General features: G+C 44.2%; 4 protein-coding genes across 4 annotated transcripts; all 4 read right to left on the reverse strand.

Moving 5' to 3' along the window:
- Nucleotides 1-972: 972 nt before the first annotated feature.
- Nucleotides 973-2,859, reverse strand: LOC133912591 (probable polyamine transporter At3g13620). The gene is made up of 2 exons (XM_062355414.1): nt 1,876-2,859; nt 973-1,726 (listed from the first exon to the last, which is right to left on the reverse strand). Exons 1-2 carry the CDS (start codon nt 2,723-2,725, stop codon nt 1,185-1,187), a joined length of 1,392 nt encoding a protein of 463 aa, XP_062211398.1. The 5' UTR covers nt 2,726-2,859; the 3' UTR covers nt 973-1,184.
- Nucleotides 2,860-19,927: 17,068 nt separating this feature from the next.
- On the reverse strand, nt 19,928-22,712 carry LOC133911074 (probable polyamine transporter At3g13620). The gene is made up of 2 exons (XM_062353291.1): nt 21,604-22,712; nt 19,928-20,641 (listed from the first exon to the last, which is right to left on the reverse strand). The coding sequence occupies exons 1-2, from the start codon at nt 22,448-22,450 to the stop codon at nt 20,094-20,096; spliced, it is 1,395 nt and encodes a 464-aa protein (XP_062209275.1). The 5' UTR covers nt 22,451-22,712; the 3' UTR covers nt 19,928-20,093.
- Nucleotides 22,713-25,285: 2,573 nt separating this feature from the next.
- On the reverse strand, nt 25,286-31,462 carry LOC133912593 (transmembrane emp24 domain-containing protein p24delta9-like). The gene is made up of 4 exons (XM_062355417.1): nt 30,917-31,462; nt 26,718-26,794; nt 26,136-26,623; nt 25,286-26,031 (listed from the first exon to the last, which is right to left on the reverse strand). Exons 1-3 carry the CDS (start codon nt 31,358-31,360, stop codon nt 26,479-26,481), a joined length of 666 nt encoding a protein of 221 aa, XP_062211401.1. The 5' UTR covers nt 31,361-31,462; the 3' UTR covers nt 25,286-26,031; nt 26,136-26,478.
- An 814-nt stretch (nt 31,463-32,276) lies between these two features.
- LOC133912592 (cystathionine gamma-synthase 1, chloroplastic-like) lies at nt 32,277-36,948 on the reverse strand. Its single transcript, XM_062355415.1, has 11 exons — nt 36,417-36,948; nt 36,198-36,301; nt 36,018-36,091; nt 35,753-35,921; nt 35,058-35,117; nt 34,764-34,967; nt 34,603-34,689; nt 33,117-33,224; nt 32,930-33,025; nt 32,724-32,842; nt 32,277-32,639 (listed from the first exon to the last, which is right to left on the reverse strand). The coding sequence occupies exons 1-11, from the start codon at nt 36,802-36,804 to the stop codon at nt 32,519-32,521; spliced, it is 1,530 nt and encodes a 509-aa protein (XP_062211399.1). The 5' UTR covers nt 36,805-36,948; the 3' UTR covers nt 32,277-32,518.
- Nucleotides 36,949-72,089: the final 35,141 nt, after the last annotated feature.

Genomic DNA, 72,089 nt, shown 5'->3' on the forward strand with positions numbered 1-72,089 from the left:
TCAGTACCTCATCGCCAGTGTAGGGTGGGATCGGTGGACCGCACTCTACTGCTAGACAACAGCTTTAGCGCCTTTTGTCTTGTCGGATTAGGCACATTTAAACTCGTTTAGATGTTTACTTTCCCTTTTATGATTTATTCTTCACTTCATTTCGATTTACCGTTGTAATTAAATTGGGTTAATCCCACTGGTGTGAACCTGCTAGGGGTTATAATCAGCGAGGGGTAGAAGGAAAAGGCATCAAATTATTGCATTTAGCAGAAACACTATCGTAATGAAAACGGAACAGTAGCAGTTCGTCCGAGTTCATCCCAATTTCTCCGAGATCTCGATTTCGTGTATGATTTCCGGCTTGATTGTGACACCCTTCTTGTTTTCAACCTGCGAATTGGGACTACGTTGCAGGTTTGTAGAGCATGCCATATTGTGATCCACGCGAGAGCCGAGCGGGGATCGACGCCATCGGCTTTTTCCATGTAGCTGGCTCGTAGATGAACGTGCTAAAAGGATTACCGCCGAACGAGCCTCGGTTTCTTGGCGTGGTTTAATTAGTTAACGTACTTTCTTTATTTTTCTTGGTGCTCGATCTTTGGTTTCTTAATACTTTTTCTATATTAACATTGGTTGAATTATAATGTGATACATCTATCTTTCTATAATAATGCTAATAGAGAAGCAGATATATGAGTATTTTGGCTTTACTTTTTTTAATGATAGTGATGGATAATTTATAAATATTAGTATATAAATTTTGCTTATTAACGTGGTAATTTTTAGGTTTTGAGAGCAATTGAAGAGTCTTATTTTGTTAGCTAATTACTAAGAGCAAGTATATTGGTGCCGTCTTATAGGCTATCTCATGCATTAGTATGTAATTTTGATACGATTTAACATACAACATTTGCAATGAGTTGTTTTTTCATCTTTCTTATAGTAATCCCACAATTTTAGTTTACAAGACCATTGCTCACAAAATAACAATCTCTTTTTTACACCTCCGCATTCACTAAAATCCTACGTGGTATTACACAAGATGACATATGAGATGGTTGGCATGTACTTGCACTAATGTAATAGAAGATAGATAGATCTTAAACAATAGTATCGATGTAAAAATGGATGAAGTACGCGAATTGCTTAAAAAACAGGCTTGGCGACTGTTCAAACTTCAAACTCTGGCACCATCATAACGCGACAACGTTGGTGTTGAACCTGAGCCATTTCCTGGATTTGCATAGCCTCATGACGCTGTGCCAGCCGACGGCAAGCACCGTGAGCGTGCCAGCGAGCGCGAACACCCTCCACCCGGCCGCGACGCTCACGTAAACCAGGAACGTCGACGGCACAGCGCACATTGCCGCCAGCGCAGGCAGCGGGAGCGGCACACGGTAGGGCCGCTGGAGGTTGGGCTGCGTTGCGCGGAGCCGGAGAAATGCCGCGAACTCAAGCAGCGTACCGAGGCTATAAAGGAAGTTGGCGGTGGCGACGATGTCGTCGAAGCCGAGGAAGGAGACGGCGAGGGTGATGGCGGTGGAGGCGGCTATGGCGACCCATGGGGTGCGGAAGCGGGTGGCGCGGCGGGCGAAGACGGCCGGGAGGAGGCCCAGCTCCGCCATGCCCAGCAGCTGGTACGCGCCGCTGCTCAGCTGGGCCTCGAACATGCCGACGGACGACAGCACCGCGCCGGCCTCGGTCCAGGACTTGAGCCACGAGCCGCCGATGATGCCTGCACGCACAGATCACAGCAACAACCTCGTAAGCCTCCAACTAGTAAGGAAATTATGTAGATTGACGACATAAACTCGGTGATATTAGACTAAAAATACTTTCATAATGTATAATCTTTTCTATTTGAAATAGCATATTCGTAGGTACCTGCAGCATCGGCGAGGTAGCCGTTCGCCCATGCCTCCGATGGCGCGTCCACGGAGCCGGTCGCAGCCATGAGCGGCAAAAGATAGCTGGCGACGATCAGAATCACTGCCACAGCCAGTGCCCGCGGGAACGTCCGCTCCGGCCGTTCTACCTCACCGGCCATGGTGCTCGCGCTGTCCCAATAGTTCAGGTTCCAGAACAGTATGTTGAAGAAGAGCCTCCAGTCCTTCCTCCCTTCCACCTGCACCACCCACCGCCTCGGTCGCACCTTCGGCGCCGCCATCACCGTCATGAGCACGAACGGCGCCAGGGACACGAGCCCCAGCGCCACGGCACCCCACCCGACGATGCTCAGGCCGGTGTAGTTCAGGAAGGACAGGAACACCGTCATGCCCACCACCGTGCCCGTGCGCACCCTGCTGGGGGCAACTTGGCCGAGGTAGTCGGCGACGAGTGCCGGGTACGCGGCGATATTGGTGATGCAGCTGAGGTACTTCCACGTTCCGAGGAGGGAGCCGGCGAGCGGGCCGAAGGCGCGGTCGGCCCACAGGACGAAACCGCCGTTGCCCGGGAGCGCGGCGGAGAGCTCGGCGGTGACGAGCGACTCCGGGACGCCCCACGCGAAGGGGAAGACGAGGAAGCCGAGGAGCGTGAAGAGCGGCCCCGCCGCGTGGACTGCTCGCTCGGCGCCGTACGGGCCGCCGGCCACCTCGAAGTAGATGAGGAAGACGAGCGGGACGAGCGTGAGCTTGCTCTGGTGGTCACCGCCGCCTTGCACGGTCGTGCCATCTTGTTGTTGCTGTTGACGTTGCAGTAATGGCTGTTCGATTGTTCGGATCTCCTGCTTCATGGTGAGTATTTGAGTAAGCTACTAGAATCCAGTAAGAGTGGAGGAAGCGTGGCGCCGTTCATTCATGTTGCCATTGTGCCGTGACATGGTGAACTGAATTGAAAGCAGCCGTGCATCTGACACATGATTACGAAAGCAGCCGTGCATCTGACACATGATTCCGAAAGCTGATCGTGGTACTATACGAACCAACGAAAAGTCGACGTCGGACGGATTTTTCTGGATTGAAAAATATTCGCTTCTCCACCGGGTCTGGCATTTTAATACACCTCTAAAAAATTTGTTCGATAATCATAAAGATGGTAGAGTGCGGTAAGTAAAAAAAGACAAATAGAGTATGAATGGTATATTTAGTCGGAATACAACATGTAAGTTTGAAATTTTAATAATTATTGATATCTATTTTATATGTATTATATATGATATATAGCTAATTTTTTTAAAAAAATAGATATACATATGCTTGGGCTCGTGCCCTAGGTAGGCCTGCCCCTGACCACGCCCAGCCTTTCCTCAGCTACTCGATTGCAGCACCCTACAACTCGCTATCGGAGGCTTAGAGCAGGCGCAATACTATATTTGAAGGCGTTTTGTTGGTGACTTTATTTGTGAAAACGCATGGTTGACCTTTCTTTGAAGACTTTTTTTTTGTCTATCTAGTTGTCTATCACAAATTTTAGAGGTAAAATCTGTTAAATTTTCATCCGTCAGATCGTCATCGAACGTCCTAGATCAACCTCAACTTCATATAAAAATCTAACCCTAATCCTCTCCCTCACTTCTGCCCCCACCGCCACCGCCCCTCACTTCCACCCCCACCGCACGCCGCCTCCCCATTGCCCTCGGCTCCCCTCCATCGTCCGTCGCGCCTCTCCACTGCCTCAGCTCCCCTTCGTCGCCCGTCCTCTCTCCACCACCCCTCCCCTTCTGCCGCGTTCCGTTGCTGTCTCTGGCCACGGATACGAGCTCCCCTCCCCCCGCCTCTGCCGCCACCCTACTCGACTCCAGCGGCACCATCGCCACCGAAGCCACTGCCTATGACTATCGTCCGCCACTAACATGTTCAATCCCGATGCTCCCACCACCACCACAGGCCAATCGGCCACCCCCCACCACCACGGTGGGCGGTGCCCCCGCTGCCTCGCCGTGCCACCCACCACCAGCCACCACCGTCGGTCTGACAGCCTCCCCGAGCCTCCCTCTAAGCCGGCAACCCTCAAAATCCCAAAAACCTGAACCCGAACCCAAACCCAAAACCCTAACCCTAACATTGCTATCGCCGGAGGAGCTCATTGGAGAAGATGGCCGCATGAATCTCCAAGTTCATCCTACGATAGGAAATTCAATAGATCCCCCATCAAAATCTATCGATAGTTAAATAGCATTTTTCATCTTCTTTTTTTCAAAGAATCATGAGTTGTGGAGCCCAAGCATGTGAGTTGTTATGACACCATAACTTTTTAGGCTTCGACTTAGTTTTGCTTCAAATCTAGTTGAGCCTGTGCAACAACCAAGAAAGCTTAAGCATAACTTGGCGGATTGGCGCGCCTATGGCATGGCTTTTTTTTTTTTTTGCACAAAGCATGACCAAAGAAGACTAAAAAATTAGGTTTACCAACTTTAGGTATCTCAATATTTATTTATGAATTTCAATATTTAACACATTCATTTAATTATAGAAAAATAATGGTACTTTCATGTATGCACATAATTTTAACATGTAGACGATAGTAATATGAACCTAACTAACTTTTTTCATATTTTTTGAGTTTTAGATATTTTCCTATGCAGTTTAGATTATTTCAGCCGATTTATCAATATATGTATGTATATACGCATACATGTACACTGTATACATATATATATACATATATGTATATGTACACAACATAAATAGTAGCTATAGTACTGAACTCTAGTATCCCTTCAAATCTTGGTCCTTTAATATATGTAATAGACTACCTGAGACATATCATTATTTGTTTTTTTTCGATAGAGGAATTTCACAGTAACATCTTTCAAGAATCATCAAGAGGAGTTCATTACATTACAAGTTTAGCAACAACATAAGCTACCGAAGGAAGAACGACAACAAGCGATTGCCGGACTGAACCCAACAACAGCTCTCCTCTTCTTGAAAGTTCTGCTTGAACTGCCGGTTGATTGAAGACCTGATCATTCCTTTCCTTCCACAGCAGCAAGCTGACTGGTGTAGCCAAAGAATCGAACTGTAGGAACGAGAACGGCGACTAGAGGGGGGTGAATAGGCACCTCAACAAATTTCTTTCAAAATAGAAGGTCTTTTCCTATTTTTCACCCAACGCACCTCAAAACGCTCAAGCGGAAGCAAAAGAATTAGAGAGACAAAGCAATAAGACTAGTTCAATGGCAACAAGACTCCACAGATGGAATATGAACCATAGATTCCATTCAAGACCATTCCATATGTCTTTGTGCACAAAAACTCTCAACTTTCAAAGAAACTAGAGAAGATGGACACCAGACAAGGTTATCCTCCACGATGATAGTCTAGTAGCAAGGGGACTCAAGACCCGCTCAAATACATGAGTATGTGAGTGTTTAAGCCACTAGTATCAATAAAAATAACTCTGCAAAGGTGAAAAACTGCAGCTAAAAGAAAAAATCTCCGGGCAAGGAACCTCTCCAAGTTGATGATCTAGAGGCAAGTGTACTCAAGACCCATGAGCATGTACTCGTATGTGAGTTTTTATGCCTCTAGCAACAAGAAGAATGATCTCACAAGGTGCTGAAATTTCAGCCCAAAAACCAAAACGAAAATCAAAAACTGAAAACAGAAAAAATTACAAACTTGCAAGGGAACCAATAGAGGAAAACTAGAAGGAGGGGAATTCAAGCATATGCAAAAATATAAAATTAATTACTAAAAAAGGTCAGCCCTATTTTAAGAGGATTACAAAGATTTATCTCTCAAAATTCTCACCTATTACATAGGTTAAGCACTCATCATTCTCTCCTCTAAAGTCCTAGCTCTAAGGCTCTCAAATGGGTGGCACAAAGTGGCTCAAGTGGCTGGTTCAAAGCTCTCTCTAGTCCTACCTCTCTATTTATAGGCCTACGAAACTTGGCACTTAAGTTTCCTAGTTTTTCTCTAAAATACCTCTCTCTTGTAGTACATTCCTACCTACCACCGAGGGTATTTTGGTCTATTTTCTTCTCCATTCATCAGACGGCCACAGCGCCTTCACAACTTAGCTTCGTCTCGACGCAAGCTTCGCGATGGTGCCACATACTCCTCCAGTCCTCCCACAGTTTTGAGGCCAAACCGCGAAACCGCCTGCACGCTTCTCAAAGCGTGACTCACCGCCTTGCTTACACCTTAAGCAAGCGCTTCGATGTCGACCTGTGTACTCCGTCATGTGATCCTGACTGCCGGTAAGTCTCTCTCGCTCCCGATCCCTCGAACTGCCTTGTCACTTGCACCGGCACCCCCTTCGCTTGACTTTGTCAACACGCTGTCTCCATCCGCCTTCAATGCTTTGCTTCAGTCCTCCACGTGTTCAGCTAGGATCACCCTTGACTCCGCCCGGCCTCCTTGATTGTCTGGCACCAAGCACTCCACTTAGCCCCGATCATCCCGCCGTCGACCGCCAAGTTGCATCCATCACCTGCACATCATGAGACAAGCAAACACATTTCTCCAACTCCAATTTCAATTAGTCCGTAATCAATATGCTCAAATGAAATCTCAAATCAATTCGAATCACTCAAAGCTCATGCAAAACCGAAGATCATCAAACCAAATAAATGACAATATCAATCACTAATCATAAGAAAACCAATGCACATTAGAACTTGGTTTCTCACAAATCCTTCCTGAACTCCTTGGGAACCTATTTTTGACTGGCCACCACCAGTCCACCATCTGAATATCTGCGGTTGGTGCTAATGTAGCAGGTGAAACCGAACCTCCCAATTGTAGACACAGCCGAACAGTAGATGCTCAATGGTTTCCAATGATTGTTGTTCGACAAGTTGTGGCGCTGCAACCTATCCGAAGTCCATCAACGCCCATACAGTGCTAAGCAGAAAATGAATATGCATTTAGAGGTGCCTTAGTCCTCCATAGCTCCTTGCCACCCGGAATGCCCGCATGGCCTTGAAAGAATGATCGGTACGCTGAAGAAGCATAATACTACTGCAAGGCGAACTAACGCTAGATGAACTTGTCTTGCACCTTCATGGAGGCTAATCAGCTCCACCCGGTCCCAAACCTGAAGGACATGCCATTATTTTCACATTTGAGTGTACTCTAAAATAATATAGGAAAAAAATCCATAATTGGTCCCTCAACTCTTCCCCTCAGTTTAGTTTTCACCCACAACTCTTTTTCGGATCAATTCAATTCCCTCGTCTTCTAATATCATCTAAATGTTGCCCCTAACCAGTTTTCCATCCCACGTGGATCTGACATGGACTGTTTTCCCCCATCTGACGCCCTCTCTATCCTCTCAAAAAATTTACACCAAAAGAACTCTTTAAACACGGCCTCCATCAATCCGTCATGATATCCTTGGTCAGGGCGAAGCCCATTGAGCTAGAGGGGTGCAGATGCACCCAGGTTAGGAATGCAAGTGAGTATCTAATTGTTAGTTTTGGATCATTACTTAGTTTATTTTTCATTAGCTTTGTTAGGCGGGAGTAAATCTTTAGTTTTTTTTAGTTTTAGATCGATCTAATTACTCAAACAAAACTTGCATCCCAACTTAGACCCAAATAAAATTTCAGTGTCTATATTCACCACGTATGCACCCCTGTGCCCAAAGCCATGCAAACCTAGCCATCGCGGCCCATCGTCAAGCCTTAGTAGGTCAGAAACTAGCAAGCATTCGGCCCATCCCAAGAGGGCTAGGTGCAAGCGGTAGAGTACCTCACAGTGCATGTTGTTTTCAGAATTGATCGATCGATCCCCATGACCCCTCCTCTGATGCTTTCCTGTCACCGCTTGGCCCCTCCTGCTTGTTGCCCACGCTGACGCCCTCATCACCGGTCACCAGAGCCCGGAGTACGGCTGGCCACGGCCACGGTCTCCGCCCTTGCCAGGTGGCCACGGCACGGCCGCTCGAGGGCTGTGGCCTCTTCAGTCTTTATGGATTCGTTAGTGCATTGCAAAGGCAATAAACTCAACCCATGTTTGCTTATACAATTGTAATTCTCTCATTTTCTTTTAAGCAAAGCTCCTAATTTGCAAGATAGTGTTTCAATTAGATGATTATTGGTTGCTCGTTTTCTAGGGTTAGAGTTTCAGATTGGGCTTTTGGAGAATTGAATTGAAATTGCAAATTGCCAGAAAGTTTCAACTTAAAGAGACTAGTTGGATGTATGTGTTGGACTTAATCTTAGCGTGGGTCTCGGGGATTCGAATCACATTGAAGCGTGGAGTTCGTATGTGTGCAGGACTATGGTTCGTATGGTGTGTATGGGTTTTAATTGAGAGTTGGAGTCAGAAATTAGAGGATCCGATTCAATTTAGAGTCTGGTTTGTCTCTAGTTTCACCCTTGTCCTCGGTGCTCCCGTTTGGCAGGTTCCGCACACCGCCGTTGGCATTGAGCCTGCTAGAAACCTCAATGGAGGTGGGTGTAGCGAAAATGGTCATATTAGGCTATGATTGTAATTTTAGTGATTAATGACAATATAGTCAATGAGACTAACATGTTTGTCAAGAAGTCCTAGGAAGATTTATCTCACCAGGTGGTCCGTATTGTAGATGTTAAGCTCACCGGAGCATATTTGACAAAGGGTGAGAGAGGCCTAAAGACCTCAGCGAAAGGTCCGGTAATGAACAAGTGTGCTCACCGGAGCAATTCTTCCAGAGAAGGGTGTTTTGCTGAAGAATGAAGGCTAAGCCTCACCGGATAGTCCGTTGATCAAAGCATGGAAACACCGGAGTGTTTCTGTCCAGAAGGCAGAATGTAACAATTCACCGAATAGTTCGGTGATCAGAGAAAGATATACCGGAGCATTTACACTAGAGAAGGTTGTAGCCATGGAAGATCAAAAATTAACACACTGGAAGGTTCGGTGATGAAGCAAGGCTACATCAGACAATACACTAGATAATGAACAGTGCAAAGAGACAGAACGAAGTTCAAGGCTTCAAATAGTCTGATGATGAAGTGATGTGCACCAGATGCTTACACTGGGACAATTTATATAGAGAGGATGCAGTTGGCTCGAATGCTAAGTATATATTCACCAAAAAGTGAGAGATTATAGTGAAAATAACCCTATTAGATCATGATTGTGATTTTAGTGATTAATGATAACATAGTCAATGAGACTAACATGTTTGTCAAAATATATGTTAGTAGGTCTCATGATGCAATACATAAAGAGGCCACCGCAATCAGGACAAAGTTTGATCGAATTGAAAAACTCCTAGGATGATTTGCCTCACCGGATGGTCCGATGCCGTGGATGACAAGCTCACTGGAGCATATTTGACAAAGGGGGAGAGAGGCCTGAAAACCTCACCGGAAGGTCCGATGATTAGCAATTTTTCCAAAGAAGAGTGTCGTGCTGAAGAATGAAGGCTAAGTCTCACCGGACAGTCCGGTGATCAAAGCATAGCAACACTGGAGTGTTTCTGTCCAGAAGGCAGAATGAAACAACCCACCGGAGAGTCCGGTGATCAGAAAAAGATATACACCGGAGCATTTATACCAGAGAAGGTTGCAGTTGTGGAAGATCGAAGATCAACACGCCGGAAGGTCTAGTGATGAAGCAAGGCTACACCGAACAAATGAATAGTGCAAAGAGGCAAAACAAAGTTCAAGGCATCAGATAGTCCGGTGATGAAGTGATGTGCACTGAATGCTTACACCGGAGGAATTTACACAGAGAGGATGCAATTGACTCAGATGCTAAATATATATTCACCGGGTAGTCCAGTGATAAAGATAAAATATACATCGGAGTGTTTGGTGTTCATAGAGGCTTGAGTGGGGTTTCAACAGCTAGTTTGTGAGAGTGTACTCACCGGATGATCCGGTGTTGGTACTATTATTCTCACCGGATCATCCGGTGTTAACAACTTTTTAGAGCCGTTGGGTTAACGGCTAGTGCACGGGTTTAATGCTATAAATACCCTCTCCACTCAGCCATTTGAGGTTGCTGGAGTCTTGAGAAGTTCATGCACACATGAGAAGACATTCAAGCCACCAAAGTGCTTAAAGTGATCATCTAAGGTGATTAAGCACAAGATTAATGAGTGATTAGTGCTTATGGACCTAGAAAGAGTGTTGCTAGGTGATTGCTACCTAGAGAGTGGACCAAAGAGTGATCCAACTTTATACCAAATGGTACATATAGCCATGATGATTCGCCGGCAAGTTTGTTGACCATCTCACTTGGTATGGAATGGCGGCAAGGCGATTGTGCGTGGAAGCGGAAACCCTTGCCTTGGTGGCTTAAGATCCGAAGTGATCACGACGGCAAAGAACCGAAAGAGAGGCTAGTGGTAAGACATTTTTTTGGCTTGATGGCTCATCTGGGTGGAGGTCTTGTCTTTGTGACTTGGTAGCTCAAGAGCCGTGATCGGATGCTGACCGGAAGTATATCCTTTATGGAGCTCCAACGTAGATTAGAATTGGTATTTATACCATCAATATCACAAGATAAAAATATCTTATATCGAGTTTGCTCTCTCTACCTTATTTACGTTTTCGTATTTACATTATTGCAATTTACCTTCTTAGATAGGTTATAAGTGCTTTAATCGGTAGAGTAGACACTAGATAAACCTAAAACATATTTAAATAAAAACTGATATAGATTTATCTTATATAATTTTTAAAGACAAAATAATTTTAAATGTCCTAACTCACCTTCTTTTAAGATACGACCATCCTTTCAAGTCACTCGGCAGAAGACCAAGCAGCATGCTGAACTCCGCAGGTGCCGCGGGGTTGCGTCCCCATGCCGGATTCAGTGCTCTGTCTGCAGTTGCACTCCGTGTTCTTCTTGCATCCATGGATGTGTCGCATTCCTTATGTTGGAATGTGGTCCATGGAGTCTCATTCATAGAATCACAAAGCATGACTGTATGGTAGAATTATCTATATTATTAGTGAAAGGTTAGTGTAGACCAATTTAAATAGTGAAGTCCTCTCCTCTCTCTAAAATAGAGAAATGACAGTATGGGGCTTTGATTATACATGCGCGCGTGCTCGCATATTTTTCGTGTAAACTATCGCATGTCTTACGTGCGACCATGGCAAGGCCAATAGCCAAGTTAGCATAATCTTTTTGCCACTCGTGTATTCTTTTTTTTTTGTTACTATTTGAAACAGCCAAATGGCTGATCAATGCTTCTATCCCGAGTTATTTGATCAATTACGGAATGACTGCAATTTAGTGGTCCTTCCTTCTTTTTCCATCAGGTAAACTGTGTCCATCTTTCCTATAAAGGTCCTAGAGATGTCCAGGTCCAGTACATTTGAAAATCCACGAAAACACATCTCGACTCCTTTCTTCTTTTTCCATCAGGTAAACTGTGTCATGGTATTGTGCTACCGGATCTCGCCGGCATTCTCCTTGGCGTGCACCGAAGTGAAAGGTGAGTGGTATTTCTGAGCTGTTGTCATTGTGAAGTTCACACAAGGTACGATAATAAGGTTTTTGAGTAGCACATATGTATGACCGTTCATATGTTATTCGCCTACAATCTGCGCTGCTTCCTCGATGAAATACACAGCCGCAAGTCTCCAATGCATCGAGCCTGCATAGTATCAACTGTCGCAGGAGCACTAATCAGTAAGTCTGTAGATGAGTGATAGTAGCCTGATTGGTACCGTTGACACAATGTCTAGACTGATTATATATCTGCTAGTTTTGTCTACTATTTACATGTTGTTGCTACCAATTACATATGCGGCAATAGTCAAATGGTTTACGTATGTAATGAATCTGCTGCATTTGTCTATGGTTTACATGATGTCTTCATGGTTTACATTTGATTGTCTGCTATTAGTGTTGATTTACGTAGCATTCTTGATCATTAACTTAATATGCCTCCTAGTAGAATCTAGTAGTAGAAAATGGGCATATTTCCAACTTCTTACTGATAATTGGTATTTCAGAGGGTAGGGATATAGTATAGACTAGGAGGTCGCAAGGGATTTGGGCTAGAGTTGCAAGAAATCAGAGACAGGTCAGAAGTGAGAAGAGGAACAGGATACAGGGGAGGGAGAAGGGAAACGCCTGGTTCATTTCTGTTCCGTCCCTGTCCTGGCGCTCGGTGTCGTCCTTTGTAGCGCTTCTTGCTTACTCGGCTGCCCATGGGCCAGCGGAGGTCGGCCAACACATCCGTGGTCATGCAGCCCGGAAGTTGAGGTATGTGACAGGATGCCATGTGAATTACCGAAGCGTATGTTTCAATTAGCTCTAGAGAACTCTTGTTGTTGTTAGTGATCATCTTATTTTCGGAGTTAATTGGTCATGTAGATGTCAGGTTGGATGCGGTGAGATCCGTGTTATCTAGGAGTAGGCTATATGGAGAGCATATGATATGTTATGTGTCAATGCAGAGTCTAGGACAATCCTAATCTTATTCGTCTAAAAAATGTGAGTTGTAACAGGTATGATGTTTGAGCTGCGAGCGCATATGACACGATACATTGGTACAATCAATTTTCACTTGTTCTGAATCAGAAAATTCATATGCTACGAATCAGAATAAAATTGGTGAGGCTTTCGACCTTGTTTTGCTACCAGATATATGCAGCTAGCTCAGCCTAAAAAGAAATTAAGAAGGCTTAAACTAAAGCTATTTGAGACCTGTCACATTATCACTATTTCACATTACACTCAATATTGTAAGACCGAGAATGGCAACGAGAGGAGGTGACTATGTCTATCAATAATTTATTTCAAAATGGATGATTTTCTCCTATTTTATCACTCAAAGCACATCAAAAATGGAACATAATAAAATGTAACGCAAAAACACAGCAGAAATAGATAAACTCGGAAGTTCCGAGTTGGATCCGGAAGTTCCGGATTGAGACAGGAAGAAGAGCCTCAGGATGAAAATTTGAAATAATCCGGAAATTCCGGTAAGGTTTCGAAAGTTCCGGATTGAGCAGTTTGATAGGAAAAACTGCAGCATGAGGACCCAAAATCCAAGGTCGAAATCTAATCAAACATGATCCAAATCCAACAAAATTTTTAGTCATAGCTTAGCACGTCCATGGTGAATCTTTGTCCAAAAGATCTTTTCAAGAAGATCAAGATTTCACCCTTGATTTTATAGATTTGGCAAAGAACACAAAAGTGAATCAAGAATACCGGGTGAAGAAATCCTTCAAGTTGATGATTTAGAGGTAACTGAATTCAAGATCCATTTGTATATATTTGTATGTGAATTTTATGTCTCTAGCAACACGAAGAAAAACTTCACAAGTGGAAAATTTTTAATTTTCAACCAAAAACGAAAATCGCAATGAAACACCAAAAACTTGCAACAAAGTAAGGGAGCTAAGAGAAGGAAACTATAAAGAGGTGAACACAATCACAAAAGGAAATATAAATTCCATTGCTTGCAGAGATAAACCTATTTTAGATATATTACAAAGATTTTTCTCACAAAAAGCTCTCATCTATTACAAAGGCTAAGCTCTACTCTCTTTCATCTCCTATAAAACCCTAGCATACAAATACAAGTGGCTAGCTCCCCCTCTCCTAACAGCTCTACCCCTCTATTTATAGGCCTTAGGAGCTTTTTTGGATGCCAAGGTTTCTTATACCCAAAATACTCCTCTCTTGTTGTATACTCCTACCTACCACCGAGGATATTTTGATCCATTTTCTCCTCTATCAATCGGACGATCGTGGCGCCTTCATGACTTAGCTTCGTGTCGACGCAAACTTCATGATGATGCTACGTACACTTCCATTCTTCCCACGGTTTTGAGGTCAAAACCGTAAAACCCCTTACACGGTCCTCAAAGCGTGATTTGCCGCCACTTGCTCACATCATAAGCAAGTGCTCCGATATCGACATATATACTTTGTCTTACGATCTTGACCGCCGACAAGTCTCTCTCGCTCCTGATCTATCGAGCCACCTTGTCACTTGCACCGGCATCCCTTTCACTTGACTTTGTCTACATGTTATCTCCATACATCTTTCAAGTTTTGCTTGACCTCCACGTGTCCAGCTAGGATCATCATTGACTCCGTCCGGCCTCCTTGACCATTCGGCACCAAGCATTCCGCTTAGTCCCGATCATCCCATTGTCGATCACCAAGTTGCATCTATTACCTACAAATCATGAGAGAAGAAAACAACATTTCCCAACCTATCTCCAATTAATCCCAAATCAAAATTCTCTGTTGAAATCATATCCACAAAAAGAATCATGAACACCGGACATTTGAACTTTAACTTGGGTACCCAAAAGTTCTGGGTCAAAACTAGAAGTTCCGGGTTTGATCCGGACGGGGGCTCTCGGTGTCTGTTTTCCCATGACACCGAAAGTTCTGGTTTTGGACTGAAAGTTCTGGGTTGGCTACCAAAATTGAACACTCGAAGCTCTGGCGAGATAAAAACCCTGAACACCGGATATTCAACCTGAAGTTTCGAGTTTGGACCAGAAATTCCGGGTTTACCAGAATCAGCACATCAAAGCTCATGCAAAATTGAAGATCATCAAACCAAATAAATACCAATATCAATCACTCATCATATATAAACGAAAGCACATTTCAACATGGTTTCTCAAATATACACCAAAAGAATTCTTCACAGAAAGGAAAAGGAAATACTAAGAAGTGGTAGGAATGCATGCATGGACTGCCCGAGCATGATAGTTCGTTCAAACCCGGTCACAAGCATGATCTCTTTGGTGATCATCAGTGGTAGCAACAACGATGGGGTTGAAATTGAGCCACTTCCTTGACCTCCACAACCTTATGGCGTCGTGCCACTCGACATCGAGCTCCGTGAGCAGGAGCACCCTCCACCTAGTCACTAAGGGTGGAAACGAGCCGAGCCAAGTCCAGCTTAGCTCATCATGCACGAGCTCACCTGTGTGCGAGATGAGCCAAGCTCGGCTTAGTTAGATGACCGAGCTAAAAAATGGGCTCAGCTTGGGCTCATTGCTGGCTCGAGCCGGCTCGAGCTAGCTTGCGAGCCCAGGTGAGACCCAATCAGAGTGCGGCCATAGGCAGAGAGGAGGCGGCAGGGCACTGCCGTCGGGTGGACGACAACCATGGGCGAGCCGAGGGCGGTGATGAGTGGAGAGATGACGACCACGGGCGGGCGTCGATAGGAGGACGGCGGCCACGGGCGGGTGGGTGGCGTGCGAGCAGCGGCACTAGGATGAGAGACAACGGCAACGGGCGGACATCGACGGGACTACGGGAGGGCGACGTGCTCTTCCTGGGGCCTCATCAGTGGCGGCGGAGTGACCGTCCGAGTTGGTGGCGCTGCGAGACCTTGTTGACTGGGTGCACACGTGGGAGGTGGATGCCACATGGGAGGTGCGAAGGCTCACCCGGTCCTCTACCAGGCACTGTCGCAATCTCTTTGCTGCTGTCAAGCTGCTCGTCGCCATGCTTCTCTCTGGGGCCCCCGAGGCCAAGGAGGTCACACTCCTCCCGTTGCTCAACCTCGCCATCAGGGATGAGAGGTACGTTGGGGAACCACAAACCATTCCTTGTCTCCCATCGCCATCTCGATGGGAGGGCGGTGGCACAGGGTGGGTGGGCCTATCGATCGAAGAGGAGTACGACAAGATGCTCTAGGACATGATCGAAGGGGATAGGGCCTGCCGGCTGCCTCTAAGATGCTCTAGTACATGGTATGCTACTCTACGACACCCAGCCAGCCGAACATGGGAGCGTCGCTTCACTCCTGGCATTTTGATGGGCCAGCGACCTACTCACGAGCCTGCTCGAGCTTGGCTCATTTGGCCACCGAGCTGGGGAGGTGGCTCCTATTCATCTCGTTTGGCCACTGAGTTGAGCTGAGCCTTTGCTCCCGAGCTAGCTCATGAGCCTTGAGCTTTATTTCTAGCCCTACCGGCCATCACGCACACGTACGCCAGGAACACCAAGGGCACTATGCACATTGCCACCAATGCCGGCACCGAGAGCGGCACGTGGTAGGGCTGCTTCAAGTTGATAGATCTTAATTCACATCCAATTGACATGATGCTAGCCCTAGGATCAAACACGAAACATTAGAGCGAAAGCATGATTGGTTACCCAAATTCGGTGACACCATCTTGATGGGTTGTTGATAGTGAGGTGATGTAGAGCGTCGGTGAAGACGTGTTGGTCGGTGAAGCCCGAGGTCATCGATGGTGAGGTAGTACTCGGTGTAGATGTGTCGGTGCTATGTCGACATGATGGAGTCGCTGACCACGATGGTGATGCGGTGGTGGCCTTCACCCTGCTGCTTCGCACATCAAGATCGGGCTATGAATATTAGGGGGTGTCAAACCTTGCATGTACACACATCACACAGCCGACGTCACCCCCTTCTATTTATGTTGCGCAACATAGGATGGGACTACAACCAAGAGTTGGTTGCGCTTCCGATCAGAGCGTGCGCGGGGATCGGTCTCCCCCTTATTTCTTGGTCAGTTAGGGTGCACGTTAGGAGATAAGGCTGAGATTATTCCAACATTCTCCCCCTTGATCTTAAGACTAACATCGTAAGCCCACTATAAACAAAACAGCACACCAAGGTATAGTGTTACATCGGCTAATAAAATACCACTGAAACCCAAATACCTGCAATGTACCACACCATCTCGAAATGGAAACTCGTTATGCTTAGTGGGAGTTGATTTGATTTATGGTCCTCTTATCCAGAATCATAGGCTTTTCAATAACCCCATGCCGACAACATAATCACAAAAAATATAGGGTGGTAAGTCTTTAGTGAGCGGCGCCGAAAGCATTAACTCATATTTATATGCTTGACCCCGATAGTTTGATCCTAGATTCTACCTGTCACAACATAATACTTAATGTCTATGTGGTGATTGAAGGAACTGATGGTCTTTACATAGCATTAGTTCAATTGTGCTCTTGATTTATTGAAGAACGAGAATGAGCATTTTAGTTCATCTGATTAAATGTTAGCCATTGTTAGTGTACATGTTATGTTATATTGTTTCAATGTGAAAGTACCTCTATGCTTATAAATTGGTTGAAGAACAAAAGCGACCATGTTAAAGAACGAAAATGTTGGTTCTAAAATTTGGTATTGTTGTGTTGGAACTTTCTTAGGATAAGATTATTCAAAGGAGTAAACTGGTCTGATGATTTTAACCAATTTTCTGAGCTAGCTAAGTACAACATAGTTTCCATCTCCCTACCTATAGGTCCAGCACATTCCAAATTACATATAGGTAGCCACTAGGATATAAATTTGGTGCTGGTTATTATTTTCAAGTTGAATCTTGATATACACCCACATCAAGATAGTGTTCTAAGCATGTCATTTGTAGCTCGTGCCCCAGGGCTGGCCTACAGAGAAGTAAAATTTGTTGGTTTACATATGCCTTACTTTGTGTAGATGCTACGTGGATCTAGCAGGTATCATGGATGCATCCGAAGTAGCGTCTACATCCCACCGCGTGGTGCCCCCTCCCACATCCTCCAGGCATATTCCTCTACGAACTCGATGCCCCACCCTCCCTTGCAACCTCAAGATGATTAAAATGGTATACATCGCATCTATTTTGGTTGGACAACTGATAATTGAAAAATATGTATTTGTTAAAGATATGCATCCAGTGATGTAGGTAATTCCTCCCCTAGTTTGGTCAAATGGAATGATTGCTCACATAGAGGGTAGTACATAACCTTTTGTGACTACCACTATAGGTGATAGTGGTACAAGAAGGATATCAATTAGTTTTTAGATGTCAGCAAATGAAGAATCTATCAATATTATTGTCTCTGGCATCCAATCACCTGAGATCCATGTGGCTCAAATAAACTCCGTGGCAGCGGTTTTGCAAGAGATTGTAGATCAAGTTGGGTATATTTTACCTGACTATAGCTATTTCAAATTGAAAGTGCTTGAGCAAAATATAGACGATGTGGCTTCAATGACTATCAGTCTATCGCGGTTACATGCACTTGACACGGTTGATGCCACGAATTTTAGTCTATAGTATTGTTTAATATATTATCAAATTTCCTCTTCATATTCATATTCTTTGCCTGTAGGATTTTTACAGGAACAACAGAATGCATTTGGATGTTAGCTTGGGTTCACTCTTACGTTATGTCATGGAGCGGTTGGGTTTCACATTGAATGGCCCGAAAGTCAAGAGAGTTCATGAAGGGAGGTATCAGTCTTATGTGGAGTTCGGTGGAGGAGGTTTCCCTATTTATGGAACTGTGATGGATCTACTCTTTCTTACTCGAGATAGTGTGCTCGTTTATGCACTACGCCATTTGGATGAGATATATGGAGTTGATATCATAGATATCAACTATGAAGACTATATTATTCGACGTGCACCGTAGAATCAGGGATGAGTGCATTTGCAATGTATTTAACCTATGATGTAAACTATGATAATATTTATGTGTGGATGTTGATGAACTCATGATTATGTCTAGATGTGGATGAACTATTTATGATCCATATGTATATATCTTCCTGTGATGAATGCCTACATATATTTGAATACAAATTTGAAATCAGATTTTGAATGTTGTATTATTGTATTTATAATTTATTTGTGCCTACAAAAGTATCAGTATCGGCTTGTCATACTAACTGATACTAATACTCAGACTATCAGTGATGATTCGTTCTTATGGATCTGCATTGATAGTCTAAGCATCAGTGTTAGTTCTTTGTTATGGATCGGCACTGATACTCATTATCAACATCAATTCATAAACCAGCATTTGACTATCAGTACCGAGTAATCAATATCGGTTCAAAACCCACTACTGATAATATTTTTGAGCCGATATTAAAGACCATTTCTACAGTCCTGATGGATACTAGCTAGTTAGTAGCCTTGAAACTCCATCCAGACTCCATGTCAACATGAAATATGACAGTTGTAATTCACCTGATGGCATCGCCCAATGGACTTTGAGTCCAAACCAGCTGATTTTGTTGTTATATATGTGTACCAATAAATATCTATCAAAGCGTTTGTTTTATCTTTTTAAAATCGGTATTACTATATTGTTTTGCTTATCTACAAAAGTACGCCCTGTTAGATTTTCTTTGAGATTCGTCTATTTATGAAGAGCACAGCAAAAAATAATAATATACCACAAAATTTGAGTGACATGGTTTGAAATTTCACTAGAAAATAGTCCCTTTTTTTAATCCAGTTACGTGAAGATACTTTGTAGACTAGCCTTCAAATTTACTCAGAAAGAAACAATTTCCATCAGCTATCAGAATGAGAAATACGACCCTACCAAATCCTATGCATTTGCACAAGAACCACATACATGTATACAACCCTTTGCAGCTTGTCAGAACTGCAATAAAAGATGTTAATCTCGATCCTCAAGATCTCATGGTACATCATCTCCTCATCAGTGTTGATCATACAATTTAGCACATGATATAACCATGTTCCCCTGGTGTCTCACGATCTCCAGAAGACCACGCTTTACCACACACCAAAGCAAGAAAGGGGTGTTCCACTTGTGGAAACGCTGATCATGCGATGTTGTGTTCATTAACCTTCAGTCAGCTTACAATTCCGGCAAGTCAGAGGATTCTAATTTAGAGGCAGATTCTTATTCTTTTTAATGCAAGTTTTGTTTCTTTTCAAGATAAGAAGTTGACAACCCGTATGCCTTCCACCTCCACCATACATATTGCTCTATCAGGCTTCGTCCCATTGCAGAAAATTTTGCCACTGTTGCCTATAGGTAGATGCTAAGGAGACTAATATCCTTCAATTTCACTCAAAAAGAAACCTTGATTCCATCAGCAATGCAAAAACGGGGAATAAATTCTATACAATGGTGGTACAAATGCATCATCATACTCCATTATATGGAGGACCTACACTTATCCTCAACATGGATCTCAAAGTAGTGAATCTCACATAAATAGAAATTTATCATGCATGCTTATTACTTAACGTATATATGATTAGCATTGAGTGAATCTTATCACTGCTTTGAGATTCACCTTAAAGACAAATGATGGCCATTCAAATAGTGAAACACGAGGATGCATCTAAGACCCTAGCAATTCCTATGCATTTGCATTTGGAACATAATACAAGGATACAGCTTGAAACATGTCATAGCAGAACTGCACCAAAACAAAAGGTGTCAACCTCGCAATCCCATCATGATCATCAAACATTGCCATTTCTACTGTCCTGGTGCTGGTACGCTATCCCCTCGTCGAAGGCACCCTCTGGCCTTGCAGAACCGCATGAGATAGTACACCCCGACGCCGGCAGCGGTGAACGTGGCGCTGATGGCGTACACCTTCCACCCGGCGATGGCCATGACGAAGACGAGGAACGCCGAGGGCACGAGGCACAGGGCCACAGCGCCCGGGAGGCTCGTCGGGACGCGGTAGGGCCGGGACAAGTCCGGGCGCTTGATTCGGAGCCAGATGAAGGCGGCGAACTCGAGGAGCATGCCGAGGCTGTAGAGGAAGTTGGCGGCGGCCACGATGTTGTTGAAGCTGAAGAAGGACATGCCCAGGGTGATGGCGCTGGTGGCCACGATGCTGATCCAAGGGGTGTTGAAGACCGGGGCACGCACCGCGAAGGCGCGCGGGAGGAGGCCCAGCTCCGCCATGCCCAGCAGCTGGAACGCCGCGCTGCTCAGCGTCGCGGAGTAGAGGCCGATGGACGACAACACCGCGCCCACCTCGATCCAGTACTTGAGCCACTTGCCGGCGATCATGCCTGCGTACATTGGAGCCATGAGTTTTACAGCCACGCCACAAGATGCCAAGAAAGATCAAAGGTGTGTGACTTAAATTAATGGTACATATAAGATGTCAGTTCGCAGGTTTGGTACTGTTACATTGCAGACGTATAATAAGCCTCACGGTCATGAACGTCTGAACATTTGTAGTCATCATCATAGTTATGTGTATGCAGATTAGAAATTGCAATCAACCTATAATATGAGTTAATTGTGCTATTTGTGCGATGTACACCCTGCACTAACTGGTACCTACTCTGTATCTTCTAACCTATTTATTATGCTAGAGTTAGTAATATTTGGCAAAGAAAAGTGGTACTATTAGTGACGTTCAAACGCTTGACAAACGTTTCGTCAACCCTGTTTCTCCAATCATCTCATTTCATGTTAGTTTTGTACATAAATGTCCAACAGAGCCTAAATTCAAAGAGCCATCCCCAAATTCTGCAGAAAAGTCATCCCCGTGTCATTTTCCATAGCCTGAAAGGCTGAAAATTTGAGAGCTATATTAGTGCAGTGTAGTACTGTAACTGTGGCCCCTTTCTTTCTCCCAGTGGAGAGGCATGCAGGACAGCAGGAGTGAAGAACCACTACTCCAGCTTGAGATATTCCTCGAAGAGCAAAATTAGTACTTGCTAGATAAGCACATTGTGCAAAGTGTGAGTTTCACTTGACTCTTTGTGCCAAAAGTAGTCTCCTCTCCTCTGCCTCCATGCTAATAATCAGTCATGGCAACTTGACAACGAATCAAACCCAAGAATTATTGAATCCATCCAAGAGTCCATGCTCACTGTCCATAGAAAATCAAAGGATATTGTAGCGCCGCGCGCGTGCCCGGCATCTTGGCTTGTAACGACGATCAAGAACGTGACGATGTTTGCAAGCAACACGAACGATTGTAGCTTAAAGAAACATATGTGTCCGTTTTGATTCGACTCACCTGCGGCGTCGGCGAAGAATCCGTTCCCCCAGTTCTCCGGCGGCGCGTTGATGGCGCCGGTGGCGGCCATGAGCGGCAGCAGGTACCCGAGTGATGTTATGGACACGGCGGACACCAGCGCCTTGGGGAGCGTCTTGCCCGGCCGGTCCACCTCGCCGGCCATGGTGCTGACGCTGTCCCAGTAGTTGAGGTTCCAGAACAGCGTGTTGAAGAAGAGCTTCCAGTCCTTCTCGGCGGCGACGCTGCCCCAGCGGTGCGGTCGGATCTTGGGTAGCGCGATGCCGGACATGAGCAAGAAGGGCGAGAGCGAGCCGAGGCCCAGCCCGACGGCGGTCCATCCCACGACGGTGAGGCCCGTGTAGTTGAGGAAGGAGAGCGCCACATTGAAGGTCACGATGGTGGCGACGCGCGGCCCTCCGCCGGCGACGGCGGGGACGACGCGGGCGAGGTAGTCGGCGCAGAGCGCCGGGAACGCGGCGCCGTTGATGGCGCCGGAGACATACTTCCATGTGCCCATGAGGGAGCCCGACAAGGGCCCGAAGGCGTGGTCAGCCCAGAGGACGAAGCCGCCGTTGCCCGGCATGGCAGTGGAGAGCTCTGCGGTGACGAGCGCCTCCGGGATGGCCCAGACAAAGGGGAAGATGAGGAAGCCGAGCAGCGCGTAGAGGGGCCCCGCGGACTGCACAGCCGGCTCGGCGCCGTAGGGCCCCCCCGCGACTTCGAAGAAGATGAGGAAGATGAGCGGCACCAGGGACAGCTTGTTGCCGTCGCCATCACCGTAGGCGTCGGGGTCCTTGGCCTTGGACGAGGAGACGTCGGCGTCCCCGAGATGGGTTTCGCGTGCCATGCTGCTGCCGATCTTGAGGGGGACTCAAGCAGGAGTGCAGCAACTAACCGTCGTGGATACGTGCGCCCCGCGGAGTCGGCAAAGGAGGTTGGTGACTGGATGATGCGGAGGGAGTTGAGTTTGGTCCAGGCGGCCGCGTTTTTGTACCGGTAGTGTGAACGCTAGCGTTTGATTCGCGCTAACTGCTTCACAAGGGTTCTGCGTGGTCGGTGTAGAAGTAGAATATAGCTCTAGCATTAATCACGTTGTCATGGTGCCCATCTATGCTGATTTCCCCCTATTTTTTGTGAAATTTCTATGTATCTCTTATAAAATTATTTTATCCCGAATATCCTCTCTCGCATGCTCCATAAATATATTTCTTCCGTTCTCAAACAGATATCGTGGAGAACAGATATCGTTCAATAAAGGGGCACCGTTCTCTACAAACTTTGATCACCACTATAATTTAAATATAAGTTTCCACATAAAAAATGATATTGTTAGATTTGTATAAAAAATGCTTTCGAATCGCTAGATTTTACTAATATAAATGTAGGAAAAAGTAAAGATTATCTATGTTCATGGCAGACTGTTTATTCCAAAACGATAAGTAAAAAAGAATGATATGAGTATATAATCAAATTTCTACATCCAAAAAAACACATAAACATGTGTCCCGTACATGGCGCTATAGAGGCTGATGCGTCAGGAATCGAACATAAGGGGGCCAACTCGTCAATATTTATAATAATTATCATAAAGTATGGAATGGTGGAGTTTACCAATATAGTTGTAATTCTTGCTTGATAATCTTGTGGCAGTGCAGAAGTATTTTGATGAGGAGTGTGCTCATAAACTAGTTCAATAGCTTGATCAATAGTCGTATTAGAATTTTCAACACAAGTGGCTTATAAAAACTATCAATTGTCCTTAGCTTCTTCATCGTGGCTAAGCAAGTCAGCAACTAACGGCTATCAAAGCATACTAAAATTTAAAAAAGTTAGTTTTTGCATGACAACTTTGATTCACCACCACAACTAAAGAATAGTTTCATACATTTCTAAATACAATTAACACTATCCCTACCCGATTAACCCACCCAATTAATCTAATCCTAAAGCATAGTTCCATACAAAAATTAGATATTAGGATGGCTAGATTAATTAATAGGGTGCTAAGGATATGTTTGTTTTTTATTATGATTCCATGATTCTGATTTTTAAATCAGAATCGAAAACAAACTTACCGATTCTACAATCCAGATTTCACAATCTGGAGGCAGATTATACCATAATTCATTATCCAGGGAAAAGTTACTTCTAGATTATGGATGGTGGATTTTGACATATATTTACCCACCATTGCTATTACAAACATAATATTTCACATCTTTTTTCTCTCCTGACGCTCTCTCCCTCTTGATGCCGATCCAAGCTCCCGCCGGCCTGAGCTCCCGTTCGAGCTCCCACCACTTGAGTTCCGACCGCTCGAGCTCCCCGCCAGCTCAAGCTCCCGCCGCCTAACCTCCCACCACCTGAGCTCCCACTGCTCGACATCCCACCACCTGAGCTCCCACTGCTCGACATCCCACCAGCTCGAGCTCCCGCCGATCTGAGTTACAGTTGGGCTCACCAAGGTTAGGAGGTGGCGGATCCGGTCGGAGTCGGAGGACTGTCAGTAGCGAGGTGCTAGATTTTGGGGCAGCACTGGTGGGGAGAAGAGGTGAGTGGCGACAGGCTCGGTGACAGTGCATAGGCTCACCCCATAATTGGTCCGATCGAGGCTCTCTTGGGAAAATGACGACCGTCAACGATGGATCCTGGAGCAATGGAGTCAATCAGTGGCAGCGGTGGTGGTCTCGCGAAGAGAAGATGGCGAGCAATTTGGGGAGCAACCCGTGATGAGGAAGGAACAATGGAAGCAGTGGTGCTTGTTGTGCCCACACAGGAGAGGGAGATAGGAGAGAGGGAAGAGATTTTAATAATCTAGTGTTGTTTATTTTAGATTGCACAATCCGGATCCTAAATTATGATAATCAAAATCTAAATTGTTAGAATCACAATAAAAAATAAACAGTCCCTAAAACATATGATTAGTAGGTTAATTAATGAGCATCTCTGCTTGTTATGGGGCCAGGCCCCTGCGTGCCCCCTTGTCTCCGCCCCTGTCGCCGAACATGATGTCCGCAGAAGTATGAAGCTACGAAACTCATCGGGGAAAAAATATACAAACAGCAATTACATTTAGTGTCATTCATTTAGCATGACAAGAGTTTGGTCGTACAATATTATTGCAAACAAGACGATATTCTAGTGAGTTTTTGTGTGCCGAAGTTTTTTTAGGTTCATACAACCGTTGTTCTCCCGGCACGTCCAACGATAGTCATTATAGACTGGAACCCCTGGATTCTGCTGTCGGCACAAGCATGTGGTTCGTGTGATTCATAAAAAGTCAAGGGAAACTACACAGACTGCATGATCAAGCGGTGAGCTTGAATGCATCGAAGTGTCAGATGAACTGGCCTCATCAATTTGGGGAGTGATCAAGGTTTAGAAAATCTGGAAAATGACCGTGCATGTCGCCTGCAGTTGACTTGGCAGCGTGCAATTCGGATTAAAGCTTCCACTTAAACGGAGGGTACAACAAGCACATTCAGAAATTTTGCCAATACACATGAGGTTTCTTACCAGGATTTTGTCCATGTTGGAGCCAAATTCTTTCAGAATTAGTAGTATAATTGTTAGCGAAACTTTTGACTTGAACTGTTTGTCGTACCAAGGAAAATCTCAAAGGTCCGTTGAACTCCATTGGTGGTTCAAAGGTAGTTCCACCATTATCAGTGGTGGAGCTTGAAGGAAAATATTGAGGGCGCCAAACCAAGAGAAACATAAATGTATTTGAACTTTTGTTACAACTATTGGTAATAATAAGTGATATCTTGAGAAATCTGGAGATAAGGAGGGGACATCGCCTCCCATGGTCTGTAACCGCCAGTGCCATTACCTGTAGTGTTTCGAAAATGTCTTTACCAGTGGTCGAACAAAAGTCTCGTCATTTTGGGATGATTTCGTCCTATATGGAAATATCATTGCATAGTGGTCCTATCACGCTGCTATCTACATGATCACAAATATGCGACAGCAAATCGTTTCAGCATCAGGCGTTCTTTGACTTTACTTTCAACTTCCTAATGATCCCAATGCACAATGCACTGCCTTTCCAGTGTCTTTCCAGTGTGGCGTGTGTTCCCGCGTGAGGCAATATATTTGTGCTTGCAAGGATGGATCAGTATCAGTATCAGTACCGTTTCGGAGTACCGTTTGCGTTGCCTGTAAACTTTTGTTTTCACATGCAATTATTTCAGTTTTATAACAATTGCGTTCAAAATTCATTCCAAAAGGTGAACTTTTCCTTAAAGATGGAAAAGGAAGTGAGTAAGCAAGGCACCTCAGTTTGTAATTGCAAGCAAAGGGAATATGCAACATATGATTAAAAACGAAAAGTCAGTCGCTTACCTTTTCACTTCTTAGTCACTAAAGCTCATAAGGTAGTCCGGCCTTAATCGTGTCTGCCTTGCACAATTAACTCGTGCCCTAACCCTGAACATAAACAAATCACCAGCATAAAGTACGGACATTAGTATTGGAAGGTTTGTACTTTAATTTATATTTAGAATTCAGGATAAGGATTTTGATGCACCAACCAAATGAAACCAATTTCAGTCTTCTCAGGATGCAGATGATTCCCTGGTTGATGGATTTGGTTGTGCTGGTTGGTGACAGAGCCAGGACATCACACAACAGTTGCTCCCAAGGATTAAAAAAATATTTTGAGGGATAAATAACATAGTTCACGACCAAAGAAAACCAAAACCTGAAGTCTGCTTTGAATTTTACATCTATTTAATTTGGCCTAGGAAACTAAGAAATCAATATTTCTCAGCTGTGCTAATATCTTTGTTCCTCTGAGGAAATTGTTTGCCCAACAAAAATAAAAGGAAAGTTAACACAAAAATTATGCCTAAATGTTCTGTGGTTATAAAAGAATCATAGCAGCTTCTTTCTCTCAAAGAAGTTCTTCAGATGCCACAACTGCAAACCTGCCACTGATAAGCAAATGGCGAGTGAGAGGAAACCGAGCCAAGCCATTCTTGAGTTTGTTCTCCTGTTCAGTTCCTGCATTTCTTCTTCCCTGAAAGAATGACAGGGCAGCAATATGATTTAAGAGATGGGTTCAATGTCTCAAGAAAAAGTCAGTTTTTGTCTTTGTCATGTAGAATGCATACCTTTCACGAAGGTAAAACATTTCTTCATGGATGGATTTGATGGTATCCTCCAGCTTCTTGAGCTCCAGTTCCATCATCTACAGCAAACCAGGGACTGTATATTAACAAATCTCTTTCTTCATGCCTCAAGAGACTATTAGATATCATTATTCAAACAGGCATTCAGGTCTTGCTGATGGTACTATAATGTGTCGGTGATTTGATAATATTGTTGATGTATAATTCTCCTTCCAGTCTACACGTCCTTGTGGTGCATATGCAACCAAACTTATTTAACTTCTAATCACTAAATGCATGACATAGTAGTTCAGAGATGAATAGTTAGAAAGGGTTCCATATTTCGTGCTAATGAATGTAAAGACTTCAATAACATTGCATATACTTTGAAGTTTGAACTAACATTGGCGACTCCATAACAGAGTTATTTATTTGCAGCTTGTACAAATGGTCAAAAAAAATACAGAAAGTTTTGTTTTAAGGAAATTGTCCGTAAACCCCAGTTCAACAATCATGAGTGTCCAATTTCACGCTCAACTATGAACTTGTAAGGCTGCAACCCTCAACTACAAAAACTAGTACAAATTATCCTCGCCTGTAATTCATCAGTGGTGACGTCGCATCCAAATAGCAAGTGATTCAACATAAAAGATTTTTTTTCTTAAAGAAACGATGAAACTCTATTTTCCTTCCATTGTTGGCATTGATCTGAAGCCAAATCCTCGTCTCTACCCTCTTTCTCTGCCGGTTTGCAAGATAGCAATGATGATGTTGACTTGATGATGGATCTAGGTAGTCAATGAGGAGACTGTCGGGGGTAAATCCCTGACAGTGATTTCGGGGTATGTTGGACAGTGGGTGCGCGATCTTTGTTCGGGATGTGTATGCTGAATCTGGTTGTCTATGTGCAACTCAAGAACACCGGGATTTATCCAGGTTCAGACCCCCCTTAGGGCAATAGCCCTACATCCTGTGTATTGTTTTCTTATGGTCTAAGTTGGGTACAGATGATGTTCTTACCCAGCCTTCTACTTGTTGGGCCGAACCCCCCTCACAAGCCTGGTACTTCTCCCTTTATATGTTAGAGGGAGAGAGAATTTACACGTGAGTCAAGATATAGACTCAGGTCTAGTTAGAGCTTCCCATCTAGGCCCATCATTACTAAGAGCAAATGTATCCCAATTGCTCTACGGCGCTACAGAGCATGTCCCATCGCTCCACCGCCTGCGTCATCCCGGTCGCCCGGACTACCCTGTCCTGTCCCCATGCGCCACCTGCGCACTTGCAAAAGAACTTCTGCCACGCCTGTCAGGCCATCCCGTAGCATTTAATGCTATGGGACGAGTCACGACCGCTCTGCGCCGACCACGCCGTGGACGACCAGAAAGAAGACTTGGGGAAAGGAAATACTCAAGTGAAAAAGCATTTATTGTGATTAGATTGTTTAGACATATACCTGCCCCATAACCAGAGGAGACTGGTCGCGGGGTTTGCTCCTGTGACCGGGGACTGATCGCAGAGCTCGGTCGAAGAGCCTGGTCGCATGGTCGCTGGCTGGTCGTGCGATTGCTGACTGGTTGTGCGGGAGGACCACGGTTTCGGACAAAACGTGGCATGCGGCACCTGCTGATATCTTACCGGCGTGGGTCCGCCCGCGAGGGGACCCCACTATTCTTTACATCGACAGAGACAACCTGGTCAACGGCAAACACGAATATTGATGGTAATGTCGTCCTTCTTGGAGCTACTAAAGGGAAACGTCATGGTCAAATCCCTACCTGAATCAGCTAATTGGCTGTATACATAATGTCATTCCACTGATCTGATAAATTTTGATTTCCTCAGACAAAATCTGATCTTTCATTCCCTGTTTAACTGCCAATGTGGAGAGTAAGATTTTCCTTGTTAATTTGTAAAGTCAGATACAAGTATGAGAGACTTGCTTAGTATGGGAGGTGCTGGTGAATCGATTGCATCAGATATGAGTTCATCATGTCACCATGAACAGACAACAATAAGAGTAGACAAATCAATAACATTTGAAGTGGAGGCATGCAACAAGCTGGATAAGTTGACCTGCATTAGAAGTGTTGAAGGTGAACTTGCAGAGAAGGCAAGAAACTACTTCTTGAAGCAGTAGACTAGAAGGGGTGTTGACTGTTGACTATGCGTGAGAGAAGCTTGCAGCATCCATGGCTGAGCTCACCACAGACACATCAATCACCTAGCAGTGTGCTATTACTTCTTACATAGTGTCATTAGTGCATCCAAGCTAGCCACCACTGTTCCCCATGGCTCGCATCGCCTGTGGTCGAGCCCTTCGTGGGCAATACATCCATGACACATGATTTGGTGAGGATTTGGTCACTGCTCAATGCCCAACAATGGCAACAACTCAAGGGGCTGAGAGATATATTTTTTCGAGGACGTGCGTTTGCACTTACTGCATTAAGAAGAGATCAAACAGTTCTTTACAACGCCAACTTAGCCGATACTAAGCGGCACGAGTTAGCCTAGCCGATTACTCACACCTAAACTCGACCGGCTGACCAAAGAATCCTGACAACACATTACTGTAGAAAATTCGACACGACCAGCAGGCCCACTTTGCTCCATAATGTGGCCTCCTCCATGATTTGTTGTGCCAGGGCCGCCGGCTGTAAGCTCCTGTTACGAAACACCCTGGAGTTTCTCTCATGGGCTGAGATAGATATAAATACGCCAGGGGCTGAACGCAACTGTTGGTGAGGAGAGGCAGCACAGTGGTTCAGCAATAGGAGATGAGGAAGAGGCGCTCAGCAGGTGGAAGGGTAGAGGAGAGGACAAGGGGGAGAGGGGAAAAAAGAGTATTTTTCTCCTGAACCTGCGGCATCAACTTATTTCCTGAATCAGTACTTCTTTTTTATCTCCTGAACATGCCGCCAAAACTTATCTGCTGACTAGGATGCCATGTTAACGCAACACTGGGGTGAAACAGAGTCAGCTTTTTTTGTACTGGTTTTGAAAGTTAAGGGTTTAAGTGAGATGGTCTTCAGGGTGAAAATGGACTTTTGACATAGTTGAGAGAGGTAATATTGATTTTTTCCTTTAAGTAAAGAGTTTAGAGGTGTATATCTTGAAATCCAACTTAGGGGAGTGGAACACCCTAAAAAATCCCATAGGGGGCTTTCGAGACCCTATAATTACTCCATTTTGGATTTTTGGTAGGCATAGAAATGCAAACATCCTTTTAATTTACTACGGACATTTAATTATAGAAGCCATCAGCATGGAGAGTTAACAAGATTAAGTCATCTAATTAAAAAATCTATTCTTTCATGTGCAGTGTTCAGTGAGTCCACCATAAATCTCTGTGAACACATAACAACATGAACATTAATTTCTAACAGCCTTATCCGCAATAATAGTAGACAGCTCATCTTTTGTTTAGGAAGAAAAATTCTCCACAGATGCACAGAGAAACTCTTATGGAGCCAACAGTATCAAACTAATTAGAGAGTATTCACAGTGAACCGGTAAGAGTCAGAATTAGAGCTTTACAAATATGCAGCAGTTGCAACTATGATATTCAAGCTCAGAAAAAAAAAATGATGTACTATGTGCATAAAAAGAAAGACCAAATCTCTGCACATTTTGGTCAGCATGAAAATTATAGAAAAAATCCTAACACTCTCAAACATCTAACTTACAAAAGAGTAGACCTTCTCTTTTCGTGTCAACACAACTACCGAATAAAGATAATTGTCAATGCAGTGGATCCATTCTCCGAACCAGCCCAAGCGGCCAAGCCAGATCCAGAATAAGATATTGAGCAAAGGTACCTCATATAGTCTAGAAGTCCTAAAATCTGCACTAACTTCAACACTGCAAACTAATACAACTAAGGTACATCTATAGAAACAGACTCAAGCCTCAACATCCAAACCCGCACGCATGTCATATGTTATCCTGACTTGGTGTTACACGCCAGAATAATGGATCCCGTACTGACATGCATCCCTCACATATGGAGTCTCTAAGAAGTGCTGTGAATTTTCTTCTGCCTATTATTTCTAGCATCTAATTCAAGCCATCGATCCTAACATACTAATTTGTTCAGTGCCTACCAAAAAACATTAATGCCATGGGGCTGGTCAATTTAGCATAGAACGAACAGGTTAAAACTAAAACGAAATCAGGTTGGATCAAGGACGAGGACTCACATCGACCTGGCCCTTCTTGGCGACGGTGCCCCAGTCCTTGGTGGAGACGCCGCTGCGCCAATCGAACTCGAACGCGACGGTGGCGGACGGGCGGTGGTCGGGCGCCCAGAAGCAGGCGAGGTAGTCGCCGGCCTCGGAGGCCGTGAAGGCGAAGTTGCCCGACTGCACGTTCTCGGAGTAGTGCAGGCTGTTGCCGTAGGGCGAGGTGACCCGCAGCGAGATGCGGTGGGAGTCCGGGAGCTGCTGCTGCGATGAGGAGGAGAGGGAGCCGTCGTCGGGGGCCACGATGTGGTACTTGCCGACGGCCATGGCGCCGACCTTGATGTCATCGGAGATGCACTTGGTGTGCCCCGAATGCAGGTCGAAGCGGAGGGCACTGGCGGGGAGCGCGGCGGCGAGGAGGAGGAGGAGATGATGCAGGGATCCGGGGACGTGCGCGGCCATAGCGGGAAGATCGGAGAAGATCTGCTGCGGTTTTCGTTCGAGCGGGGCAACGGAGGGGAGGCAATAGAGGGGGTCCTTTTTGTTTCTGCTCCTAAAAATAATTAAAACCCCTATGTTTTCCTTTTCTTTTCTTTTTTCTATTTCTTTTTGTTTGACATTCCACATGTCACTATTTTTCTCTCTCTCTAGGAGTTGAAACTATTGTGACTTGTAAGCGGAAATTTAACCGATCGGACATGTCACACTAAAAATCGGGTTTATAACTAATTATTACAATGGAACTCAAGTCTCACGCAATTTGTAGTTGTATGCTAAATTACTCCAACTCCACAATTAATAACTATATATGACCAAGGTACGAATAGTAGCTAACTCGAACCCTCGTGGCATGGGAAACAATTTGCCTGGTTACAAGACCAGTCCCAAATCCCACGAGCCACGTGAATTGAATAGTTTAGGAACCTCCAACAATCGTTAACTTCTACGAGCACACATTATCTCAGCAATTTGGGGTGATTCAAACCCCAGGTGACTTATGAAGGTACTAACAATTTCCATTGATCAACGCAAAACTAAGTGTCGACATCTCAACGTTCCATACGTGTCTCATGGTAACTACATTTTGATGCGGTGCTGGAGGTGAGTAGAAATGCACCCATTAGGCCACTATGCCCACAAATTACATAGACACGAGTGATTTCCAGTTTCCCCGGATTATCGAGACCACCTTACATCGGTTTATTCGTAGGGGCCGCAGGTCAGATTGCTTGAGCATTTACCTCGTGTTCTCCTGTTTTCCCCCATTGTCGATACATTGTACTAGATGTCAGTTGTCATGCACAAGGTGACAATGTATTTTCCAGATTTTTTAAAAAGAATGGGCAGGAGCTCATCCCACACAACCATGACACAAAGCTAAAGCAAACCTAGAAGTCCATGCGACCAATCAACTCAAATTCAACAAGTAGAACACCATTTTCAACATTACATCCTTCAACAACAAGACTCCAGAGAGTCCCAACTTATTGAAATTAAATGAATAGATTACAAAAAAGAGGAAATTTTATTCGCAACCATCTGCTCAAATATCACAGTACTCTATGAGGTCCAAGATAAGATGATCAGATAGACTTCCAGAATCTGAAAATAATCAAATGCTTAGATCTTATCGAGGGCCTGAACAACATCATTCTTCAGATCCTCAAAATCCTCCACTCCGATGCTGAACCTGATAAGGTTGTCCTTGATCCCATAGATGTCTCTCTGCTCCTTCGAATCCCTGTTTATGAATCACAGCTATCTTAACACAGCCGCACAAATATATCACTGGTTTGAATTATTATCATAAATATTGAGTTCTTACCAGTACGACATGATGGCAGGCTGATCAATTATGCTCTCACAGCCTCCAAATGAAGGAGCATGATAAGGTATCTTAACAGAATCAATGAATTTCCTTGTTGCATCAAAGTCTCCAGCAACCTATACAAGAAAGGCAATTTAGAATGTAATACCTCACATTATCAATAATTCAATACAAGGTATGCCCAATTGGAGACAACAAATTACCTCAAAACTGACTACACCCCCAAAGCCAGTCATTTGACTCTTTGCAATGTGATGTTCAGGGTGACTGGGCAAGCCAGGATAGTACACACGTGCAATCTAGGAGCAAGAGATAATATCTTCAGTCGAAAAAAATGGAAACGTGAGGACCACTAGAATGTTCTATGAATAAAAGAAACAAAGTTTGCACCTTTGGATGTTCCTCTAAAAACTGGGCCATCCGCAGTGCAGTATTATTCTGACATTGCACACGGAGATGCAGTGTCTTCATACCTCGAAGGATCAGATAAGCAGCATTCTGATATCACAACACAATCTAATGTTACAAACAAGATAGAAAAAACATTCAACACTTGTATATGTCACATAAGCCATAGAATGGATGGGTAGGGGCAGAACAATGATAAGAAACAAGGGTAACATGGCAACAAAGCTACAAGTTCAGTACGTTAGGATAATCCTTGTGTTGTTGCTGCAACAGTAACATGGTTGTTGGTACTGGGACTATTGTAGGGACAGCGACCACTTGGAGGGCTAGTACTTCAACACCGGCACCACTAACCACATGATGGGTCGCCACTGTCTTCACGAAGCTCAATTGTTTACTGTTGCGAACAATAAGTCGGTTACTGTTGCAGACAGTAAGGCAGTTATTGTTGCAAACAGTATGTCAATTACCACCGTGCATGAAACATGAAGCTCGACAGCACTTTGAGCATAAGGTCATGCGGCTGCAGAAGGTGCTCTACAGCCTGCGACAAGCACCACTGTGCATGAAACGTGAAGCTCGACAGCACTTTGAGGGCTCTCGGCTTCGAGCAGAGCGCACAGCAACCTGCGACATACAAGCGCGGCCATGGCAACACGCTGCTACTCCTTGGAGTCTATGTGGATGATCTGATCATCATAGGATTGGCAGAGGAATGGCTGGTCGGCTACACACAAGACTTAGGGGGGCTGTAGCAGAAGTATATTGATTATTGTAGCACCCGACGTGTTGTATGTGTGGTAGGCTAGTTGCTGGCCTATAAATATGAGGTGACCCACCCCCTATAAGGGTGTGTTGTATGCACCAGATGGAAGCTCGGGATGAGCTTCATCCCTTTAGAGGTTGTCAGTAGTTGTAAGTTTTTGTATGTTGGAATAAATATCAGAAGCTGCTAGCAGCAAGAAAAGCACCAAATGTGCTTCGTCGGATGGAAGCACCAAATGTGCTTCATCCAATGTAATCCGTTAGAAGCTGTTCGCAGCTATAAGCTTGGGTGTTTGAATAAACATCAGAAACTGTTGGCAATGAGAAAAATTCATGTGTGGTGCTTGTGTGTGTTCTATCAACCCACCTCTCGCAGAATCCGAGTCTAACACAGTATCTAGCAGATCAAGCTTCTAAATATATGGACTTATGGAGTGACATACTATAAAATTTGAGAACACAAACTACAGCAGCAAACATATCACTTGGACCCATATATAGCTTAGAAATATATATATTAGAACACTGAATGAACATATTTTTTTTTTCCTTCCAGTTTAATTAAACTTAAGGGCAGCAAGTGCGGCTAGTAATAGACAAAGGGGGTAGGAGCTTGTAACTACAACAAGCATGTTAAAATACCTCTAGTCAGTGCAAAAAAAGATGCAACAAACTGGGAGAAATTTCACCAATCAAAACTTACCGGGTTTAGAACGCCACCAACTACATGGTGATAGATGCGGACTTTGGAAACTAGCTCATCTCTGCCACTGATGCATCCTCCAATAACCTGAATAACACAATACTCCTGTTAGTGTGAATATACACCTTTAAAGAGAGAAGGGATTTGGTCCATCAACTCACATCGTTGTGTCCAGCAATGTATTTTGTTGCAGAATGAATAACTAGGTCAGCACCTAAAGTTAGTGCCTTCTGATTGATAGGGGAGGCAAAAGTACTATCAATACAAAGTAATGCTCCCTTGCTATGGCACATATTGGAGACAAGCTCAATATCAATGCATCTGAGAAATGGATTTGTAGGAGTCTCGGTGAAGAAAAGAGATACCTGAACATGACCAAGAGATTAGTCTATAATTGTCGATAAATTATTTTTGCCAATAGTTGGGGTGAAGGAAATGGAAAATATCATACTCACATTATTATTGTCCAATGCATTTTGGAGAGCATCCATGTCAGCAGGTCTAATAACAGTCATCTGGGCATCAACAGTATCACAAAATAAGCAACATGTGATGGAACATTGGTAAACAACAGAAGCCATGAAGTGTTCTCACCACATTTCTACAAGTTGATATTGCAAGGATCTTGTAACAGAAGCTTATTAGGATAGACTTTTAAAATCCTGAATCTTTCAAGTTAACATTTCTACTCTTTTTTTTTGCAAGTATCCTATTGACATTGCAGTACATTTTACGGATTCTACATAGTTGGAGGTCATATTATATTTCCAAAAGCTATTAAAGAAAGCTAATGTTTATATGCAGTAGCAATGTTATACATAAGGCTACTATTGGCTCTGACAGAAGTAACTGGACTTTATAACAACTATGGAATCATATACAGAAGCAGAAGGAATTGGGTGTAAGAACATGTTATACTGGTTGAGTTATGAGACAACAGAAATTAGGTTTTAGGTCAATTACTGTGGGCATTAAAAGGTGTAAAACTATATATTCATATTACTAAAAAGAAACCGTAGTACATAGTACCCAAATATTGTATGTAATTGGATAAGAACAACTTCATTGTAAGCCACAATAACTTAAGCAGAAGTCCTGTCCTGCATCAATAAAAACAAGAACCAGAGTTTTAAGGAAAGAACAGCATTACCGAAATTCCCCTCTTAGGGAGCTCAGTTTCCATGTAAATTCTTGTCTTGCGGTAGCAATCGGTGGTGGTCACAACGTGACCACCTGCTGGGACAAATGCGCTGAGCATAGCCACACTTGCATACATACCCGACGCCACAAACACAGTGGACTCAGCTTTCTCCAGTGCGCTGCACCATCAGAACACAAAACTATCAGAATCCCCACCAATGCAACCAACAAGGTGTTAACATTTCCTATACCAAGGAGCAAAATATACACTTCACCTCATCTTCTTCTCCAATGCCTCTGTGGTCGGGTTTCCATACCTCCCGTACTCGAAGCTAGCATGCCTCCCCTCCTAGCGAACAGAAATTTTGACATTTCCATATCAGATCTATCAAATTCGACAACTGCAACCCATAAAATTTGGGGAAAAGGGGGGGGGGGGGGGCGATATTTCGAACCTTAAAGTCGATTAGCTCTTGAGAGTTGTTGAACCAGTAGGCTGAGGTGTTCACTACTGGCGTGGTGATCGCGTCGGTGGCGATCCTTCTTCCCAGCCTCTCGCCTGCTTGAGATCGGAGCAGCAAAGCCCCAAAGGAATCATCAAAAACAAAAGCACAGATGAAGGATATACTGCTAGATCTGACGCCTGACGGGGAGGAGGCGAGCGAGAGAGGTACCCGCGTGGACTGCGAGGCTGGCGTCGGAGCCGAGCAGGTTACGCTCGGCCACTGCGACGGCGGATGGCTGCGCAAGATTAGCATTGGGGATTGCGCTTACCTCCGCCGCCGCGGAGGCGGCGGCGGCGGCCGATGCGGCCGCGGCGTGGGAGGAGGACACGCCGCGGACGCGGACGCCGCCGCCGCCGCAGTTGCAGCGTCCGGCGGGGAGGTCTGACCACGCAGCGGCGACGATCTGCGCGACGCCGATGTTGCTGCAGTTGCGGCGGGCCTTGGTGCTGAGCTGGCGGACAAAGTTGGGCGGGAACCGGAGGATGGTGGCGGAGGCGAGGGCGCCGCCGGAATCGGTGGAGAAGACCGCCTGCGGGGTGAGGGAGACGGTGGCCATGGCGGAGGAGCTAGGGTTTGGCTGGCGGCGCGGGGCGCTCGGCTCGAACGGCGGCTTCGAAGAAGGTGCGTGGGTGTCGCTCGTGTGGCCTTTCGAAATGCGGTGCGGCTTATTTGTAGTGGAGGCGGATCGTCGGCATTCGTTGGTTTGGTAAGAATGCATTCATCGCTACGTGCACTAAGGAAAACGAACAAATGAACGAATTCCTCTCGGATGATCCAAGCTATCACCCAACTTAGAGCAGCCAGAGTGTCGCAATACGGGCCCACGGTTGGTAAATTGGCATCCAGCTTATTGCTGTGTATCGGCATCAATTGTGGGACCCACCATTGAAATAAATAAAAAAATTGATCGAAGCTTTCTCCTCCTCCTTCCTCATTGAGTTCATGCTACCAAACCGAGCCCATCTACCTCCAAACCAACTCAATCCACCACAAAATCCTCCCTATCAAGCCCAAATCGATCCAATCCACTATCAAATTGATCCAACTGAGCTCATGCTATTTCCGCTCCTGCTGTCATCATCGCTTCAACCAATGCCAAGATCACATCACCATGCCAACGCCATGGCCAGAGCAATTCCAAGCTGAGGTTCCAAGCTTTCAGCCGGATACTTCGGGTTGACCTGTAGACTTTGGATTCCGGACTCTCCAAGTTATACTCCGATCAAGGCTCTTGGTTACACGTTCTTGTGCCAACTCGGAGACTTCAGGTTGACCCGGATACTCCGGGTCAGTAAAAAAGGTATGTAACGACTAGTTTTGGGGTGTTGGGTATATATATCCTCTCACTCCTATTCTTTGTTGTTGATGCTTGGGCACGAAAAAAAATATTCTAGAGCCAAAAGAACTCCTCTTCACTCCAATCTGGTGTGTGGTTTGAGAAAAAAAAGTGAGTTAGGTCGAGAGATTGAAAGTTTGAGTGCAAGTGAGCTAAACTCTATTCTTGAGTACTTGAGTTCATCAGCAGGAAGCTCGTGAAGTATATGTTACTCTTGGAGCTTAGAGCTCCTAGGCGGTTAGGCATCGCTGGCGAGCACCCAAGGTTATGGTGTGCCGTGAGAAGTTTGTGAAGACTTCGATTTCGCCTCTGCAAGGGAAGAAATCAAGAGTAGAATCCAATCTCAAGTGTAACCGAGCTTGGAGAGGAAAAGGGTTGAGAGAGACCCGGCTCAAGTGTGACGGAGTCCCTCAACGGAGACGTAGGAACCTCTAGATGAGGTGTCCGAACTTCGAAAAATAAATATTGTGTCTCCTCTCTTGTTTTCATGTTCTTGTGTTCTTGCGCAATATTTGTATATATTGCTTTATCTACTTTCTCATATAAAAGTGATTGTAGGTTCTCCATAGATCTACTTAGAATCATCATATGGAACGCATGACTTCACTTGGTTTGAGCTAGAACCCTTTAGGCGCTGTTTAATTTCAATTTTGAGTTCATTCTTTGTTGAACCTAGAGGTTCCGAATTTAACCCAGAAACTCAAGATACTGTACAATCAGCTTTGAACCTGAAGTATCCGAGTCAACCTGGAGATTCCAGTGAATAATATTTTCATGATTTTGAACTAGAGTTTTCTTTCATATCTTTTGCTAGAATTGAATAATTTTTATCACCCTAGGGTTATAACTTTCATACTTATTTACGGTGATTGTGCACTAGTTGAGCCTAGCATATTTAGGATTTTTACTTGTGAAAAATTCGTTAGTTTATTTTTCGCTTCAAGTTTAGACAAATGGTAAAAGGGGATGAAATTTTATAAAAACGTCTATGTACCCCCTCTAGGTGACATCATTGTCCTTTCACTTATAAACTGACATCTTACAGTTGGGGATTTGTTGTGTTTGCTGCAACCTACAAAAGATTATGTGTTGCAACCCAGCGATCAAAGAAGAAGTGATATGTTACAGACTACCTACACCTCTTATAGCTATGGAGTTGGGAGTACCTCCCGGTTGTCGACATTGGATGAGTAAGAGCTACTATCTAGTCTATATTTCTGATAGCGTTGCAAATAACATGAGGTCTATGATAGGGTATCGGTGGATTCATACCAAGCTGAGATGGAGTCAATAGCAAGATTATAGTAGCTATTCCCAGGTGATCAGTGATCTAGACATTCTCAGTGCCGATCTCGTGAAGTGGGATCCATAGCTTATTACATGAGTGGATAAAATTACAACTAGAGGGATCATTGTATCCTCTTGTTTGCTTGACTCAGACGTATGAAAGACCAGATGATTCTTATTGTACATGAACAACGTTGAAGTATATTCTCCTGAATGTGTATAGATGCAATTTGGGTACCAGCAAGTGGTGCCAGTATCTCCCCCACGAGACGCCAGACGGGCGCTAGAGTAAGTGTGTTATTGTATATAGCATTAATACCTTAGGCGATCCATGTTAAGGAATTATAACTATTTATGTCACGTATAGGAGGAGCGCACAGGGGAGCGGAGGCATGCAGGAATATGCATCTGTGAATGCCGAGCACATATAGATGTGGACAGAGTTAGCCACAGTGGATGTCGTCATTCTTGCTGGACAATATGACGACGTCACATACTAGGAGTATCTTTCATGGTACCATCGCGCACACGTGCCACCTTACTCAACAGACTTATAGAGCGGGCCCCCAGGTCCTTCCTCGAGGATCGTGTCCACCTTCTTCATGTTGTAGTAAGTGATGCAGTACTTCTAATGATTTTCATTAGTTAAACCTCCATATTACTGACATGACCCTCATATTATACAGACCAAAGAGACATATGAAATACATACATAGGCGGAACTAGCTTGTGAGGAAGCAAGCGAGTTATCGATGCGGAGAGATTAGAACCCTCTCAGGGACTACATGAGGACGAGAGGGTCTCGCTTGTTATCCACTATACATGGTCTAGGTGGTTGTGCTCCACGTTGTAGGGGGTATGACCTATCAGCCATTGTCCCGTCCCATGCCTCCCACAATAGTCGCTCGTCCAGTGCCCCTGGGGAACCTGTTTCGGGCACAGTCACGAGAGGCCCTTTCGACTGTGGAGCATCGTGTGTCATGTTCTGGTGCTGAGGCAGAGAAGTGCACATAAGCTCCTGAGCCCGAGCAGTGTATACTGGGTTCACAGCCCCCGCAGTGGACACAAGTTCCTTAGACTACGATGACACCTTCGTCTGCAGCATTGACTCATCAAGAGGATGTTATTGATTGCACACAACACACACTTGAATGGAGTGGCACATCAGATTTTGACTGGACTGTTGCAATGCAGCATGCCAACTTCACCAATCTCTTCAATGGACAATACTCTCACTATCCCGATGCACCTGGAGGTTCACAGTAGTACCAGCAGGGTGAGCCTTCGGCACACTGGACTCCATTAGAGCAAATACTAGAGGCGTCCACACTTCCGCATGAGGCACACGCGGCAGGGGCCAACGTAGGATACTAGGATGAGGACCACACGCCCACCAGACATTTACACTCCTGGAAATTATGTGCGGCGTTCGTCGTTGAGTAGCCAGTGCAGTTGTTCAGTGCACTTGTACTTATTCATGACACATGTATTATTCGCTTTATTATCGTAGTCATCTCTATTATGTTTTATCTATTGTATTGTTAATGTAATTACTTTTTATTTATTTAATATTTGTTAAATAATTATGGCATATAACTTTATTTATAGTTATTTTTGAAGTATTGTTACATACTAATTATGATATTTGATACTTGTTTAATGTTTCTTAAATAATAAGGGATTCATGCTTCGGTGCAGAGCAACAACGTTGCAGTTAATGATTAATAAATCTATAGTGGGATCTTGTAGTATAGGCTTTTCATGAACACCTATAATGACCGATATAGCACTTAATGCCTCCTTACAGGTTATGCGTGAAGAGAAGGATGATCCCTTTAAGGAGAACAACCTAATCCAAGCTATATATAAATTGCATGCAAGACCCTTCTATTCTGCGTTAACCACTCTGCTCCGACATGTAACCACCGACGACCTTAGGGTGCTCTTGTACAAGCGGCGTCAAAGGTATCTCAAGGTGTGTGAACTAGCCAACTATCCTTCTATGCTAGGTTTCTCTAGGAAGCAAAGAATGATAGTGATATTGTCCGACCAGTATGCATCCCGCATTCAGGTTTGTCATTTTATATTTGGTCATTCTACTTATCTTTCTTTCCATTGATTTGAATGCTCTTCTTTTGCATTAGGCATTCCCAGAAAACACAGAGTTTATTAACAAAGACATCCAAACTTCTTAGTATGTATATGCTCTTCGATGTGGGTGTGATGTCTGGTTCATATAGAAGACGATAAAGATCAGTGAATCTAAAAGGTACATAGACGCCCTCTACTATTTAACCAAAAAATGACGAGGACGATGAGGATGATGATTTCATGCCACCCATACCTTGATGTTTCAGCAGTAATACATGAGAAGTTTCAATGAACACTGTAAGAGGACGTGCTCCTACCGTGATAGCTTAAGATGACGATTTCATGCCACAACGACATCTCCCTCCGAGGTCCTCATCTCCGGAGGATACTAATGTGAAAGTGATATGCCCTAGAGGCAATCATAGAGATGATTATATCACATGTCTATGTTCATGTACTTCTGAATAATATGTTATTCCAAGAATGACTATCATTTAATTTGATTGGCTAGTATGTGACTTGTTCATGAAACTCTTTGTTTATATCATGATGTTATTTTTACTTGATCTCGGGTCGCATATCATTGTGATGACACATAAGACCATCATATATATTGATTGATGATCATACTTCATGGATCATTTGAGATACCAGATCAATAATGTAGACATTTATGTTGGAAAATATAATATTGAATAGTCCTATATTGAGATACTGTTGAGATTGTTATTATGATGTGCCATCAGTTGTTATCTCAAATGATGTATATGCAAGATCTTTAGACCTAAGATCAGCATTGATTCACATAATGTGTAGTGATATACTTTGGGGCTGCTAAACGTAATTCCACAACTGGGTTGTCATAAATGTAGCTTTTATATTTGTCATGAAACATGTCGTAGAGTGTGAACGATCAAGATGGAAATTTCCCATCCTCGATAACAAGAGAGATATCTCTGTGCCCATCGAGGTAGTTGTTTTGAGAAAGTGTATGGTCATGACAATATGATTAAAGAGTTAATCATGATGGATCCACTACTTGATCGAGTGAATAATTGAGCTATCACAAGGGCGACACGTATCTCACCTTGAGCTTGGCTGATATCGTGAGGCGAAGGGATCGGTGCATGTGTATATCAAGATTCGGTCGATATGATCTCAGTAAAACGGGCATAATTCTCTCATATAAAGTCCGTTTTATGCATTCTTGGACTTTCTAGAAAGCTTATGTCGAGTCCTTTCCAATGGATCTATGCTTGATCAACTATTCCTTATAGTTTAGTCAGAGTCAAAGGAATAAGGTGTTGCATCACTGTTCTGGACCCTGTCAGGTTTTGTAATCGTGTCGAGGTCGGAGTCCAGATTGTGCACGCCTCTTTCTACAGCTGCACAACCCTAGGTTGATACCCTCATGTTCCCTACAAATATTCGGTAGCCATCATAGTTTAGGCTCGGGTTTTGCTTAGATTATTCTGTTTTAGACAGTTTCATCATTTATCGGTTTGTTGAACCTCAAACTCGAGTACTTCATTGGTAATTAGCAATATTCAGATTGCATCTACCTATTCTTGCTTGTGTTGTCGATTTGCTTGCAAGAAAAACCTTCTTGGCGAGGTCAAGTGCATCTTGGCACAGTTGATAACCACGGAGTAGTGGTGCAGTGGTTGTGAGGGTTCTTGATTTGTTCTGGTCGGAGCATTTGGATCATTAACGTTGAAACTCCACCAATCAACTTATCATATTACCTTTCGAAAGATCGGACAAACGCGCATCAGTTAGAATTCTAAAGGGCTTCCAACGTAGGAGACAATTAGATAGCTCTATATAAGGATAGGCGTGGGTGGGGCGTTGACATGTTGAGCCACTCGTAAACCCTAGTTGCAGCTTTCCACAAGATATCCTAAAACCCTAGTCGCACGCGAGGTGCTAGCACATCGGCGCTCAGCGTTTATGCTCGATAGGTGTGGATAATGTAGAGGCGCTGCTGCTATTGTGGTGTTGATCTTCTCGGCGAGTCGATCGTGACGTGTTAGGGACTGGTCGCCGGTTGTGACGCATTGGTCGATAGACCTGCTCGTCTGGTTGCGGAGCACAACGCGATCACTCGGATATGGTCGGATAGCATGACATAACCACTTAAAACTGGTCGAGCTCGCGATAGACCTGATCGAGAGCTGGTCGAGGAACTGGTTGAGGAGCACGATCACCTGCTCGGAGTTGGTCGTGCGTGACCAGGTCACGGATCTGATTGAAAAGCTGTTCAAAGAGTTTGACGCGCACGACGTTAGATTGGCCTAATCCAACTCTTTTTCCACTGCACTGCGCATCGAGTGATAACAATCTATGATCTCCTACTATCATGGTTTTCTGGGTGATTGTAGTAGAAAATTTTGTTTTAGGCTAGCGTAGCCTACCCGTTCCCCAACATAATGACCCTAAAGATGATGGTGGATTTGCTAGTACCCATCCTCACAACTTCCCATCACTATCTTGAAGACGATAACCATCTTACCCTGATAGCATTGACTGGCACAACTGGTATTCTTCGACTAATTTGTGTCACCACTTTTCACCGCCATCTTGAGATGATCTAAGTATTCAATAGCTATGCATTATGCATCTTGAGATAAATGATACAAGGAGGAATATTGCCACACCTTTTATTGCTTCAGCAATAGGGATAAGGTCACGGGCCTCAACAATAATAATTGATTCGTACTTGTTCATCTGCCAATTTTGTTGCTTGCGGATGAGAAGTGTTAATAAGTGGTTGTTGAATGTGTTCCTACTTGGATTATTTGGTAGATAACCTTCAAATAGTTGCATGACCCTTCTCCATCTACCACACATATGATTTTTAGGAAGACTATTACACTTTGTGATATATATTCATACATATATCCTGACTCACGCTTTAGACACGAAGTGACCACATGACAGAGCTTTAAGTATAAAATAACAATATCTCTATCCTGAAATGACAACGAGACTCTTTCTCTCTCTGTCACCGAATGCAACAGGATTCCATGAAACCCACCCTGACATCACAGTAACTCTCCCTCAAGCATGCATTGTCTTTGAGCAATATAAACTCAACTCGCATATGCTTTTGTCCGATGCGACGGGTGTAATCAGGAATAAAAGCAACTTAGTACTGGTATGCAAAGAAAAAAGACTAATAGAAGTGCATACTGAGAGACTAGTAATTGCAGATTGAGAGAGAGCTGGAGAGAGGTAATATGCATGCTGCTACTGCTGCGGGTCACGTATTAGATGGATGCATGCAAGTAAAGATGGGTTTTGCTTTCATCCTATATTTAATGTGAGTGTAGCTAGCTATAGGTGGTAGGTACGTAACCTTCGCATATAATCGGATTGATTGCAGAGCTTTCACACCGCATGCGGCAGAGGCGACAAGAGACAGTACGCGAAAGAAGCGACAATGCTACAGGGCCTTGCTGTATTCAGCATATGAGACGTCAAAAACACCCAGACCCGTCATTTTTTGTGTGCGATGACTAAAAACCCATATTCAGTGAATAAAACGCCAAATATACATATTATATTTATAAATATGATGCCATATTATCTATTTTTTAAACACGCATCTGCTGTTGTTTACAAATACGGTAGGTGTTGTAACAAGAAGAGCGACTTCTGCTTGCTCAGATTGAGTCCATACGCCATGCTTGCTATACGTAGACAGGAGAATTCTCGGTGTCCATTCGCTTGGTATACCTAATTTTTCTCTTGGACTGCTTGGACTTATCAGCCTGCTTGCCTTTGGGGCCCACGCTTACACATGCATAGTCTCACACACAGAGAAAGGCATGAAATAGGACGGCAGAGCTAGCGTCCTTTGCCTCACACAACTTGTCGGCTGACTTGGACGGAGTCATCTTTTTTTCTCGAATATTCCAAAAAGATGCCATACACACCGTAATGAACCCTTTGTTCAGCGCGTCTTCTATAGCTCAATTGACCGAACGATTTCAGTCGACGAGTTTTGACGGCCGCCGGCGAGCTTTTGCGGGGCTCAGAATGTGCTGCGCGGGCGGAGTGGCGAGGCAGCGGGAAGACAAAGACCAGCAAAGCTTTTTATTTTTCTGTAGGGACATGAATAAGCACTCCAACCTAATGCTGATTAGGGAGCGGATAACCTTATCAACTACAACTAATCGCTGTTTGTTTTATAGTGCTTGAGTGCTTGCCGCGTCGGCGTGCAGGACAACGACACCGAGCCGGACGAGCTACGAGTGGCTGCGTCCGCACGCCCAAAAACAAACAACAAATGATAGTTTCAGAGCGATCCGTTGAACGTACGCACCCATCTTGGTAAAGACTGTTGTAAATTTGCTGTTGGCCACCGGATCTTGCGTTGAGTGACCGTGGATTCTGCGGGTCCCTTGTCGTGACGGTACGCGCGGGCAGGTACGTCCTGGCGGCGTGCGGCTGGACTGGATTCCCGGTTTCCACCTGGTGATCGCTTTGGACGAGATCGCAAGGGAAAAGCAGGTTGCGCCGTGCACCGTCGCTCTGCCGTGTCGGACGGTTTCGTTTCGTCTCGTTTCTCGGCCGTGAAACCCTCCACTCCTCCACTCTTCATCGATCCCGCCGGCGCTGCCCAGTGCCCCCGTCTTACCCCGCGACCACGTCTGTCCAGTCCCCGTCGGCGAACTTCCGGTCAGGGCCAACACAGCCTATTCTCCACGTTATAGCCGTGGCTGCTTGCCACGGCGCAATAATTCTCACATTGGTTACTCATTGGTTCAGGCTTTCCGCCAGATTGGTCCGATAGCGTAAGCTTTTCTCCCAAATACCAAATCGATAGCCATGTCTCCAAAATGAGAGAGATATCCAGTGGAAACCATCACCTAGATAAAATCATAGAAAACACCCAAAAAGAATATGTTTAGAAGTTTTGAAAAATTATAATGAAAACCTCATACATGTAGAGAAGGGTGTAGAAAAGCATATAAAATAACGAGATCAAACTCGACTTCGTACGTGAGATATAAAGAGCGAAAGATAAAAGCTCATATTGGAACGCCCAAATAGTTATTTTGTGAAATCCACTGGATGTAGTCATCTCTACTACAATGTTGCTTCTTCCAACTTCTTATTTTTCAAACAAGCTCTTAGGCACTTGTCGTCCCTGCGCTAGCCCGACAGTCCTATTTCCACCATATATAGCTAATAGTGGACTCACCGTACCCCTAACTCCTTAGCGCCATCAACACCTTCTGTCACCCTCTACTACCCGTCCCACAGTTGAGTGGTGTCATCTGCGCCTCGCCACCACTAACTCCCATTGTCATCGAGCTCAAACGAAAGTCATCAAATGCAAGGGGAGCATTCTCTGTTGATTTTTTTTTTCAGATTCACATTGCATGTTCAGTTCAGTGATGCCAAATCTAGATTTAAAGTTCTCATTTAAAAAGTTTTGAAAAATATGAATAAAAGTAACGAGACAAACATTTCTAACTCGAACCAGATGCTTTCAAATTGAAAGTTTAACAATCTAAGAAGAAAGTCCTTGGCCAAAAGTTTTAAATTGGAAACAAGGGCTTTTCCAGATTAAAGCTTTTTAGTGCCACCAATATATCTTCTATTGTCCCGGACGATGGGAAGGGGTAGACAAGTTTCTTCCTTGTTGAAGTATTAACCCACCCGGGGTAAAGAAGGGGCACAATGCTTATGTGCATTAGACGTTTGTTTCCCTCTTTCTAGGGATGAAAACGGACGGAAACGGTCGGAAAAACTCTCTAACCGTTTTCACTTTCATATTTTCTCTGTCGGACGAAAAAGAAAACGGGATAGACGGGAATGGGAAAAAACAAAAACGGTCGGATATAATCGGATGGTCGAAAATGAACCAATCCGATCGGGAAAATACCGGTATCGGTCGGGATTCGAAAACACAAAATGGAAACACCGACCTACAGAACCATCAAGACATATCAACATGTATACGTTTAACATTATCTTCAGATAACACTGAATTAATAAGTTTAATGAACCAATCCAATCAGCAAGTCGCATTAAAGTAAAAAAATATCATATGCTTTTTCGATTCACATGACATATCATTTTTTATCAATATTTCACTCAAACAATACAAGATACGAAGATACAACAATATAAGCTTTAGGACCGAGCAGTAGCTCGGTTGGTTCGCTCACTGACAGGGACGGCTAGTCGTGGGTTCGATCCCTAGGATCGACCCACGAGCCTCATCGGGGGTTTTTTCTTAGTAGTTAGGGGTATGCACACACGTGCCCGTTTAGCGAGAATATATCTGTAATGTGTATGCTTAGGACATGCACGTGTGTGCGCGCGTTAGGCGTGAGTGTGATGTAAGTGGGTTATGTACGTCATGTTTTGTACCCCTCTAAAAAAGAACCACATAAACCTTAACTCGATACTCGAGCATATAATAAACATAAGTGATAAGTCTCAACCAAAGACATAAGTGAGCGTAGGGGTGAAAACGGACGGAAACGGTCAGAAAATCCTCCTACCGTTTTCACTTTCACATTTTCTCAGTCGGACGAAAACGAAAACGAGATAGACGGGAACGGGAAAAAATAAAAACAAACTGAAAAAAATAGGATACGGCACCGGGACGGAACGGGATTTTCCCGTTCCGTTTTTATCCCTACCTCTTCCCCTTAGATTGCCGAATTTTATACATATAATAATTAAATGTCTGTACGTTATAACAAAAGTAAAAAAAAAATTTATAAAATAATATAGTTGAGTGGGTAAAGCTAACACAAAATGACACCACACAACCTACCAACTTCAAGATTATGCAAAAAAAGAGAAACAAAGATGGTAACTCAAGTTCAATGATTCAAGAAAATTTACAATGATGACACATATATCTGAAAGTTTTCTCATTTTATGAACTGATTGATTTCTTATTCTCTTCTCCGTTTATAATATTTCACCAAGATTACTTCATTAACTCACCCAATAATAAAATACCAAGCAACTTTATTTAAAAAACAAACCAGTAAAAACTAATATTTTCATATCTATGGAACCATGAAGCAATTGTGTTGTTCACCCTGTCATTTCGATCCAACAGCTCACCCCGAGCTCACCCCGCCGCTGCTCACCTTGTCGTTACCGATCCAACAACCACGCCGTCCTCCTCGACCTCAACCGTGCCACCGCGCTTATAGCTGCACCGCCCTCCTCCTCGACCTCATCCACGCTGCCGCCGACACAGCCACGCCGACCTCCTCCGCGCCGCCACCCACGACCTCTTTCGCTGCCTGGGCCCCTTTCCGTTCTCGCTGCGCTACCCTCGCTCCTGCTCTCCAAGCCGCCTCTCCCCTTCTCACCTCAGGCAGCAGATCCCTCTTCCGCCATGCTCCACAACAGCGCTGTGGTCGCCACCTACCGCCTCCACCCTTCCCTTCCTCCCCGCACACCTCCTTTGCACTGAAAATATAGTCCTCACACTGAAATTTCCTATTTTAGGATGGAAAGAAAACACATAATGTAAGATCAATTAAGGTACATTAAATTGACAATTTTGGAGTACAAAATAGCAGAACTTGTTCTGCATCTTACATGTACAGTAAAGTCAACTGAATGCATGAAAAAGGGATTTAAACAGAACGACCATCTTTTTATCCCACATTCAATCAGAAATTTCCTATTACTGAGTTTAAAGGAATATGATTTCCCCCCTAATGACCCTGAAACTTTTGTAGAAAAACACCAAATGATATTGCACTTAAATGGTTAGCTGTTTAAAATTGATTAAAAAAAGAAACTCACATGCATAATAAGGGTCAGACTGATAAATAATTAAATAGCTAGTACGAAATCCTTGTGGTTTAGCAACCCATGAAAAGTAAACATAGTGACCAAATTTTGCTGGCCATCATCTTTGCTTGTTCAGATTTCGTACAACTCAAAAAACTGAAGAAGAGAGAAAGAACTGAAGCTCATAAATCCTTGGTGATTGAATATTGAAGGTAGGGTGCTGACAATAGAGAAGAGCTGAAGCAGAAATCTAAAGCTTGTCAAGTCAAATCAATGTCACTTATCTCGAAAGGTAGAATTGTAGAACTGACAACATACTACACTAAGCAAAACCAAAGTAGAATAATTAGGGCAGAATGAATCAACTATTATGAAAATTGTACAGGTTTTGTTCCAAAAGCTCAATTTCTATCAAAAGTGAGTCTTAAGTACACAAAATTTTACTTGCCTCCAAATTAACGAAGGAAAAAAATGAGACTAAAAGATAGAATTGTAGAACAACAACATACTACGCTAAGCAGAAGCAAAGTAGAACAATGGGCTTGACAGAATCAAATGGTTATGAAAACTGTACAGGCTTGCTCCAAAAGCTCAACTTCAAGCAAAAGTGAGTCTTTAAGTATGCCTCCAAATAAACAAAGAAAACATCTGGAACTAAAAAGGTGAAATATATGTATTCATACTCAAAAAATGATGCAAACAAGATATTGGGATTGTATGAGTCTGCAAGCAATCATCACATACCAGATACACACTTTGCAAAATCCATTGTTCTACAGAAGATCTCTGCAAACAACAGGACAAGCCAACTTCAATTACAGGGCTATGCATCAACTAAACTGACCATTCAGAAGTAAAACCAGGAGAGCATACTAAATGTTTCAAGGTTTTATCTTTGCATTAGCCATTGAATATTGAACATAGCGTGCAGACAAGGGGTGAAGAACCGTCAAATTGATATCATATTATATTAAGCAAAAGATGATGTTGACAGGCTCAAAATGATTGTAAAAATTCCACAGGTTTTGTTCCAATCACTCGTATTTTTCTCATAAGTGAATTCGAATGATGCAATTTTTACTTGCGTCCAAAGAACTAAAGAAAACACCTGGTACAAAAAATGCGAACTGATATTCATATTTGAACAAAGATGTGAACAAGATGATGATATTGTAACAAAAATAGTTCACTAAGATCACTTCAGCAGCGCCCGCAAAACGGACCAGCATCACTGTGTCGATCGTTTTGCTGCTCGCCTGGAGCTGTATCCGCCTCTAGTAGATCCTGCTTCCATTGCTACAGTGTTGCGGTCGTGATACTGTACCAGCGGGTGGGAGGCAAATTTGCCGATGGTTTAGATGAGCGGCAACACTGTTCTCTGAGTATGCTCGTGAGTTTGAAGGGATGAGGAGAGTAATGTAAGGTAGGGAATAGGATATTTGCTAGAGATGAAAAAAATAAAAATATTATAATAGTATTAGAGGATACTATAATAATATTATAAAGGATGAAATTTTATAAGTACCTAAATGATCTAATTTGTTATATCATAAATTAGCACTATGATCTGTTGCTGCTGCTGAGCGGACGCGTGCACAAATCTGCACTGCGCTCCGTACTTGCAGCTGCATCGTCCAGAACGAACATTGAAATAGAGAGAGAAAGCAACAAACCAGTCGGAATCAATCAACATGCCACGGCATGGAGAAGGAAGAAGAAGATCCCGTACCTGCCGAAACACATCTGGACAAGCAGAAATAAATTCGAATCTCAAATCCAATAGCTGAAAATAATTTCGGCAAAAATCACTACACGCGAGCACCTTTTTCGGAGTGAGCACGGAAAGTTACTGATAAATGACACATTGATCTTATAAATCTTATTATTTTACATAGCAAAATAATGATTATAATAAGAACTAGGATTATGATATTTTTACATATGAAATAATTTTTTTTCTTATTTTCAAAGATAGCAAATTTTAGCTCGGTCTGGATGTCTTGACTACTGTATGCCCCAACAACTTTCTGTTTGGTCTTGTGTAATAACCATCCTAGTCGAGCTTTGTATTCATATGTATGGTCTCCTATTTCGTCATTTACAAAAAAAAAAAAAAATGAAAATAGTGCAATTTTTAATACTACATATAATAGGAGTAAAAAAGAAATACGGCCTTGGTGTACAGCAAGAAATGGATAGTAGGTGTATAAAAAGTGCTCTCAGGACGTGAATAACAATTGGACCCAGGACAATCAAGGTCCTGCCTCTTAATTGTTCTATTGAGTACATCAAAGACTGGATAATTTACTAAGTTCTCATTTAGTGATTAGAACCTGGATAAAATTATCAAAAATCACACAATATTATCATGGACAGTGCTGCTGTACCAGAGAGCATAGATTCTGAAAAAGGACAAGCAATTTTTTTTGTCAAGATAGAAATAGAGACTGAACAACAGGATTTAAAAAAGTAATGATAAAATAAAAAGATGAATCAACTTTCTTATTCGGAATCTGATATGCTAATCAATATCTAAACTTACAGCAACACACCATCGAAGGATCAAATTATAATAGGTAGCTCACTGCTGAGAAAACATAAGAAATATGTCTTATTATACAAGTACATACCAGTAAGAACTATCAACAAGTCTTACCAGGGGCTACAACAAATATCAGACAATTAGAGAATCACAAGTCAGAACTATTATACTTAGTAAATTTTCCAGTATTAGTGTATCAGTTTATCATCGAGTAAAGGGAATATATACCAGTATTGTCCAGAATAGAAGAGGGAAAATACTCACAAGCATCATTTGAACACACAAAAGGGCCGAGACTGCATCTGTTCTTATCATTTGAACACACAAAGGGACCGAAGTAGCATATCTGTTCTTATCATTTGAACACACAAAAGAACCACAAGCAGCATCTGTTCTTATCATTTGAACACACAAAAGGACCACAAGCAGCATCTGTTCTTATCATTTGAACACACAAAAGGACCACAAGCAGCATCTGTTCTTATCATTTGAACACACAAAAGTATCGAGGCAACATATCTGTTCTTATCATTTGAACACACAAAAGGACCACAAGCAGCATATGTTCTTATCATTTGAACACACAAAAGGACCACAAGCAGCATTTGTTCTTATCATTTGAACACAAAAAAGAATCGAGGCAGCATATTTGTTCTTATCATTTGAACACACAAAAGGACCACAAGCATCATCAATTCTTATAATTTGAACACACAAAACAACCATAATCAACATATGTTCTTATCATTTGAACATACAGAAGGACCGAGGTAACATATCTATTCTTATCATTTGAACACACAAAAGGACCATAAGCAACATCTGTTCTTATCATTTTAACACACAAAAGGACTAGCACACAAGCATTTGTTCTTATCATTTGAACATATAAGCAGCCAGCCATGAATCAGTATGAACTTATGCTGAAACCCTAGGAATTGGAGGGGAGAAGGAGACGGAGGGGGAACCAGGAGGCCTACCTCGACATCGGGGTGGTTGTCCATAGTGATGGCGGTGATGAATGATGGCGCAGGGCACGACAGCGCGGGCTCCTTGGTGTCAGGGTGCTCATCGGGGTGGAGGCGGTGGGCTCCTCGTCGTCGGGGTGATGGTCCTCAGCGACGGTGATGATGGACGATGGCGCAATGCACGACAACACGGGCTCCTTTGTGTCGGGGAGGAGGCGATGAGCTCCTCGACATCAGGGTGGTGGTCCTCGGCGGCGGCGGTGGACGATGGCGTAGGGGACGACAGCATGGGCTCCTTATGGTCGGGAGGCGATTCGGCGGAGGGCACAAGCTTGGAAGAGGAAAATTTTTCCAAGTGTCAAAGAGCGTAGGCATCGAGCAGTTTTATAGGGGAGGACATTCACTACTGGCTCAAGATAAAGACCGATAGTGAAAGGGGATCTTCACTGCCAGCTCAATAAGACAACTAGTAGTGAAACCTATTTCACCGCCGGCCCAAGAAGTCTGCTGGTAGTGAAATCCCTTTCACTGTAGGTCCGGGGTGCAAAAAAATTATTTTAGCTTCTCACGTGCGTGTCCGCCGAGACTCAAACCCACGACGTGCCCCAAGTAAGACCGAGCAATTAAACTGCTACGCTACTCAAGTGTTTTCGAATTAATTTGTAATATCTATGTTTATTAGCATTCCGTTTACCTAAAATGCTAATGCAAAAAAATTATTCAATTTTCTAATTTAATAAATTAAAATAAATATGTTCATACCTAAGTTTCTATATTGGGGATTGCTATATATATATATATTAATTTTATCAATAAATATTTTAAATCATTAAAAATTGAAGATATATATGCTCATAACTATAGCTAATGTAAATCATGTAATATGCAAATAGCAATATGCTAGTGCTATTGATAATTCATTAAAAATAAAAAATAGTAATACGTAGCAATAATACTTGTGCTATTGCTAATTCATTAAAAATAAATAAAAAATCAATATGCTCAATAATAAAGACATCTTCCACAATAAACTACAAATTGAAGCTTCCATAAAAAAAAGTGAGGTATAATTGCATCTAAATCAAATTCATACATAGTAGTTAATATAATTTAGCTACTTGTCTTAATGATTCACCCATCATTATGATCATGGCGTAAATATGAAGGTTCGTCATTGTCTTCCATGGGACCTAGGTCGACGTCCTCTCCGAAAGGAGGTAGCTTGTCAAATTGAATGTAGTCTTCCTCATTAATGATATTCTCCACTCTGACAATCATTTTTTTTCTTGAAGAACCATATGACGCTCCTCCCTGTTAACCGGGTTCGATGAGTTTTTGTTGGTACCATCCCTAGAATTTTTTATTATTATTCAACTCTTACATGCATGATGTACATATAGCGATAACATATCAAAATTAAACAACACATTCACCCTCGAGATCAACCTCATGGCACTCCGCGACGTTGTTCTATAAAGAGAGATAAAGTGCATCGAAATGAGAATGAATGAAATTTCATGAGATGTGATCTAAACGACATTAAATATGGTAGAGATGTAGTGCATGAATGCAGTGAAGGAAAAATCACATGAATTGGAGTTCATTTGCCAACTTAATTAACTAAATTACATGCTTGCTGCTTTCAAATCCAAAATTATATGAGGTAGTTCAAATAAACTCACATGAGAGAAGTACTCAACATGACAAAAGGTATTTTTACTGTGTAAGGTATACATAGAGAAGACCTAAAAAAGCAACTTTCACATTTTATGATTTTTTTAAATTTTTGTAGAAATTAATCAAGTTTAAAAGGTTTAATCATGATTAACAAAGAATTAGTGCTAAACAAGAATTTCATGCTTGAAATATATTTTTCCTATACAGAGCATGACAAAATAAGATTAGCAAAGTAGGATTGACCAATTTTGGATATTTCAACATTTAATTATGGATTAACAAGCTACAACATATTTAATAAAATAGAGGTATTTCAGTTGACATTTCATGCATGAATGTATTTTTATCATGTAGATCATGACAAAAATGACTAATAAACTTGGTTTCATATTTTTCTGAGCTCTATATATTTTTCTACAAATTACAGATTATTGCAGTCGATTTATCAATACAACTAATATTCCTTTCGGCATTTTCTAAATTTTTCGAATTTGACCAGTTGCCGGCAGTGAGTCTTGGCCAGGGAGAGGTACCAACATGTTTAACGCACAATGACAAACTCGTTTGAGGGGTCGGTGGCGGGATGTACGATAGCAAGCATGGCGGGTGGCGGAGCTAGGCTAACGGTGGTGGCATGTTGCAGAGGGAGAGAATGGAAGGGAAGGGAGCGGAGAGGTTCCCTAGATCACGGTGAAGCTCACTGTGTGTTCAGCTTGGGTAGAGGTGGCTCATGGCCCGAAGTTCGTTGGTGAGGTGGGCGAGCTTGCAGAGGCGACCGGTAGGGCATTGGGCCGCCGACGAGCTATGATCGAACTAGCGCATGCAAAAGATTGGGTATGGAACTGTGAAGCTCACTGAGCAATGGAATTGGACGGAGAAGGCTCAGAAGCGGTGATGCATCCGTGAGGGCGATGGAGGCTGCCGAGGACAGTGCTGTGCTTAGGCTTGGGGGAGGGCCATTGTTTTACTGTACACATCACTGTTGGCTCATCCCACTAGCCGGAAGTGATGTCCAGCTATCACTACCTGTCGATGACTTAAGTCGACAATGATGAGGCGGCTGGGCATCACTACCAGCTCAAGCCATCGGCTGGTAGTGATTCCACTTATCACTACCGGTTCATAAGCTATGATGGCTAGTTCTTCCCGCGTGGTCTACGAACTGGTAGTGATGCCCCATCATTGCCAGCCCATAAGGAACCGACAGTGATGGGTCGGCATATAAGCCCTGGTCTATAGCAATGTTTACACTAGGCTTTGGTGAACGAGATAGAAAACCTTGGTGTGACTTCCACCATACTGACAACCACAACATCTATGATTGTTGCCTATGGAAAAAGTTGGTCAAGGCGGAGGTTGAAAGGGCAGTGGCTAAAGAAAAGAAGATCAATGTCACAATCCAAAGTAGGGACTTTGATTCAGATGGCAGTGAGGATGATACGGACATGATGTCTTTCCAACCGGGCGAGAGGACAATCGACCACATGTTCGGTGGTTCAGCATCCGACGAGTCCAAGCGGTAGCACAAAATGGTGCCCCGAGAAGTCCTAGCAACCATCCCTAAAGGTTGTCTGGCTGTGAAGTGGTTAGATACCAAAATCTCCTTCAACCAAGAAGATTACCCCAATAACTTCATACGACCAGGCCGCTTCCCGATAGTGGTTGAGCCTACGATAAAAAACTGCATGGTTACCCGAGTCTTTATCGATGGAGGGAGTTCCTTGAACATCCCCTTCACTAACGCACTCGAAGGTATGCAGGTCTCTCATTCTTCTATCAAACCGGTTACATGAGTCTTTGGCCACTCATTTTGGCCAGATATTGCTACCTGTTACCTTCAGAAAGCATGAAAATTTCCAGACAGAAAATATTCTGTTCGACGTGGTCGACTTTGAGACGACATGCAATGCCATTTTAGGAAAACCTACTCTTGCGAAATTTATAACCCAAAGATGGTCTTTTTTGCGATAAGCGGAGTCCCAATATGGCAGTTCAATACCAACCAAGAGGAACCCAAGTGCTCAAGGTTCAAGGTGGATAGAAAGCCTCAGTTGTAACCACAATCACATCGCCTTGAGATGCAAACCCAGAAACCTAGGGACTTAGCTCCACGACTAGTTTGGAGCTCATGAAAAAGCGCTTGTGCTACCTCGGAGACAATAAGGGTCACTGTTTATCGGCTTATTCTAGTCTGCATCATTTTAGATTAAGACAATAGGTCTACATAGCTTGTTGGCCATCAATAAACTATGTAAGTTTTGAGTGTAAATCCTAAGAGTACCATTTCGTAATAATAAAGATCATATTACCTATGAAGTTGACTGACTTTATTTTTCTGCCTTACTTGTCCTTTCGCCCATCTTCATGCCTGATAAACGAAGTAAGTCACTTCTCGGATCTTTCATCCCAAACACGCACCCGGGGTGGTGAAAAGCTTGTCTTGACCAAAAAGACAATATTAGTTTTCCTTTACTTTAAAGATATTTTTTTACTATTTTGACTGCCTACCCAGTATTTCTATTCTTGAGTAGATAGTCGGGGGCTTATTAAGTACTAGGTGCTGGAAACCAAAAACAACATTATTGGTGTTATAGGTAAGGGGGTGCCCCACGTGGTGGGTCCCACACCGCTAAGCGTCAGCCAACAGCAGGTATGGTTACGACCATGACCGTATCACATGACCAGACCCTTGGTCACAAAGCAAGGTCCTGCGACCTGCCCTTGCTGGTCGTAGATCAGGTACTCACCTAACCAGTCAAGTTTCATTTAATGCTGCCTACTGAGTGTTTTTCCCATCCCCAGGCACTTGCCTTCGGGGAGCCATGGTCTTGGGGTGGTGTGGAGTTGCAGTGACCTATCTCATAGCATTTAGTGCCATGGGATGGTCTGACGGGTGAGCATGATAATGTTCGGTGATGGTACAGGATGCACAGGATGACCAGACCAGAGCAGATATGCCTATCCAATGTGATGATGGGCTAGGGATAGTTGGCTCATCTGGGGTAGGTATGCCACAGGGAGTGCCATGGTCCATTTGTTTGTGCATCTTTGCCCCTGGTATATAAAGGGGCAAGACTTTGCTTTTAGAGGTAGAGAACATTCTGTAACAAGTTCACCCAATTTATATGATAAGACACATGGCGTAGGGCTATTATCCCCAGTGAGGCTCGAACATGGATAAATACTGGTGTTCTTGAGTCTAAGTTGATACACACATATAGGAAACACTAATCAATGCGCTTGTCATCTGGTATACCTAGGATTATTATTAGGGATCATCCCCCCGATAGTTGATGCACCAGATAGGGGCTTTTTTTCGCGTTTCTGCAACTATTGATATTATGGTTGGGCTACCCATGACTGGATCCTTGACTTTTGCGGAGTTTCATTTTGAGGATGCTGACCCAAAGGAGCCCAGCATGCTCCAAGCATGGGATACCGAACCGAAGTTTGAGGAATCTGAGCCTGAGCGTGAGGCTTGCATGGTGGCCCATGCAGCAGGGGAAACAACGGCATTTGTGTCATGGGAACTGGAGGCGAGACCCAGGTTGTAGTCCAAGAGGGAAACCTGCCCGGCGCCAGGCATAGGTGAGGTCCCACTTTGCTCCATCAACAGCAACGTCGTCTGGAGGATCACCCACATGAAGAGGAGACTGTGGCACTGTCCTATTCAAGGCCATCGCAATGAGGAATGTGAGCACCGGGGGCTCCCCCCTTGTAATGTCTCGTCATTCCGTGGTTAGTAGCTTGACTACAAGGCCATGATCTCTATGCAAAACCTGCAGACCGCACAGGTATTTCTTAGCCACCGACTGGTGGTGGTATCGGAGGGTTTGCCAGTGGAACCGTGCCTCCATGATCTTGCCTTCTTGGTAGAGATAGCTCGACGCCAAACCGTCGTAGCGATTGCCCCGTCCTTCATAAGGAACAATCGGGATGGTGGCTGGCCAGGTTCATGGTGGGCTCCACAGCAGGAGGAAACCCACACCCCCTTAGTAGTAGGGAGTCCGAGGCGACCCCCACCACGCCAGGGCAGTCCACCTACTGACCTGCATGACTCGCTCCATCACCGCGATCTCCACCATGTAATCCGGGGCCAAAGGGCTAGCCATAAATAGGAAGAGCGTGCTTGGCGAGAGGAGGAAAAGGGCAAGCAGCCATACTACTCACCTTCCCCTCACCAGGAGTCGGACTCGTCCGTCCCCTCACTAGGGCAGTGAGACCATCGACTCTCTCCCTGATCGCATGCTGTCCAGCAATGAGCGGCTCCCCATTATGGGATAGGGTGCAACGATTTGTCAACTCGACTACTAGAGGTGTGCTGGCTAGACATGTTTTGGCCAGTCCTAGCCGAATATTATGATGACTCAACCAATCGGAGGAGTACCCCCTGATATAGACCACAATGGTGTAGGCTGTGAGAGGTGATGGGAAGGCCATGGCAAACTATTTCTTGATTGCTTTGACTGGTTTAGGACAATCCTGGCTAATGAATCTCTCCCGTGGGTCAATTCTGTCTTGGGAAGACTTGTGCTACTAGTTCCTTGCCAACATCTAGGGGACCTATGCCCGACAAGGGGTCGATGATGACCTGTATCAGGTTAGGCAGCGGCATGGCGAGTCATTGCGAGACTAAATCCTGCATTTCATCAAATGCCAGAATACCATTCCAAACATCACAGGTAAGTCCATGGTCATAGCATTCCGGAGGAGGCCGGGGGGGGGGGGGGGCAGAGACCAAAAGATGGTCGAAAAGCTAGCCACTAATGAGGTCCAGAGCACCACCAAGCTCTTTGAGCTCGCAGACAAATGCATGCAAGCCGCTGAGGCTCGAGAGCGCTAGATCAGCGTGAAACAACATCCAACTTTTGACCAGCCCGCTTCTTCCAAGAGAGTCGACTAGAAGGAGAAAAAGAAAAACAAGCGCAAGGCCAGACCGCTAGACTTCACGGCTATCGTGCAAACTAGCCAACCGCATCAAAGCTTTAAGGAGAAGGATGGGAAGAAGGGCAAAGGCTACTGCCCAATCCACCATACCGATGCCCCCGACTTGATCGAATGCAAGGTCGTGCGAGGCATTATCGACCAGGAGCTCAGGGAGCGCTACCCTATGTGCAACGATGATGGAGTGGATGGGGCCAACCCCAACCAATCGGCCCAAGGATTCCAGCAGGCTGAGCACATGGTTCACTATATCTTTGGGGGAGCTACGACGTACTCCTCGAATAGGGAGTACAAGTCGGTGATCTGCGAGGTATGTGCGACCATGTTAGGTCCGAGTCCATGACTAAAGTGGTTGGAGGTCCCTCTCACCTTCACTCAGTCCGACCACCCTGTATGCATCAAAACCCCAAATTATACCCCATCGTGATAGAGCCCACGATGCACAATGTGCAAATAGGCTACGTACAGGTCGATGGAGAGAGTTCCATCAACCTCCTTTTCATTGACGCACTAGACGCCCTGCAAGTCCCGAGGAGTGCATTGAAACCATCTCCTCCCTTCTTTGGGATCACCCTAGGCTCTTCGGCCAAGTCATTAGGGGTGGATCAAACTACCCATCACCTTCGGTTCACCGAACAACTTTAGGACCGAGATGGTCTTGTTCGATGTGGTGGACTTCGGGGCCGCGTACAACGTGATCCTGGGTCAACTGGCAATGGCCCAATTCATGATCGTCACCTACTATGCGTACCAGGCGATCAAGATCTTTGGTCCTAAGGGAGCCATTACCATATTGGGCAACGAAAGATGGCCCTGCACTGCGACAAGAGGAGCCTCAACATGGTCGAGTTGGTTCTCGGGTCGTAACCTGAGAACACAGGGCTGAGCAGTCACCCTGAAAAGGTTCACATATCGCTGGTTCAGCTGATCGACTTAAGACAGTATGCCTAAGTAACGTCGTCCCAACCAGGATAGTCCAGGTAGGGGCCGGCCTGGACCCCAAATAGGAACTCGCACTCATCACTTTCCTCCAGGCCAACATGGATGTCTTTTCTTGGAGTGCGTATGATAGGCCTAGAGTCTCTAGGGGCATGATCAAGCACAAGTTGTAAGGGTGATTGGAGGCATGACCAATAAAGCAGAAAGCGCACTAGTTTGCAGACCAAAAACAAGCGCTTCATGGGGAGATCGACAAGCTCCTGGAGGCAGGTTTTGTCTGAGAGGTGCAATACTCTGCGTGGCTGGCTAACCTAGTCATGGTACAAAAATCCAATGGTAAGTGGAGGATGTGCATCAACTTCATTGGCCTAAACAAGGGATGCCCAAAATATCTATTCCCCCTCCCCCGGATTGACCAACTCATTGACTCGATTGTCAGTAGTGATCTTCTAAGCTTTTTAGATGCCCGTTCGGGATACCATCAGATTAGCATGTGTAGGGAAGATGAGGAGAAAATCACTTTTCTAACACCCTTCAGGGTGTTTTGCTATGTAAAGATGCCTTTTGGCTTGAAAAGTGCTGGTGCCACTTACCAACGGTGTATTCAGCTCATCCTTCAACCATAGCTTAGTAGGAATGTCAAGGTGTGCGTCGGCGATGTGGTTGTGAAAAGCTGGACCAAGGACGATCTGGTCACAGACCTCCAGGAAACGTTCAACAACCTTCAGAAGTACCACATGAGGCTAAACCTGGAGAAGTGCATGTTCGGTTTCCCATCAGGGAAGTTGCTTGGTTTCCTCGTGTCTAGTCGAGGCATGGAAGCAAACCCTGAAAAGATCAGAGCCATCGATCAGATGGGATCCCAGACCAGGTTAAAGGAAGTTCAGAAACTAACTGGTGTGTGGCAGCGTTGAGAAGGTTCATCTCGAGGTTGGGAGAAAGGGGGTTGCCACTGTTCAAGCTTCTGAAGGAGAATGACCACTTCTTGTGGACGCCAAAAGCGGAGGCAGCGTTCCAAGATCTCAAAAGGTACCTCTGTTCCCCTCCAGTACTAACCGCTCATCGACTAGATGAGGAGCAACCACTTCTTGACCAGACGAGGAGCAACCGCTTCTCGACCAAACGAGGAGCTCCTGCTCTATGTTGTAGCTAGACCACAAGTCATGAGTGCGGTCCTAGTCATCAAATGAGGAGGTCTTTAGCGACCAGTATACTATATCAGTGAAGTCATACACGACACGAAGGCTCAGTACCCATAGGCACAGAAGCTGCTATACGCCATGCTGATGGCCTCTCACAAGCTTAGGCACTACTTCTAGGCTCAGAAAATCAAGGTAATCTCCCCGCTCCCGATTAGAGAAATTGTTTACATCAGGGATTCAATAGGGAGAACAGCGAAGTGGGCAGTAGAGCTTAGGGAGTTTGATATTCAATCCGTCCCCTGAATGGCTATCAAGTCCTAGGCGCTAGTCAATTTCGTGGCCAAGTGGTCGTCCTTTGAACCCGAGCATGAATAGTGACCAGAGGCAGATGGGTTGAGGAACTCCCCACAGTACTCTGGTCGCTGCGAACGACCACCAACTGGGCTCCCTTCTTCCTAGTTTTTGGCACTGAGGCAATGCTCCCCTCGGAGATCGTCCTCCAATCTCCTTAAGTGACCAAATACTCGGATGATGACCAAGTGGGGTGACGAAGGTTGACATAAACTTGACCGAAGAGTTCCATGATCGTGCTCTAATTTGAGCAACCCGATACCAACAGAGTCTCAGGCGTTACCACCATCGCAAGGTGCAGGAGTGAACACTGGTCATAGGTGACCTCATCCTTAGATAGATTCAGAATAAGGCAGGCCAAAACAAGCTCTCCCCCAAGTGGGAGGGGCCCTACAAAGTGGTCGAGGTTACTCGACCTAGTGTGGTCTAGTTAGCCATGGATGATGGTCGTGAATTGCATAACTCCTAGAACATAGCCCAATTGCGCAAGTTCTATCTGTAAGGCTGTTCAAAAATGAGCCATTTTTTTCTGTTTTGTAAGATCTTCCGGATGAGTGTGGAGTATGGCTTGTAAGTTTTTCCGATTCAAAGACAAAATTCTCTATTTCGTAGGATCTCCCAAACAAGAACGGTATTCCATCGGCATGTAAGTTTTTTCAATTCAAGGGTCAGACTTCCTGTTGACCAGATGTTCAGGGGCTAGAACCGTTTAGGTTTTCCTTGTTTAGGGTTCTTTTTTATGCTGTCACTTCATTTTGACTGATCGCTCACATCGTTAGCGCCAAATCGATTGGAAAATAATAAAAATTGTCGCTCTCTTAGTGTCAATGGTATGGGTTGCTGATGGATACTAACCACGAGGCCACAAGTCCAAACTCGGGTCAAGCGCTTGTCGCCACCAAAAGTCTTTTAGAGCTAAAGGCTGTCCTAGGCACCATGAACCTAGCTAGTGAGCAGCACGGAAAGCCGGGACCCCTTGGAAGTAACGACCAACCAAGACTGCCCACCGTGTGAGCACACTTTTTTTATATGAAAACAGGTCCTTGAGTACAAAAAGACCGCTCGGATAGTGCCTGGGGGCTGGTTCTAATGATTTTATTTAGTGTCCATAGGATACGAAGATGCCCCTCAACGGGTCAAACTGGACAATCCAAAGAAGGGAGCGAGCTGCACATGAAAATGAGTCTATGTGGTTGCCTAGCTCCGCCGTGGTCCGCTAAACACTATCAAAACCTGTGAGACTACCAGGGCACGGTCGAGGTCAGGAAAGTGATGACTGATGCAGGCAAGGGCAAGGCAGGCCCCAGAGACTCTGACCTCGAAGGGGTGGTCACCGATGGTCTCACAAAGCCTCTGCTCGAGGTCACCTACCTCCTCGGAGGCCGCTAAAAACCATTTGATATGACCGGTCACTGAGAAACCAAGTGGATAAGTGCCTTGGTTTGTTTGTGCTGAGTCATTGACAATGTTGGATTTGAATTGATCTTAGTTTGCATGAACATGTTTATGCGTGATTATGTTTATAGCTAACCAAAGTTGGAGTTGGAGTTTGTGTCTTGGGTGCAGGAAGTTTACACTCTCCGGATAGTCCAGTGTGAGGATTTTTGACATCACTGGATAGTCCGGTGTGTGGAATGTGTGAGCATTGTAGCATTTTAGCGTAGAGATATAAATGGAGATCAATTCACCAGATGATCCGGTGATTGGCTCAGAGAGCGTTGGACTATTTTCTGTAGAGAAGTGATTTTTGGTGGAAAAATGAAACACCACACCAGATGATCCAACGAGTGCAGGAGTGAACACTAGAGGCTTCACCGGACCATTTAACAGAGATTTTGAAAAATTGGTCTGGAGGCTTTTACATGCACCGGATGATTCGGTGTGGTAAGTTGTGAGCACTGTAGTAACTCACCGGACCATTTATTGTAGAGAGCAGATTTTGCAGGGCTCAAAGGAAGTTCCACACACCGTATGTTCCGGTGCTCAGAGGCTGTGCACACCAGAACATCTGGTGTTCAAAAAATTTCTGAGACATGCTTTGACTTGAGCATTTTGAGTTTGGCTAACATGGAGATGGTATGGGGTTTAGAGAAACATGTTTGCTTGTCTCATAGTGTGTAGGTGATGGATGCAACTCGGTGGTCAACTGTGGAATGATTAGGGCCGAGTTGGGTGCTTGGTGCGGGATGATCGAGGAGGCCAGACGAAGTTAAGGGTGATCCTAGCTGTACTCATGTAGATCGAGCAAAGCATGGAAGGCGGATGAAGACTGTGTGTTGACAAAGTGATGAGCCCATGGCTCCTTCGGATACGATCAATATCGCCAATAATCCTCAAATCATACAAGGTCCAATTACAAGAGCACGTGCACGTATTAGACCACCAGGTAAACTTGTTTCTCGCTGTTCATGTTTCCTTGATAGATTACTACTAAATTCTTGTGATATATTATTGCTTAGGAACGTGGGAGAAGCACCACAACCTTACCCGAATGTCACCCCTCGAAGGCCAAGTCTCCTCGGACTCGAGGCTAAGCTCTAGTCGAAGTCGTGGATGTAGTCGAAGTCGTGGTCGAGTCTCAAGACAGCATGTCAGTAAAACGAGCATAACTCTCTCATACGAAGTCCGTTTTAGGTGTTCTTAGACTTGTTGAAAAGATTATGTTGAGCCCTTTCCAATGGATCTACGCTTAACTAAATATTCCTTATAGTTTAGTCAGAGTTGAAGGAATAAGATGCTGCATCACCGTTCTAGACCGTGTCGGGTTTTGTAATCGTGTCAAGGTCGGAGTCCAGGTTGTGCACGCCTCTTTCCATGGCGGCACAACCCTAGGTTAACCCCATCTTGTCCCCCTATAAATATACGGTAGCCGTCATAGTTTAGGCTCGGGTTTAACTTAGAATATTCTGTTTTAGACAGTTTTGCCGTTTATTGGTTTGTTGAACTCCATACTCGAGTACTTCATTGGTAATTAGCAATATTTAGACTGCATCTACCTGTTCTTGCTTGTGTTCTCGATTCGCATGCAGGAAAAGCCTTTTTGGCGAGGTCAATCACATCTTGACACGGTTGATAACCACGGAGTAGTGGTGTAGTGGTTGCAAGGGTTCTCGATCTGTTCTTGTATTATCTTTGAATCATCAACATCGAAATTCTACCAATCGACTTATCATATTACCTTTCGGAAGGTCAGGTAAACGCGCATCAAGTGATATCAGAGCCTCGGTTGCCTGTTAGGTAATCTCAGTTATACCGTTTGTTTAGTTTTGTTCCATTACCTAGAGTCCAAAAAAAATTGCCCCACAAAAATATTTAGATCATAGTTTTTCCTCTGTCCAAATCACTTTGAGCTTTTTGCAATTTTGTTTTCAGTTTTCACGTTGTTGAGTTTGATTCCATTGTCGGTGTCTTTGTTGCTGGTCGAGACATCGTGTTCTAGTTTCTAGTGTCGAGTCTTGGCTGTCTTAGTCGTTGTGTATCTCAATTTTCCCTTGTCTGCTTTAGTCGAGATTGTGTCACTGGTTGTGTCGACCACTAGTCAAGTTCGACCATCAACTTGGGTTCAACTACTAGTCGCGTTCGACCACTAGTTTGGTTCGACCATCAACTCGGGTTCGACCACTAGTTGATTTCGATCACCAACTCGAATTCGACAATATACTCGGGCTCGACCACTAGTCGAGTTGACCATCTACTTGGGTTCGACCACTAGTCACTCCGACTACCCACTCGGGGTTCCGACTAGTCACTCCGACCACCCACTCGGGGTCCGACCAGGTACTCCGACCACTCACTCTGGTCCGACCACTTAGTCACCGCGACCACCTAGTCGGATTCGCCCACCTTCTCAGATCCGACCACTTAGTCAGAGTCACCCACCTTTTCGGATCCAACCACCATAGCCGAAACAGCTAGGGTGCATTTTTCTATTGGTTCATACCATGATTTTGCTGATTTCGATGTAGTTCCCATGCAAGCATGCTCTCTTTTGTTAGGATGACCATGAGAGTTTGATACTGATGCAACACATCATGGTAGAAGTAATAAGCACACCCTTATGCATAAAGAAAAGAAAATAACTTTTCTACCATTAACCCCTGTTGAAATTGTGAAATGTGAACAAAAGATAGCTAAAATTAAGAGAAAAGAGTTTGAGAATGAATATGAAAATCAGCAAGTAGCGGAAAACATTTTTCCACCCAAAAAGGAGAAAGCAATAACAACTTTTAAGTCTGATGGAATTAGACTAAAAGGGTGTGTTATGCTTGCTACTAAATTTGACGTTACTAAAATTTGTGATAATGAGATGCCTGCTATGCTTTGATATGCAAAGATGCTTTAGTTTCACTCAAAAATATATCTAGATCTTTGCCTCCTGCTGTTGCTAACCTTTTGCAGGAGTTTGTGGATGTATTTCTAGTTGAAGTACCCCCAGGATTATCACCTATTCGAGGGATTGAACATCAAATTGATTTGATTCCGGGAGCAACTTTACCAAATCGTGTTGTATATAGGACTAAACCAGAAGAGACTAAGGAAATTCAGCGACAAGTCCAAGACATTTTGGATTGTGGGTATGTACGAGAAAGTCTTAGCCCTTGTGCTGTTCCTGTTCTTTTGGTTCCTAAGAAATACGATAGTTGGTTTATGTGTGTTGATTGTAGAGCCATCAATAATATTACTATAAGATATCATCACCCTGTCCCTAGGTTAGATGATATGCTTGATGAGTTGAGTGGTTCTATAATTTTGACTAAAATTGACTTGCGAAGTGGATACCACCAAATTAGGATGAAACTTGAAGATGAATAGAAGACTGTATTTAAAACTAAGTTTGGTTTGTATGAGTGGTTAGTAATGCCTTTTGAGTTAACTAATGCACCTAGTACTTTCATACGCTTGATGAATGAAGTTTTACGTGCTTTCATTGGGAGATTTGTGGTGGTTTACTTTGATGACATCTTGATTTACAACAAGTCATATAAACTACATTTTGATCACTTACGTGCTGTTTTTAATGCTTTGAGAGATGCACATTTGTTGGGTAACCTCGAAAAGTGTATCTTTTGCATGGATTGAGTTTTTTTTCTTGGCTATGTTGTTACTTCACAGGGAATAGAGGTGGATGAAGCAAAAATTGAAGCCATAAAGAGCTGGCCAACCTCTGAGACTATTACTCAAGTGTGAAGCTTTCATGGTCTTGCGGGTTTCTATCGACGATTTGTGCGGGATTTCAGCACCATTGCTGCCCCATTGAATGAATTGACGAAGAAAGGAATGGTTTTCAAATAGGGACCTGCACAAGAAAAAGCATTCAACTTGTTGAAAGAGAAACTTACCCATGCTCCTTTACTCCAACTCCCTGATTTTGGTAAGACCTTTGAGCTAGAGTGTGATACTAGCGGGATTGGAATTGGAGGTGTGTTAATTAAAGAAGGTAAACATGTTGCTTATTTCAGCGAGAAATTAAGTGGGCCAAGTCTGAATTATTCTACCTATGATAAAGAATTGTATGCTTTAGTTCGTGTGCTTGAAACTTGGCAATATTATCTATGACGCAAAGAATTTGTTATACATTCTGATCATTAATCGCTAAAATATATTAGGAGTCAAGCTAAATTGAATAAACAACATGCTAAATGGGTCGAATTTATTGAGTCTTTTCCATATGTCATAAAACATAAGAAATGAAAGGACAATGTGATTGCTGATGCACTTTCTAGGCGTTATACCATGTTATCTCAACTTGATTATAAGATTTTTGGTTTAGAGACTATTAAGAACATATATGCTGCTGATTTGAATTTTAAAGAAGTGCTTGAACATTATAAAGAAGGGGAAACATGGAATAAATATGTGCTGAATAAAGGATTGCTCTATCGTGCTGACAAGCTATGCATTTCAGCTAGCTCTATTCGTCTTTTGTTGTTACAGGAGGCGTATGGAGGAGTATTGATGGTACATTTTAGAGCAAAGAAGACTGAAATTGCGGTGGCCGTCCACTTCTTTTGGCCAAAGATGAGACGAGATATAGAACGCTACGTGTCCTAATGCACCACTAGCAATAAAGCTAAGTCTCGCTTGAATCCACATGGTCTTTACATGCCTCTTCCTGTTCTTAGTGCACCATGGGAGGATATTTCTATGGATTTTATTTTAGGACTGCCTAGGATAATGAGGGGGAGGGATAGCATATTTGTAGTTGTGGATAGATTTTCTAAAATGACACATTTTATACCTTATCATAAGAGTGATGATGCTACAAACATAGCTGATTTGTTTTTTAGGAAATCGTTTGACTACATGGAGTGCCTAATACTATCGTCTCGGATCGTGACACGGTTTTTAAGTCACTTTGGAATAGATTGGGGATGAAGCTACTGTTTTATACTACGTGTCATCCCCAAACCGATGGTCAAACAGAGATTGTTAACCATGCATTATCGACCATGTTACGGACTGTTCTAAAGAAAAACATGAGGATGCGGGAAGAGTGTTTACTGCATATTGAATTTGCTTACAATAGTTCGGTAAACTCCACCATCAAGGTAAGTCTGTTTCAGGTAGTATATGGATTTAATCCACGTGCTCCTATTGATTGATTACCTTTGCCTACTTTTGAAAGACTTAATTTAGATGCTAAGAAACGTGCTGAATTTATTCTTAAGTTGCATGAAACAACTAAAAAGAATATAGAGAGCATGACTGAAAAGTATAGGATTGCTAGAAGTAAAGGTAGGAAGGAAATAAAATTTAAACCGGGTGATTTAGTTTGGTTGCATTTGAGGAAGGATAGGTTTCCAGAACTAAGAAAATCTAAGTTGATGTCTAGAGCTAATGGACCATTTAAGATAATTGAGATAATCAATGACAATGCATACAAATTGGACCTACCTATAGATTTTGGGGTTAGTTCCACATTTAACATTTCAGATTTGAAGCCCTACTTGGGAGAAGAAGACGAGCTTGAGTCGAGGACAACTCCAATTCAAGAGGGGAGGATGATGAGCCTATGGCTCCTTTGGATATAATCAATACCGCCAATAATCCTTAAATAATAAAAGGTCCAATTACAAGAGCATGTGCATGACAATTAGACTACCAGGTGAACTCGTTTCTCGCTGTTCATGTTTCCTTAGATAGATTACTACTAAATTCTTGTGATATTTTATTGCTTAAGAACGTGGGAGAAGCGCAACAACCTTACCCGAACGTCACCCCTCGAAGGCCAAGTCTACTCAGACTCGAGGCTGAGCTCAAGTTGAAGTCATAGACGTGGTTGAAGTCATGGTTGTGGTCGAGTCTCAACACAGAACGTCTATAAAACGGGTATAACTCTCTCATACGAAGTCCGTTTTAGGCATTCTTGGATTGTTGGTAAGCTTATGTCGAGCCATTTCCAATGGATCTATGCTCGACCAAATATTCCTTATAGTTTAGTAAGAGTTGAAGGAATAAGGTGCTACATCACTGTTCTGGACCCTGTCGGGTTTTGTAATCATGTCGAGGTCAGAGTCCAGGTTGTGCACGCCTCTTTCCACGGATGCACAACCCTAGGTTGACCCCCTCATGTCCCCCTATAAATATACGGTAGCCTTCATAGTTTAGGCTCGGATTTAACTTAGATTTTTCTGTTTTAGACAGTTTTGCCGTTTATCGGTTTGTTGAACCCCAAACTCGAGTACTTTATTGGTAATTAGCAATATTCAAATTGCACCTACATATTCTTTCTTGTGTTCTTGATTTGCTTGCAGGAAAAGTCTTCTTGGCAAGGTCAACCGTGTCTTGGCACGGTTGATAATCATGGAGTAGTGGTGTAGTGGTTGCGAGAGTTCTTGATCTGTTCTGGTCGGAACCTTTGGATCATCAACGTCGAAACTCCACCAATCACCTTATCATATTGCCTTCGAAAGATCAGGCAAACGCACATCACAAAGTCAAGTGAAGGGGATGCCGATGCAAGTGATAAGGCGCCCCGAGGGATCAGGAGGGGAAAGACTTGCCGATGGTCAAGATCGCAAGACAGAGTAGACGTGTCAACATCGGGATACTTGCTTGGGGTTAAAGCAAGCAGTAGTGAGTCTCTCTAGTGTTTTTTCTTCCGCTAACGTTTTGAGGTGCATTGGGTGATCAAATAGGATAAGGCCATCAGCTTCGAAAGAAATTTGTTGAGGTGCCTATTCACCCCCTCTAGTCACCCATCTTGGTCCTACCGTCATGGTATCCCTGGTGGTTGGGTGGACATGAATGTCGACATCCTGGAGGAGTGAGTCAGAGGGGGTGAACCCTCAACTAAGGAAATCATAGAAGTATGTCCACCGCTGGTTGTCCTCCCTCGACGTCCGCTCCATGTTCCTTTGCACCACGACCAATTTGTCCTGACAAACTGGTCAGAAACAGGCCATAGAGCACGGAAAGGTCAACTGGTAGGGTATTACTCTACTAGCCTAAGACTACACATGACTTATTTTATGGCAAGATTGGCGCACCTCAAAGATCTCTTTAAAGGATCTCTTGCTCAACCGCGAACCCAAGTTCACACTCGGCAACTGCCTATTTACTGCGCTAGTCGTTGATGACATCTACGGTGGCGATCGGGGGTGAGCAGGTGATTTGGTTATTTAAGGGTCTCTACGACCACATCAGTGACATAAGCCCATCAAAGAAATGCCTAAGATCGATTAGGTATCATACAAACTTAAGATACAGGCTGGTGTTTACTCTTCCTCAGTTTGCACCCAGAAGATAGACCTTATGCACTCTAGTAGCCCTTGGAACTCCGCCTCTAACTCCACCTCAGCTTCAGGTCCGACAGTTAAGACCCCTCCCGGATGATGTCAAGATTGAAGTCATGGTCACGACAATGGTAGCACCAAGGAACATACCCTGTCACAATCTTAGCCACCTTCATTACATCCTCTGCTGTCCTCACCGCCAGGATGCCCAGGAGCTGGGTGAGCTTCTCTGCCATGACATTGATGGAGTAGTCCCAGCCTTGCGCAGACTCTTCCTCTAGCTCATTGGCTTCTATCCCAATGCTCCTTAGTGGCCTCTGCATTGCCATAAAGGCAGTCCAAAGAAAGCCACAAGTGGTTTGCTCATCCTCCATCAATAGAGTGTTGAGCAACAAGCGCAACCCTCTCCTCTTGAAATGTGTTCTTCTCCTATTAAAGTGTGGCATTCTCCCATTGAAGCTCGTGCCTCACCTCCTTTTCCTTGGCCACTAGTCTCTCTAACTCGGTGCATCTATGGACCGCCGCCTCCTTCTCAGTGATCAGCTGGCTGATGGAGGTAGTGAGGCAGGAAACTAGGGAGAGCAGGTCGGAGGCCAGAGTGGGGGTCACGACAAGCTCTTCAGGTGGCGTCAGGACCACTGTTGGTTTAGAGGCTAGAATGTCTGGCTGAGGCAGCAGAGGAGGAGTTTCTACCAGAGTTTTGACGGGGTGGAGGACCTACAATGACATAAAGTTACGGGGTCAAGAGTAGAACTCGAAATGTCTATGCCTAATTGGGGGACTTACCGTGTGGACGGAGGGGTGAGAACAACTCTTAACCTCGCGAAACCATTGAATTGACCCGATGGGAGGCCACATCTGCCATTGTGCCATGGGAAGATGGCATTCCAAGGGAGCGTTTGGATGCTTCCGCAAAAATTGAATCCTCCGCCAACCTTTTCTCCCCTTGTACAGGGACTCGACGAATAGACTGGTCGGACCTAGCTAGCTCAAGGAGTGACTAATTGCTCCCCTGGTGGCTGGCACCACTCATTGTACCTTTGCCCGTGGTCAACTTTTGACTGCGAGCAGTATGATCCCTGGCTAGCTTAAGACGAGGCTGGTCGCTCCTTTGTTGAAAAGTATTGTGCGCAAGATCTCCACCTATGGTCGACATCCGACTCGGCGCAGTCTGGCTTCCCTCGTGACCAAGTGTGTCAGAGGCATGACCAAATCAATCAGGAGGAGGCAGGGCCACACCCTGTTGGGCGCCTGGGTGGAGATCATGATGAACTCCACTACCTGGGGTAGCTTGGTTAGAGGCCTCCAAGACCTTGTTGATGATCAAGCGCAAAATGTCAACCTCAGGAAGACCTTGCAAATGGCAACAACTATGAAAATCTAGTTCATAAGAAGGCTCGGGGGGTGGGAATTGTGGAAATAATGAACTTACCCTCCTACGTTGTGCTCTGTCTAGAGGGGTGAGATCACACAGTAGAAGGGCACTGACCAGAGGACCATCTTTCCTTGGGGAGCCTGGCATTAGGATTTAGACCCGTGAGCCGATGGTGTCATCGGTAAGATCTGAATGACAGAAGGGGTGTGAGAGGGCAAAAAGTTTTTGGAATAATGGGCGGTGCCAGGGATTCGATGGCATGGTAACCTATGAATCTTGACTGGGTCTCATCATTTGACCCGGAGTAGATGAACACTGGGTGCGCTCACCTCTATAGGGGACACAACTGGTACTTAATGTAGTTGCAGGCAACATCCAACCTTGACAGCCCAACTCTTCACAGATGGCCAACTCGTTTGGCTAAGGTCGGTAGCTCTAGAGTGGTCGCAGGTGAATTCCCCCAGTTCTCCGTGACCTGCGCCGATGCGCTCGTCACACGAAGGTTGTCCAAGGAAACGCCTACCACAAGGTAGAACCAATCCTCCCTCCAGCCCGACCACGATCACTTGAGGCCCACCTCGATGTATGAGTCCTTGGTACCATCGCGGTTACGGAGCCCGCAGCTCCTGGTTGCCGGCCCGGTCACTGATCGAGCTATGTAAAAGAACCGGA

The sequence above is a fragment of the Phragmites australis genome, chromosome 3 (assembly GCF_958298935.1).
Source record: "Phragmites australis chromosome 3, lpPhrAust1.1, whole genome shotgun sequence".
NCBI classification, from domain to species: Eukaryota; Viridiplantae; Streptophyta; class Magnoliopsida; order Poales; family Poaceae; genus Phragmites; species Phragmites australis.

Bases quoted from the DNA above. Each gene is read 5' to 3' on its own strand.
- LOC133912593 (XM_062355417.1), bottom strand. From the start codon at position 31,360: ATGGCCGCGCACGTCCCCGGATCCCTGCATCATCTCCTCCTCCTCCTC. The intron at 26,795-30,916 runs GTGAGTCCTCGT...GGTTTGCTGTAG, and splicing joins CCAAGAAGGGCCAGGTCGAT to ATGATGGAACTGGAGCTCAA. The intron at 26,624-26,717 runs GTATGCATTCTA...TCATTCTTTCAG, and splicing joins ATGTTTTACCTTCGTGAAAG to GGAAGAAGAAATGCAGGAAC.
- LOC133912591 (XM_062355414.1), bottom strand. From the start codon at position 2,725: ATGAAGCAGGAGATCCGAACAATCGAACAGCCATTACTGCAACGTCAA. The intron at 1,727-1,875 runs GTACCTACGAAT...CTGTGCGTGCAG, and splicing joins CTACCTCGCCGATGCTGCAG to GCATCATCGGCGGCTCGTGG.
- LOC133912592 (XM_062355415.1), bottom strand. From the start codon at position 36,804: ATGGCCACCGTCTCCCTCACCCCGCAGGCGGTCTTCTCCACCGATTCC. The intron at 36,302-36,416 runs GTACCTCTCTCG...GATCTCAAGCAG, and splicing joins CAGCCTCGCAGTCCACGCGG to GCGAGAGGCTGGGAAGAAGG. The intron at 32,640-32,723 runs GTAAGAACTCAA...ATTCATAAACAG, and splicing joins CCTGCCATCATGTCGTACTG to GGATTCGAAGGAGCAGAGAG.
- LOC133911074 (XM_062353291.1), bottom strand. From the start codon at position 22,450: ATGGCACGCGAAACCCATCTCGGGGACGCCGACGTCTCCTCGTCCAAG. The intron at 20,642-21,603 runs GTGAGTCGAATC...CAATGTACGCAG, and splicing joins ATTCTTCGCCGACGCCGCAG to GCATGATCGCCGGCAAGTGG.